At 39.6% G+C, this 72089-nt stretch overlaps 2 protein-coding genes and 1 pseudogene across 2 annotated transcripts in view; 1 reads left to right on the forward strand and 2 right to left on the reverse strand.

The window, feature by feature from the left end:
- Positions 1-623: 623 nt before the first annotated feature.
- Positions 624-33579, reverse strand: LOC148009649 (flowering time control protein FPA-like). Its single transcript, XM_087673117.1, has 4 exons — positions 33141-33579; positions 4560-4901; positions 3242-4404; positions 624-3107 (listed from the first exon to the last, which is right to left on the reverse strand). The coding sequence occupies exons 1-4, from the start codon at positions 33186-33188 to the stop codon at positions 1850-1852; spliced, it is 2811 nt and encodes a 936-aa protein (XP_087529243.1). The 5' UTR covers positions 33189-33579; the 3' UTR covers positions 624-1849.
- A 16776-nt stretch (positions 33580-50355) lies between these two features.
- Positions 50356-53320, forward strand: LOC148009650 (uncharacterized; annotated as a pseudogene).
- An 11416-nt stretch (positions 53321-64736) lies between these two features.
- Positions 64737-72089, reverse strand: part of LOC148009651 (plant/protein) — a 16715-nt gene continuing 9362 nt past the window's right edge. The window contains exon 2 of the mRNA XM_087673299.1: positions 64737-65799. Within this exon, the coding sequence (XP_087529425.1) occupies positions 65527-65799 (273 nt within the window). The 3' untranslated portion in view covers positions 64737-65526. The remainder of the gene's footprint in view (positions 65800-72089) is intronic.

The following is a 72089-nucleotide window of genomic DNA, read 5'->3' on the forward strand; positions in this document are numbered from 1 at the left end:
TATGCTGCTTACAATTTGTAGAGAACGTGGATAAGGGAAGCATCCATCTCCCATGCCTTTGGGTCAGGCTTGTTTTCCTGACTAGGACAAGTGTTGGCTGCATATAAGTGGGTTTGCAAATATAGAAAGAATTCACATAAGCATACAGAGAATTGTGTACCTCCATTCTGGCTAGGATCAGCATAAATTTCCCATGGACAACAACTATTTGTGTCAATGTGCAACTTTTTGGACATTACTTGCGTACAATTCAGTGATGTTTTGTTTGCACTTCAAAATTCCTTGAAACTTTTGGGTATGTTGAGGGGTGATAAGCCGTGCTATACAATCTATGACTGCCACTTCAGGAATGTCATGAAAACCTCTATTTCAGAGAATATGGGTTTTTTACCAGGCCCAACCACAATTTCGGTTCAACCCTGAAACAGAAGTCTCTAAAACCAAGCTGAGAAGCCCTACTATGTACCAGTAGACCTTACCAAGACATTAGACCCTGGCGCCAAACCAAAACATGCTAAAAGAAAGGACTTCAACATGGTGTTGTCATTTCTTTTACTTAAACTGCTTTAAAATTGCTTATTGTGCGGTACAGGGTTTTAAGAAATGTTGTCATATCAGACCCATCAGATTGCTCTCCTGTCAAATTGATGATAGATTCACAGTTTGCAGGTGCAGCAAGTACCCAACCACAATTTCGGTTCAACCCTGAAACAGAAGTACTCTAAAACCAAGCTGAGAAGCCCTACATACTACGTACCAGTAGACCTTACCAAGACATTAGACCCTGGCGCCAAACCAAAACATGCTAAAAGAAAGGACTTCAACATGGTGTTGTCATTTCTTTTACTTTAACTGCTTTAAAATTGCTTATTGTGCTGTACAGGGTTTTAAGAAATGTTGTCATATCAGACCCATCAGATTGCTCTCCTGTCAAATTGATGATAGATTCTTTATTGTGCTGTACAGGGTTTAAAGAAATGTTGTCATATCAGACCCATCAGATTGCTCTCCTGTCAAATTTGATGAGAGATTCACAGTTTGCAGGTGCAGCAAGATGAAGAAAATAATGTCTGATAGCAATGTGCCTGATCCAAGTGCGCTAACTGACCAAATGTCTCTGGTAATAGTATTGTTTTGACTGCCTGCAAAACCTACTGCACACCAAATATAATATCCTGGTAATTGTCAATAGTTTGTCGACTGCCTGCGAAACTACTTGAAACAGTTCATTTTCAAGTGCTCTGGGCAAATCACATGCTACTTGAAGATGGGTCAAACTTTTAAGTTTCAGCTCAAAAGTCATCCAAGTCCCTGACAAGGAGACTTTTCAATGAGTGTGAATTGTCTATACAAAACGACAGTGCCTCAAATCAGATTTGCTAAAAGACAAGTCATCAGTCAAGGTAATCAAACTGAAGGCCACAACACATTTTTATGCCAAAGGGGTTGTAGCCCAAGTGGTTTGAGATCATGGGTATGTACATGGGCGTGTGAGTTCACACCCTGGATACATCCCTTGAGGCATCTTTCAAACTTTACGTGTTCTCTCCAACAGGAAAGAACACACACATGTACACACTTGGGCGTGTGAGTTCACACCCTGGATACATCCCTTGAGGCATCTTTCAAACTTTACGTGTTCTCTCCAACAGGAAAGAACACACACATGTACAGACTTGCCAGAGACAGACTGAAAAATCAGAACTGCAGCATTGGAGGATCTTCATTTGGAATAGTTTCATGTCCTTCGAGGATACACAACCACACAATGAAAATGAGGGACTTGCAAAGTGCATTGTATCCATATGAACAGAGGCATCTAAAGGCCTGCATCACATAAAGGTAGTGACTACGATTTTGTTTGCTGTTGTAACTGTTTTAACAGTGCAGCAGCGAGCTCCAGAGTTGCTTGAAATTTTTTGCTATCTTCATCGGTCTCACCTTTACGTGCAGTTTCAGTTGGCAATCCTTGTTGCATCATTTGGAGGCTTTCATTTGGCTCAGCATCTGTGCTTATCCTCTGGGCTTGACCTTGAACTGCAGAACCTGCTGAAAGTGGTGGATGCATGTTAGATGAAGGTGTTTCTGAAGCCAAACTGGAGGACGGAATTTGGTGTTTTGGACGATCCAGTGGACCATGAGCGAAAAAATGGTTTGGCATATTTTTGAGACTAACATGATCATAGGCAAATGATTGCTGCACTTGTGTTGGAGGGCTTGGAGGAAGAGATGACTGTTGAAAATGAGAAACGTCAGCTCTTGGTGGAGGTGGCTGTGGGGGCCGGGGCTGCTGGTAATATGGCGGAGTACCTAAGATACTATGGTTGACACTCTTCATCAGTTTTTGACCGAGACCTGGAACTGGCAGAGACTGGTTCTCAGCAGAAGACAGTTGAGTATGTGTGTTCTTGTGCTTTAACCCCATTTCACTAGTCAGATTTGGAATTAAAAAGTCATCCCTAGTAGAAGCACTGTGGGAATCATGATGTGCCACATTTGTTGTCATTGCAGCCATTCCTTGACCAAAAGGTCCACTACCAACTCCTGAGCCTCCAATTGCTGGACTTAAACTAGTAATTCCTGAAATGGAAGGTTGGGCAGTGCCATGTTGTTGCAAGTGCAAATGGGGTGGATCTACTTTGCTGGTTGATATTACAGCACTGGATGGCACGTTCCCAAACACAGGCTCGCTAAGATGTTTTGAAGATGAATTTAAAGCAGGCTTCTGACAACTTTCCTCCCCAGAAGCATCAAATAAAATTGAAGCTTGAGTTCTTAAAGGCTTAAAAAAACCCATCTGATCTCCCAAGTTTTGATGTGGCAGCTGTAGTTTAATGACTACCCCAAAAAGGTTTCTGCTTTTTGGTACCTTCAAGTACTGTTCAACAAAATCTGATGGAGGCACTAAGAACAAAGTTGAATCCTCAGAAATTTTGCAAACTGCTGCTCTTTGCTTGTCAGACAAAAACCCCATGAACTCTTGATATGGTGCCACATCCATTTCTCCTTGAGGCATGAACAATACCACGGCAAAGTCACCAACCTGAGTCACATGACTCGCAAGCATGTCTAGACTTGTTCTTGCCGTGCAATCCACAACCTCAGGGCTGCCAGAAAGTCAACAAACACATAAAACAAGCACGCTTTGCATAAGATGTTTGCATGAAGTTTAACAACGGTTGCATGCATGAACATCAAGCTCAAACTAATTGTCATGGCAAACTCAAGGAAAACTACTTACAATGAAACATTGACACCTTGCCTGGCTGGAAGACATCGTGCATGACAAATCACACTCCCACCTTTTGCAATAGTTCCCTCCCATCGGAACAGATCCTTGGGTTGATGATCAGAGACTCTAGAGAGGACTTTGGATGTGTTCGGAAGGTTAACATTAACATCAGTTTGATCTAAGATGCTCTTTGGGCCATCATGATTTTTCCACCCTTCCAAAGAAGCTGAAGGTTTTTTAAATTCCCCATGCAAGTCAACTTGCATTCCCATAGAGAACTGATCATGAGATTTTGGAATGTGTATATGCGGCCTGTCAACTTCAAACTTTTCTATGGAGGTACTTCCAAGAACAGCATTGCTGGAATTCCCTTCATCTATTCTAACTTTTTTGAGAGCTCCCTTTTGCAACACTTCTTCATGGGACTTCCACTTATCTTCAGAGTGTAAGTAATGGCTTTGCAAAAAAGGGCTTGAACTTGCAGCAGGATCCTCCACAAGATCCATTTCTGGTTTTGACCCATACTCAGTACCTGCCCTTTTCCTCCCTCCAACTTCTTTTGAAGTTATACTTGCAGCCAGCTCCATTGAATCAATATTTGAGGATATACCTCCATGTAATCTCACTTCAGACCTTGAAGACAAAATTTCTGACTTGAAATGATTATGATCTAAAGCTCTATCATTATGGATGTCCCCAGCTCTTCCAGATTTAGAGGCTTGAACGCCTTGTTCCATCCCTATCTTCACAGGCGAAGGTGATAAAAATGTGCTTGTTCCTCGACTATGATCAACTGGGCCCACTTCACTCTTTGCAAAACTGACGCTCACTCGTGGATCATCAAAAAGCTTACCTTGGAGTGCATCCTTAGCTCTTGAAGCTGCTTCAACACTCTCAAACTGCACAAATGCATAAGGTCTCCCTGAAAATGTAGTGATTCGCTCTATTCCTCCATAAGGTGCAAAAACCCTTTGTAACTTTCTATCATCAACATTCATATGGACAGGGAAGCCAATCCATAGGACCTCACTTGGATCACCATCTTTATTGCCCTTCAACTTTTCTGTCTGAACTTTGGAGCTTCTTGAAGCTTCTCGTTGCAAACTTGATGTTCCTTGCTCCTTTAACACGATCTTACTATCTGGCTCTTGATAAGGTGCAGATTTACCACCCTGCAGTGATTCTTTGTGTGCGTAAACATAAATAGTAGAGATATTTTCCAGAATATATTAACAAGAAGAAAAGGCATAGTGCAGACTGTTTTAATGTTGCTTGGGTTTAGACTTCTACAGAAGGACAACGTTCTGAATTAGATTTGAGGTCTTACCCCATTTGCAAATTTAATCCTTAAAGATCGTCCCCGGAAGGTTTCACCTTGCAGCCCTCTCTTTGCGTAGATTGCATCCTCTACAGTTCTGAATCGTACAAAAGCATAGTTTCTCAATGGGAAAAAATCCAGCTTTTCAATCTCTCCAAACCTTGAGAACTGCTCTGCCAGTTCTTCCTCTGTCATAGTAGAAGCCACATTTCCAACCCATAAATGCTCCGATGGAGGCATTTCCTTATCCTCAGATCTAAAAGATGATATCCTGTGAGGAGGAGCAGCTTTTTCTCCATCGATGCTTATCTCAGAATTAGCTGCAGTACTAACATTGCTGGAGACCCGTATCTGATAATGAAGCTTAATCAGCCTCTCTCTCTCTCTCTCTCTCTCTCTCTCTCTCTCTCTCATATGCTGTATAACACTGGTACAAAACCATGAACAACCGGAAAGTCATTGAGCATTACATCCAAGAAAATTCAAAAGCAGAATACAATGGTCATTTTAGGGAGTGCACCATGCTTTATGGCTATTGAAAAATATTGGTCAGGATAAGAGATCATCTTCTAATAGAAAAAAGTTAAAAGCATAGCTATAATAATCAATTGCTACTCACATGCATGCACACACAAAACAAAGGCATGTTTGCACAAGAGGGAAAATGTACATTGCAAAGTGGGTCTCACAATATGCTAGAGCACATTATAATGATGGTTTTTATTTACAAGCTGGGAGTGTCGTGTGCAATTTTACATTCCTCTTTTGACTTGGGCCCCCAACCAAAGAAAAAAAAAGGAGAAAGGCTTGAAATCTTAAAGATGCCTGGAGGTGTAAGAAGGGCTTGAAATCTTAAAGATGCCTCGAGGTGTACCCAAGGTTTGAACTCATGCACCCATGTACACACTCACACACTCAAACCACTTGAGCTACAACCCCCTTGCCAACCCAAAAGTTGCTGCAAATAAATGGGCAGCTGGAAACTCATCTTTGACACCAGTTGGGGGTCCTCCAGAATCAAGGTGTGATAGAAAGTCAACAATCACATACTCCAAGGTGATGTATCACGTTGTATTCAATCTCTTGTAACACTAGAATCCATCTGGTTAGTTGCCTAGTGGCATTCTGTTGCTTACCCAAATAAACTAAAGTTGAATGATCCACATGAAAAACAAAAGCGTACTCGAACCAAATAGATCAGTCTCCCTCAAATTGCATACACATACCTTAGCTTCACAACCTTACTCTTAATGTGTAAATTAACTTGTGCACATTCTAACCTTGTGTCCATCAAGGTTGCTTATAATTTGCATGGGAGGGAGCCCGAGGAGGAAGCTCAGCTCTCAAAACATTGTGGTTAAAACACACACACACACACACACACACATATATAGAGTCAACCAAACCCCTTTGATTGTGAAACTTCAATATGGAGCACAATTACATGAGAATTTACATGCTTATATTCTATCTAGACATCACTATCATAAATAATCATGTCATGTGCTAACATGGAGCATAGCAATCAATGGTCAATTTAGAGTAGCAAGCAACGAGTATATAATAGTATTCAATCCAAGGACATCTTTCGGTCCATCTCTCCTCTCAATAACCAAGAGACTTACGGACTGGAAACTTAAAGCAACAGTCATAAAAGCTTTTGAAAAGAACAAAAACTGTTAATGAAAGAAAGCAATTTCTTCATAGGTGTATGATTCAAATGGCACCAATGGGCCACAAATTAACAAAGTGGTGCATTGCCTCACCCCAATATTCGAGGTCTTCACATGCTACAAACACCATCCAAATCTCCTTCGGAATTTTTGGATCTCTAGACTATTTTTGGATAGACTTTCATTTATTTCCCTCAAAGAAAAGAAACTTCTATTAATAACACCTCTAAGAAAACCCCCTTGAGGTAAGTACATAGTAAAGAGCTATAAATAATAGCTAAGTACATCATAAATACAATGGTTATGTGAACAATCTTGTGGGCAAGAATGCCAAACCATCTAAGAGGATGTGTGAAACAAAGTGCCAGAATCCATGGTCCGCAAGTAGGCATCCCTCCTCCTCATTCTCCTAAAGCTGCTCTACAGCCTCTCCCATCTCCCACAAAGCGTATGGATGATCCCTATCCATGTCCTCAAAAGAGTCTTTGCGGTGGAGACATCCCAGAGTTCTACAGCATGGTTGCACATCAAGATTGAAATGTACCAAGCAATAGTACCAGCAATCACCTCCTGTCTAAAACAGTATCCCTGAGTACATTGTACAAGTAATTTGAAGTGGGAATCCTCCTCTATGCTAACCAATGATGAGAAATAAGCAGCTCCCCTGAAATTTTCCAATCCACATGTTCAGACTATTTGTGACCTAAGCTACAATCCCCCAAGTCACAACCATGGTCTTGTTGTGCCATGAAAGGCTATCCCAAGGGCCCTCATCATACCTTTTGGGCTCTCGGACCATCCAATAGGTAGTGTCTCTTGATCTCCTCTAGCTTGCCACATTTCACACATGCCATTGGGGACCCACAATATCCAAACGATGTACCAATTGCTAAGCTCCTGTGAGCTGATAGCAATAGAAAGAAGGATATCTTCCTAGGCCTAAAGTTGTCACATAGCCTCCTCCAAAAGTCAGACAAGAAATGATTTGAGACACTGTCTATGCCAATGGGAATCAGCTATTGGTTGTGATTGGATCCTCTTATCTGAATCCTCCACCCCCATCTAGTAGTGTACCCAAAGAAGGCTATTTTCCATGGGCTATCAAGGAATGGATCCCTCGGAACCCACTCTCTTGGATCCCACTATAATCTTTGAAGGGGACCTCCTCAACTAAGCCCAATGTCTCCATCCATCTAACAAGCTAAGGGTTGGGTCTACAAACCCCTCTCACAATGTGCTATTATTTTGGTCCTTGTCTAGGACATCCTATGAACTCTACCAAATCCAAGTCCTCTCCTAGGAGATTTCCTGTAAGAGGTTTGGCAAATTTGCATTTTAGCTATCCAAATACATCAAGTTTTCAAACTAGTCGAACCTTGGGCTTTGTAGAATGTTGGATTCAAAGGAGCCATGCATGCTTGGAAGTTTAGTCATTTCAGCCCCACATGTACTTTTGATGCTCATTGCAGCAATCATCATACGATTGTTACCATATCAATGATATAAACAAATTATTTACTCTTCCCAATCAAACAATAACCACCTTGGATGGTATACATGATTTTCTCCATCTTCATATGACATAGTACTTTGGGGGTTTACTCTTCTACCTCCTCTAGACTTCATCATTGGAAACACCACCCAAGGGAGCCTTGGGTATTTTTATCAAGAAGAAAAAAGGCCCTATGAGAGAGAGAGATATTTTTGTGTGCGCGCGCGTGTGTGCACATGTGAGTGTGTGGTGGTGGTGGTGTGGGATTGGTGTGGAGCAATTCTACAAAACTACAAATTAAAACCCTAAAAAGCCTTAGTAAGAAATGCTTGAACTTTATTTTAGAAACACAACTAGATATTGCTCAATTCTAGAAGTAAGATATTGTCATAAATCTATATGCAATATAGGATTAAGATCATCCCATAGCTATTGATGACACACTTTCGTTCACCTTAGCTCCTCTCACATTTAACCACAAGCCTATAGCAGTATCAAAGCCAACCTACTACCACTCTACATACCATTTACTCCTAAGCCACCTCGCTCTTGCACATTGCCGCCACTTGGCCCCTACACACTAGCCCCCTATTTGAGAAGTTCTAGGTTGTCTGCTTCTCAATACAAAAGACAAGGACTCACTTTATTCTTATGTGAGAAGGCACGTAGAAGGTCGTGTCCATTGAAGAACTGGAGCATGTTTGAGGCAACTTGCAACTTCATCAAGTTTGGCTTGAGAAAAACGAGACTCTAGCCATCATCTAGCTTGGCCTCTCCAACAACCTTTCCATCACCTCAACCTAACAAAGATAGCAAAAGATATACAAGAAAGCCTCCATACTACTTTTGGAGGTCATACTAATAATTTAAAATTATTTTCAAAGATACAATTATTCAATTATCTGGCTCGGCCTCTTTGATAACCTTCCCATCACCTCAACCTCACAAAAATAGCAAAAGAGATATGGAAAAGCCTCCATACTACTTTTGGAGGTCGTACTATAATTTAAAATTAATTCCAAAGATACAAATATACAAATATTCAATATCTCCTATAATCCTTGGGAAATTCCTTAAAAAACACCTCGATCATCTACTAAGCCTCATTTTTCAACAATTAACTACATTGAATAATCATCTACATGACAGCGATAAGAAGGCTATCCTTCTCAAAATCTACAAAAAGAATAAAAATTCAAATTAGACTATGATGGCCCTTCAAGTGGCTAGGGAGATGAAATATAAGGAGACGGTCACCATCCTCTTGGATGAGGAACGACGGACCAAAAATGAAGACATAGTCCCTACAACCTTCTACACCAAGTGCCAACCACCACCAAAATACATGTAATGCAAACGTACTTGTCACACACCAATGCTACAAAAGAAAAGGCAAGCAACATAATCATTATATGTGGCCGCTCACTCCATCCTAGAGAATGACAATGATCCACAAGAGCAGCCCACCACATCCGACAAGGCTCACAACATTGCAATTCAATCATTGTCTTTAGGCAATGAAAAATCACAATCATTTAAATATGCTTTTTAAATCTTATTTCAAAAATAATGAAAATGTGTTTGAAATTAGAAACTAACCATGCTCTTATATGCATCAAGATCTTTCACATTTGCATGTGTTGGGATACTTTGCATGCATTACATGTTCACCTTTGAACCATGCTCTACTTCAAGTCCCTCATCTTATCGGTCAACGATATCTTGGACCTTAACAGATTGCAACACTCTTATTTATGTATCTCCTTTATAGAATCCATAGTATGGGATTAGACTATGCCTCTATTCGAGATAAAGTCTTTCCATCGTTGTTTTCTTATGTTTTGTGTTATGGTTCAATCACCCATGCCCTAAAGCAGGATTTGTTAGTTATATCTACAATTCTGTGTGTGTAAACACACCACAATGTGTGTTGGTGTGTGAACACGCCACTGTGTGTGACAGCACTAGGTTAGGGTTTTGGCAAATCCCAAGCTTATAAAATAAACCCCTAGCTTTGTAGTTTCAATCATCAAACTACCACATCAACTATTCACATTGGTGTACATGCAAGAGTTGTCCCGCTCTCTCTCTTTCCCGCTCCTCTTTCTCTTCTCTCTCCAACATGGAGCTTCATCCACCTTAGTTGCTCCTCTGGAATCAAACCACGAGCCTACAATATTGGATAATTTATTGCCATATCTTGATCAAAAATGCATCACTAATTGAATATGTATAACCACGGCAACCTTGGTCTCAAATGCTAATAAAAAGGTGTATCGATATCTCATTGGGGTTTTTAAAAAAACTAATTATGAGTTGGAAAAAAATCTGGTAGATCTAAAATGGACAAGCAAATAAACTTAGCAACTTACCTCTATAAGACTTGAAAGCTACTTTACAAGCAAAAAGAAGAATTGTGTGCTTGCAAGATGTAGTAGATAATGATAGATATGTGATTCCTTTGTTGTAGCATCCACTCATTATGGATTGGGCATGCATTACAAAACACTCGAAAATGAGATTCTCCTTTGGTTCAGATTTCAAGATGAATGATTGGAGTTTGTGGAGTGCTTCATTGGCTAGCATGCCTTTTGTCTTCAAGATTGTTTTCTCCTATATGTGTCCGTTGGCATTTTCTTCCTTCCACTTGGATAAATGTCATACGAATCTGCTATGGCAATCAGATATGCCATTGAACCAATGAGAAACATGTTCGAAGGGCATGTCAAAATCTGAAACTGCTCTTAAATCGTGTCTTTTCTTATGGAGATACTTGACTGAGGTTTTGACATATGCCATTGTGCTTACTCAGAGAAGAATTGTAACTTTTATTTGTACACATGCTGCTCCAACTGAAAGCATTCCGCATGTTCTATGATTTTATGCTTACTCCTGCAGTTTGATAGGTAGGATCAGCCTATTTAAGGACATGTTTACCTTATCGTCGTTTTGGGAAAAACTTTTAGTCCTACTCCTTTATGGGTATTCACTTAGTTTTTGGTCTGGATGAGATTCTAGACACTCTGGAAATCTCTCATCATATGGGCTTTATTTATTACCATGGATAGTTTTGACTTTCCTTAGGAGATCTTTGTAGCAATTTGTATATGACTACTGTTGACTAGAACCAGTATCCACTCTTTGTCATGTATCTCTTGGTGACAGCAAGTATTTTGTTATGTTTATTGATCATTGTTCTAGAAAACTGTGGGTGCATTTCATAAAGGAAAAGAGTGAAGTGTTTGACCACATCAAAACTTTCAAGGCTACTATTGAAATAGAAATAGGCTTGAAGTCAAGTGTTTAAGGTCAGACAGTATTCTCCCCACAAACAAGACAGCTCATTTTTCTTTTTTTGTTCCCTTTTTCTTTGCAATGTGGCCTTTCTCTGTAGTTCTATATGAAAGGCCATAAGAAGAGAAACCATACTGTACTGCACAAAGTGCAAAGCACATCTAGCTGCAAAGACAAATTCAAGAAGCTGAAGCAATCAGCCCTTAAAAATTGTCTGTTAACCATTGTCGGTGCACTAGACACCTTGCCATCTTCCTTTTCTGCGAATATAGGCATGCTTGCTAGATGAGAAAGGTCAGCTCAGATGGAAATTTGAGAGCTATTATCTAACAGTGGCATCATGATAAAAGAACCCAGGCTAACAAGAAAATTATTGTTAGCTGAGCATCCAAGCATCCATGTGAACGTTAAAAAGAATTGTCTTTCCCTGGCATTCATGTTGATTCACACCTTTCCTGCTGCCTAAAGCAGACACGTAATTCCTTATTAACCAATTCATCCGTGTAAAGGTTAAAAAGAATTGTCTTTCTCTGGCATTCATGTTGATTCACACCTTTCCTGATGCCTAAAGTAGACACAAAGGTTCATTCCCTATTGGCCAATTCATCACCTATCTATATGAAACTGGTCTTAGTGAACCATATAGAAAGCAGTACACGATCTTCAGACAGGGAAATTAACACAAAGTAACCATGTGCCTGTGATTACAACCAAAGCCAATCAGAGAAAACAAGAGAGTTCTCACAACACCACTAGATCATAAAGGAATGTGTGAAAGTATAAACGTGTGGCATGTCATATCACACCAAATGTGGATGTATATAAAGAGAGAGAATTGAGAGAGTTGTCGTAGTAGTACCAAAAAAATTTTTAAGACATCCTAGTAAAAATCATGTGGTATATCATACAAAAATGTTAGTGGGTGTGTACAAAGGATAAAACTATAGAGTTCACATACTAACACTGGAATGTAAATAAACAATAACATCCGAATATAAGGTGTGGTATGCATATAATAAAAGCATAAGTAGCACACATAAACAGAGGTAGGACAAGAAAACCCTGCTTATTGCGAGCTGTGCCTGAGTTTGTCCATATGACATTCCACAATAAGCTGACACAATAGCTTAAACTTTACACCTTTGAGCAGCAAGCCCTTTCTTTGGCCCATATTTCAAACAAATAAAATAAAGCCTTAAGACTCGATGGAATGCCAAAGGATTCACACACTTGATGCAACTTAGATACCCCAAAGACCTTTACTTGCAAAAGGTTGATTAGCTTTTAACTTCCACAAGGACCCAAGGTGATCTCTTCTGGTGGAATTGCAATGTTTGCAATGCAGTGGGTCTCCCAAAGACTTACTGCAGCTTCAGCAAATACCCACTAATTAGTATCATATGCTTATGACGGCATTTGAGCTTAATACCCCCACCCTCACCTACAAGAAGTTGACAAGCAAGAGTAGTAATCCCCTAGGCTGTTTTTTGATGGACCAAAAGCAGCTCAAAAGAAGATAGGATGCTAATGGCAGCCTGGCAAAATTGACTCAGAAAATTTGAGTGCTCCCATCAGTAAGTGCACGACTGCCTGCTAGTATATAGTGCTGCTACTGCATCAATCCCTAGGGCAAAGAACCGTAACACCCCTCTAGGGTCCACACATGCCACAACATAAGCCATACAAACACATACAACAAGCATAGGAAAACGGACATCAGGCTCACCTCCCAGAAATAGAGCCAACAAGACCTCTCTCCAAAGCCGGGCACCCAACAATCCTCAACCACAAGAGTGGGCATCCCATACCGCCAGCTCAGACTAATATAGTTGTGCAAGTAGAGCCACTTAGTGTCTCAAGTCCAAGTGTGATGATCACACGATAAAAGTGTGCAAATGAGCCTTTGGGTTCTATTTATAGAACCTAGCCACCCAAACCCTAAAGTGCCTTGAGCATGTTCATACTACCAGACCCTTTAGCCACCCTAACTTTTAGGAGGTATTCACACCTAGTGACAGCTACAAACCAAATGGTATCACTAATAAATGGACGATGCCATGGGCATGCATCCATGACGTCCAAGGATGTAGCAAAACCCCATGCACAACACAGTGCCTTCAAGAACAGCCAAATCATCATATTATTGACAGAAAAGGATTGGTAATGTGGAGATCTTGAAGATATTATCAACCATTTTCTGTCAATATTATTGACAAATCATCATATCACTTAGCAGCCTAGCAGCCTTCTTGTAGGCAAGGGTGGAGTTGAAACTCTATCCTCCAGGGAAGTGAACACTCATGCCCATCATTTCTTCAACCGCCTTATGTATAAATGGAGGATGTGAAAAAAATCCACCTAGGATAGCTCATAAGGGTACATAACATGGTGCTAGACATTTGCTTGATCAAACTTGACAAACCTAAACAGCTAATCCACTTAAAAATAATGGGTTATGGTAGCATGTAATGTCAACATTCTCAACATTATCGATCCGGCTATTTTTTAATGCCCTCATTGCCAAGCTTAAAGGTGCCAAATGCCAAATGGAATTTATTATTCTACCCCATGACTTGGCCCACTTGGCATCATTGAAGGAGAACATGTAAGAGAACCCCATGCACAACACGGTACCCTCAATAACAACCAAATAGTCATTTTATAGACGGTTACAAATTGTTCTCCCCACAAAATTGAAGACTTACTTTGTAATGTTGAGACCTTGTAGTAAACCACTGCATTATAGAGCATGGAAATGCCCTTTATAGGCATTTCAGGTGGAAGAAGGCTCACAACTCTCTTGAGGGGTTCATTGCCAAGCTTAAAGGTGCAACATGGAATTTATTATTCTACCCCATGACTTGGCCCACTTGGCATCATTGAAGGAGAACATGTAAGAGAACCCCATGCACAACACAGTACCCTCAATAACAACCAAATTGTCATTTTATAGATGGTTACAAATTGTTCTCCCCACAAAATTGAAGACTTATTTTATAATGTTGACAACTTGGAAGTAAACCAGTGCATTATAGAGCACGAAAATTCCCTTTATAGGCATTTCAGGTGGAAGAAGGCTCACAACTCTCTTGAGAGGTGCCAAGAGTCTCCCAAAGAAATACACTCATATTGTTTAGCAGCCTTCTCCTAAGTAAGGGTGGAGTCAGATCTCTATCCTCCAAGGGAGTGAATAGATCTCTATCCTCCAATGATGGGGTTGTGCTAGAATGTGATGTCAACATTACCCACATTATTGATTCGGCTATTTTGTCAAGCTCTCCTTGCCAAGCTGACAAGCAAACCATGGACAATTTTTGTTCTACTCCATGACTGCCCAGCATCACTAGAGGAGATTGTGATCACAAAAGATGAAGAAAAGTTGTGATATCGTTACCTTCCATACATACTTATTACATGGACAATGCACCCTTCTCTATTTTAAAAAAATCACTCCCACCATTTTAATGGCAACATCTCTTCAAATTGATGAAAAGCTTTCAAGCATTCCACATTCATGAAACAATCATTGCTTGGTCTTTCCCATCCTCAAAAATTGACAACACATTAATTAATGTATCAATCACATATCAACTTCAATACCACAATGGAGGATTCACCTAGCCCCTCCAACAAAGTAATATGCTCCAACTTGGAGTTTTTGAACTTCCCCTTGTCAAACTCCAATGGAAACACAACTAAAAGTAGCCATCAACAAATTTCACAAGTAGATCACTCAGCTTGACCCTCAATAATTGACTCCCAAATCACAAAAAACATGTTTGATATTGCCATTCGCAAATTCACACAAGCCTCTTTATTGGTTCTTTGATTGATTGCACACATTTCTACACCTATACTTAAAAGTATTGAACTAGTGAGGGAGTCTACAAAACAAGCAAGCACATCTAGTTTGAAAGTCTTGATTCTCAATAGTCCTTATTTCTATGCTCCGATGTTTGCTTCAATGTTTTGCTATTATAATTAATGTGTGAATGCCAAGATTAAGGCAAAGCACTGGGATTGTTACATGAACAAGATTGAAGCTTCATATTGCATATCAAATAAATTTGGAAGTAAGATTTCCTCATTTACAAAATTTTTGCAACGTGTAATTATGTGGGACCAAGTTTACGCCTTCAACTCCACTTTTGCAAATCAATTGGACTTAAATGTATGCATATGCATTGCACTTGTTAGACTGTGAATGGATAGATCTGTCACGCATTTGGTCAAGGTTGGTGAGAGCACCTAAGAACTCCACATTCCAAACAAGTTTAGATTGATTTAACAAGAAGGTGCATCGGAATCACTGGCATTGAGAGAGAGATGGTTTCTGACACCATGTTACAACTCGGATAAACATTGAATAATGATGAAGAAATATTGTTAGGGCCGCCAACATTTGGGATCTACCATGTGTCATCTACCATGCAAGAGCATTCTATCTCTTATGATCAATGAATTTTTTATTTATTTGCCAATTATTTCATGTGTTTAATTATTTTCACAAGCCGATTTCATAACTTCGTCAAAACAACATCACCATCTTCTTCAAGGAGGTGACTGGAAGGTTGTCTCAAGTGCAAGTACAAAGAATTCCGAGACACTATCATTTTCTCTTAGAAGATAAGCTTGTGTTTGCAATAGGTGAGCACAAATTATCTTAAGTGTTGTAACGAATGAACAATGATAAGTTTCCACAAATTTGAACAAGATGTTACGAAGGAAACAAGATCCATGTGATAAGGAGTCACAATCCTTGGTAAAGAGATGCACATGGCATAGTGCAAGGTCTTTGGAAGATCATGCTAATGTGGGATAGTAGCACACAAATGAAATTGCAATTGAGAAGGAAAGAATCCCCATCATTCTCTGATGAAATTCAAAAACATACACCATAACATGCAAAGTAGATAGAAGAGATTGACTTAGCAAATTCATCTCAATTGTGGAGCATCTGTCCTTGCACTTTTCAATTAGAGCCAACCTTCGATGTGGCTCAAGCATGTTCAATGCAACACCAATGTAGCCATCATCATATATTGTTTTGTACGATTGTATTGCATCACCCATGATTTAAGAGAGGGTGTTGCAAGATATACATCTCATATGTGACTTTGAGTTTATTTTAGTGGGCCATTTTTTCTCATATTGCCAAAGGATTTGAGAGAGGGTATGGCAAAATATACATCTCATGTGTGACTTTGGGTTTATTTTAGTGGGCCATTCGTACTTTTATTGCTAAAGACAAGCTGCCCATTTTCTAGCACATTCATGATGGTGTTGATTGACTAGCATTTATTCTGGCCAACCTACTATTTTGGGCCCTAATTTGGTTGGCCAATATGTGCATGATTATGGTCTATTTTTGTAGGGCAATACTCCCTTATCCTGAATCATACTCATATGTTCTATTGGAGAGAGGGAATCAATGACTCATGTCCCAAGATCTTGTACTATTTCATGACTTACTCGCATGTTCTATTGGAGAGAGGGAATCAATGACTCACCTCCCAAGATCTTGTACTATTTCGTGACTTGGTATATGGATACTATTTCCTGAGCATGCCTCTTCTAAGTTATTTTGTTCTTTGCAAAGTTTCCCTTTTCTCTTGTATTTGTGCAATCTAATATAGTAATTTCTCTTGTATTTCTGCAATATACTACAATAGTTGCCCCCACTTTTGACACTTCTATCATGGGAAATGCATGGGAAATGCATGGAAAATTCAAGGAAATGCAAGGCAAGATTTAATGGATTGCATTAAGCCGAGATCAAAGCAAATTATCATTTTGGTTTCATGCATTAATTGTATACTGGTTTGTTGTGGCAGCAATGGAAGTCCAAAAATATTACAACCCATTACCATTTGGCTTGTTTAGGCAATCCAAACATTCACGCCATAATCAAAACCACCATACCCAATAATATTGTTAGGGGATCTACAACCAAAACTTGCCAACACTTAATCTTCAAGGTTGAAATTCACCAACATATAAAACAAGTATATGTTTGGTGCTAGGGTGCCCCTACATCACATGACGAAGGAAGATCTACCCCAAAGCCTAGCAATCCTTGCAATATTGCTTAGTTGTTATGCCACATTGCTACTGCAACTAATCCTCAAAACTCTCTCTCCAATCTTAACGTTCAGCAAGCCAACTAAGTACGTCTACTTAATATATGTGTAGTGCTCTTAAACCTGTCTCCAACTGCTCTCACTAGCCAAGACATTGAGCACTAGATCGAAACACAATTGTCATGTCCATAGATGAAGTGACAAAGGCACAAGAAGATCAATCTGCTTGAATCCTAGATCTCATCAAATTCTCCACCTAAACTGCCCAAAACACCCAGACTAAACAAGGTCTCCACCATCATGTAACCAACACTCAAGACATTCACATAGGAGATCAAGATCTTGCCAAATCCTTCACGATCACTACACCCCCTCCAATTGTCAACAAGATCTGTTGCAACAAAAGCACGAGAGTATCAATCCACTCAAACCTTGAATCTCATCAAATTCTCCCCCTGAACTACCCAAGACACTTGAACTATACAAGGTCTTCACCATCATGCAACTAACACTCCAAACATTCACGTAGGAGATCATGATCTTGCCCAAATCCTTCACAATCACTAGAGCCCTTCCAATCGTCAACAAGATTTATTGTGATGTCTCTCTCACAAATGCCTCAAAACATAGCAAGAAGAAGACATGCCCCAATAACAATAGATAACAATGGATGTAGCACTCGTACCTATATTAACACCACACAATCATGCCCAAAACAATATTATCAAGCCTAGGACAGCATTGCCAACCCAAGGACAAGATCAATCCCTCCATATAAGATCATTGGATTTGAGACAAAGGCGACAATAGTAAATCTTCCACCATACGTACAAAACAAGCACAATTTGCACCACTAGGTCCTTACTAATCAAAGAAAGCCAAAAGTCCCGACCTACACTAATAACCCACAATCCTTCAAAAAAAGCCCACGTGGCAAAAGGCTCGCGTTTTCCTACTCCCTAATTTTCTCTTTTGTTTTTGTGTTTCAATAAATTATTATTGAAACTTAATTATTAGGCAATTACTTGAAAATTTTAGTGTCCCGACTCAAAACCTTGACCTGCACCCAAATTAATTTGAATTTGATTAAATGCGTGCACAAACTTACACATTACACAACCTTAGCAACTTTTGGACCTCCCATGTCCAACATGACTATGTAATGTCCTAGACTTGCCCAAAGGGCCAAGGATCAATCGCATCCTCGTGACAAGAGCAGCAACCACCCTTCTAGCTTAGCAAACATGCCATTATGTAGGGCACCTCCAACCATGTATAGAGATGTCGACTGCACTTCTAACCATGTAGTAGATGCATCAATTGCAACTTTCGCTCAACTCAGAGTCATCAACCTTCTAAGATGAGAGAAGTGCCACCATAGGCATTACAGACCATTATCCCAACCATCTATCCCAATGACTTGCACTACAGAAGATTACATTTTCTACTGGTCAGTCTCGGTTTTTGCTCTACAAGACTAAAATTTTTAGTCTAAAGGAATCACTCCCCAAGTTAATGCACTTTACATTTTGAAGAAAACAATTTTTGAAATCCTCTTAATTGTCATAATCCAGAATCGGTGATTTGATTGAAGGAACAAATATTGAGACTTCTGTATATATAGTCATAGGCATTGATTCTGGCCTCACTGACTACTACAGCAAAGCGATTACTGAAAAACTTGACAGGGAAAACAATAACTCGATGTCACAAGGCTGAGACCATGGGTTAGAAAATGTTGCAACCCTCACAATGTTCAGAAATCAGCAAATAGAGACTGCAAGAATCAGCCAGCAAACCTGCCAAATACCAAAACTGATACTTTGTCATCGACATCCCTTCGCACATACTTTGCACTTCTCAGCAGTTGCTGGCCCATTGCTGCCAGTTAGTGATCCCTGGCCCTGCTAGTCACTCCAAATGTTGCATGGTCTCAAAGCCATGAACCTTCTCGCATAGGAGAAGTGCCATCATAGGCATCAAAGACCATCATCCCAGCCATCTATACCATTCCACTATGCTTAATCACCCCACAATATCAACCAAGCTTAGGGTCACTTGTCATTTCCCTTAAACCAAAAACTGACGTACACAGTTAATAGATAGCACACTTCCCAATAACTCGCATTACAGAAGAATACATTTTCTACTGATCAGTCTCTTTTTTCTGCTCTCCAAGGCTATACTTCTCTGTCTAACGGAATCACCAAGTTTATGCACTTTACATTCTGAAGAAAACAATTCCTGAAATCCTCTTAATTGTCATAATCCAGAATCAGTGATTTGATTGACAGAATAAGTACTAAGACTTCTGTATACATAGTCATGGGTGTTGTATTCTGGATGCCTTTCTTTTGGTATCATTGATTACTACAGCAAAGCCATGTCTGAAAAACAGTGATAGGAGAAACAATAGCTCAATGCCACAAGGCTGAGAACATGGGAGAAAAAATATTGCAATCCTCACAATATAAAGGAACCAGCAAATAGAGACAGCAGCAACCAGCCAGCAAACCTGCCAAATAGCACAAGTGATATTTTGCCATCAACATTCATTCACACACACTTTGCACTTCTTTGCAGTTGCTGGTCCATTGCTGCCAGTTGGTGATCGCTGGCCCTGCTAGTCACTCCAAAATCCAACCTGCAGGCTTCTCACACATAGCTGGACAACAACATGTTATTGCCTCACCTCCCGCCAGGCCCAAAAAAAGGTCAGCTGGTTTGCTTCCAATCAGCTCTGTGTACTTACACAACTCTGTATATGTCTTATATCTCTTGGAACTGTAATGTTCTTAAGTGAACCAACAACAAGGAAGCATCCAGATCAAGCAAGAGCATTGCTCCACAGTGGCAAGAGCATTTGCTAGTGAAGCTAGACCAAAAAACGGCTCACTAGCTGTCTCAGCGTTGTTCCAAATGCAGCCCTCTCCTACTACTATTTGTGAAGCCATCAATCATGATCGTTGAGCTTTGTGTGATTTATTTTTAAGAAACAGCACCTCTTCCCTTTAATGCTTTTCTGGTGTATCAACGACAAGCCTGCTTGACATCACCAATTCAACTGGCTGTAACCTGAAGTTAGCGCCTTTCAAGTACAGCCTGAAGTTAGCGCCTTTCAGTGTATTGGTGATTTTATGAGACATGAAAAAGTGCATGCATGTGGTGTCAATAAAGAACAACATTGACATATCTCTTATGCAGAATAAAGCTTCTCTTCCAGATATTCCGTCTGGTGTGTTGCGCTTGCTTAAAATAATGTTGTTGATTGCTGCCTGCAGCAAAGGCAGGGGAAGGCAGTGATGGCATGGCACTCCTGGTCAATGGCACCTGGGGCTACGTATGTATGCACTTGCAATTGAGATGTGTGCTTCAGGAGGATGGGAACCAAAGGAGAAAGGGAGAGGGGGCATGCTGAGGAACTGATGTACCTAACCAATGCACACTGAACAATAATGCAGCTCCTCAGTTCTTTAACACGGCAATCTCCCAATCTATTGTTGGATTGGTAAGTACTCCATGTAACATTTACTACCAAAGCTACAGGCTGAGATAATATCAACAGCTCAAAGACACTGATAGTTACTCTGCAGATCATTGTATTTTGATCATTTGACTTCCATCAGTAAAGGGGTCCAACAACCTTAGTCAACTTCTCATAGCCAAAAAATAGAGCTCATGGGAGGAAACTGTCAAGTAGTGAGGTTGGGATCTGGGCAATATTGTTTGTGTATAACAAATCAGGTAAACTTGAGATGTCTATCACATATGTAATGGTTTGTTTATTTTAAAGGTGATTGCCAGTGGTGTGCTCTATTTAAAAGAGTTCAGTTGGTATAAGGTCTTTGTTTTGCATTGTGACTTATTTATTTTCATGGTCAGGGTTCTGTTCTTGTTTGCTACTGTGGTAGATGATGAATCTCAGCTTGGATGCCTGTTACCTGGTGAACACCACCTCTGCTAGGCAAAGTTCCTATAGTAAAGTGAAACACAGCTGTTATTGCTTGTAACTATATGCAGTGAAGATGGGTTTTCAAGTATACGCATACAGCCAGGGCTTTGCACTGTTATTGAAACATGCTGAATAATGTTGAGAATGCAGTTTAATGAGTTCAAGCACATTGATGCCTTATCCTTTCTACATGAAAATTTCAGTGGCAAAAACTACGATACCCATGCGTGTACAAGTCCTGGAAAGATACCCAGAGCTTATTTAAGCCTACAAAAGACCAAATAGCTTATTAGTCGGCAATTTTTTCCACATCTGCACCAAAGGGCAAATGAGTGGGGTCTCTCATTAATAAATAATAAGCAAAGATAGCCTGTACTAAAAAATTTATGTTTTAATCATTATATAGCGATGGATTATATGCAATTTGATCCATGCAAGGTCTCAGTCTGTGTAGTGTAGCCCTAGAGTTCTGGTCTTGCTGTCTAGAAGAACAGTAAAAACTACATGAATTGCTGCAGTGAAAACCAAAGATTGATCAGCTGACCATGCCAACCACGGCCACCCTGACTAACAACCACTGAAATACTAGTGCTGGCTATTGCTTTTACTAGTGCCACACGTGAGAGGCATGCTGATACGCAGCCTTTACAACAAGGCAGGCCACCCAGCATATAACCTCATGGCTGGTAGACTAACCGACTATTATTGTCCAGTCAGAAGGAGCTGACACAAAAGGTTCTCTCTCAGATTCCCATTCCCACCTTTTGTGCATGGCTGTATCCATCCCCGTTTCTTTCCATCTCCCTTCCCTTCCCATACCATGCTCAAACATTAGCCACCAGTGGATCTCCACACTCATAATGGGGAATCCAAGTGGATGCCCCCTCTTTGAGGGGGACACTTGGTTCAAGGAGAACAATGCCTTTGTTTTCACAAGCAAGCAGGGCCATTGTCCTGGTCCCCTAAAATGAAATGGGCACATCATCCAGGCCACTCACTTTCTGGACTCCTCACCCCAATGTCCTTTAGTGATGCTCATTCCTCAATCATTCTTTGGCAACCAATGGGATCTCCTTACTGTTGATAAGCATAGTGACATACAAAGGGCTCCAGGGATGAGGACAAGATCATATATTGCTGTCCCCTATCACCATGAGAGGGGGCCATAAAATGATAGGATAGGATTGGAACAATACTGAGACAAGATGAGATGGGAATAGGAAGTAGAGAATGGCCACCCCATATCACTATAGCCTATGATGGCAAGGGATCGGGGCAGATACCCTCCTCATGGCATAGCCTCTCTCGAGTCTCATGCCTTTTAAGTACTCTCTAATAAGGGGGTTAACCCACAAAGCATCATTCTTAGGTACAACATCTCTCTTCGTCCCCCTAATTCCTACAAGTTTTCCCTCACTTAAAACTGCCAACAAAACATTTTCACTCCTAAAGCACATACCCTTTTGCATACAGCTGCATGTTCATGCAAACATGGCATTGTAGAGACAAGTTTGTTTATTTGCAATGAAGGAAGACCTCAAAACTTTTCAAATTGCAGGAGAAAAGTGCACAGCCTACCAATAGGCTGCTAATCAAGTGTCAATGTTCTCTTTCCCAAATCTAATTTACAAATATTTATTCTTCAAGCCTTCATACCCTCAACCTACTCATCAAAGAACAGTCAAGCTTGATAAGCTACTTCTTTACTGCTCTTCATCATCTTTGAGCCCAAGTCAATGTTCCAATATTTGAAGCCTTCAACAGTCAATGTGGATGTGCCAACCTCAAGTGGCCACAAGAATCCTCACCATCAACGAAAAAAAGGAAGAATGAATAAACAATTTTGGTTGAAGGCATGTTGACCACAAAACACGTTTCGCTGGTACTAAAACACGAAACGACCGAAACCCTTGAAACATTTCATTGAAGCTGAAATGCCCCAAGTGAAGCTGCTAACCAAGACAAGATTTTCGATTGGGAAATAATTCTTTTTTCGAACTTTTTTTAGAGTTTTTAGAAAATGTGCATGTATGATAGACATCATTTGTTGACAAAAAGGATTGGAATGGTATAAATGTGTGAGTTGCAACTCACTGTTTATAAAGAAAACTATCTCATATATATTATTCAACCATTTCACTCGGTATTTCATGTGGGACTTGCCCAAAGGTGAAATGTTTCGGAGTGAAATGCAACATTTCTAGGGTGAAACGTTCTGGAGGTGAAGCATTTCGCAATTACCTTGGTTAAAGAGCAATAAGTAGTTAGCCACACCCTACAAAAGCAAGTTGTTGTTGCATCACACACTTCATAGAAGGCCCGAACAAGGCAAAAAATATGGGTTCAGGGTTGTCTCCGTACGTAGTACGGACTGATCCGTACGGGACGGTACGGTACGTATCCGTATGATTTAGTACGAAAAAATGGACACTTTTTGGCCACTCTACTTTAAGTCTACAACTTTCTTTTTTTCTTTCTCCTTTTTTTTCTTCTTTCTTTCTTATTTCTCCCCCAAGCCTCTCTCTCTCTCTCTCTCTCTCTCTCTCTCTCTCTCTCTCTCTAGCCTCTTCCTCTCTCTAGTTGCTCCAAACAAGAAGTTGTGTGGTATTCTCTTTGTACAACCTCCAAGTCCTCACTTTGGTGATGATACCATGTGAGAGTGCACAATGGAAGAGGAGACACAAGAATAGGAGAGAAAAGGGAAGAGCGACCACAATGAAAGAACAAGATAGAGGGAGAAAATCTGCACTAAATTGAATGAAAGCTGAATGCAAAAGAGGATTAAAGCTAGATGCTTGTAGGAAGGTCAATTGTTGGCCCCATTGTGGGAGGCATTGCAAAAAAGAGAGAGGACTGCCCAAAGAACATCAACAAAGGTGTTTTCAAATCAAGCCCTTTTTAAAGCTTTTTGGTCTTCTTCTTCAACCACTATTTTAGTACATGGATGTACTTCAATGGCCACTCCAAGAAGTTGGGAATGGGCTATAATTCAAAACTAACCTATACTTCCATTTGATAATACCCCTTCATGCTTCATGGTAAGCAACAAAGATTTGGCTTGGCAAGATGGTGCCTTGACCTTTGCACAAAGAGAAGCCTTCAAAGATTTCAATCAAAAATTTTCATGTGGATTTGATCTTTCTATAATGAGTCTAGTCACTTCATGTGTCAATCTAGGCTATGCTTGACATTACTAGGTATTTTAGGCATTTTATGGTGGTCATATTAGTGATTATTTAGGCATTTATTGCTGGCCGAATAGCTGCCATATATTTGGCATATTTTGGGCCTATTTATTCGGTGGCTCCTCCTCTCATTCAATGATCATTCTTCAGGTGGTCTTCCTATTGGAGAGAGGAGCTAGTGCCGGTGCCGGTGCCCACACAACCAGTGACTCACTATTGTACACGTCATTCTCGTGTTTTATATATGGATTTCGTTTCCCAAGCACATCTTTGAGTTCTCTTCCTGTGCAATGTTCTTTTGTCTTGTGTTCAGCAATTTATTTCAGTACTCGTCTATGCTTTCCATTGCTGCACCACTTCTGGCATGGTATTAGAACGCAAAATCTCTGTTCGTGCTATGATTTTTGTGTTGATTACAGGTCTTTCTTCCCCCTATTGATTAGGCCAGCGTTTTCAGACCAGCAACTTGTGTTCTCAGCCTGCACTTCGATTCCAGCCTGCAATCGTCAGTATACAGCAATCAATGCTCCACCAGCCTGCATTTTTTATTTTCTACCCCTAACCATGGCTGGGCGACTGTTTGTACAAGCCGATTTTGCTGTTTCTTGCAGTTTTTGACCGGTTTTTCTTCATTTTGCAGCAATTGGCCCTCATTTTTTATCAATTTTTTTGCTACACTGCATGTGAACTCTGATTTTGCTGTTGGTTTGGCTGTAAACCCTCTTTGTATACCTTATATCCTCTACACCTATGAGCTTTACACGTCCTTGATGCTACTTCAGCATGAGATATCTTTGCATTTAGAGAGGAGTCTATCTCACTATGAAGGTTCCAGTGAAGCATTTACAACTCAGAGAGGGATGACAAGAAGAAGTCAAAGGCCTAATGTTATCACTGTGGTAAGAAGGGCCACTTGCAAAAGGACTACAAGGAGTTAGCAGCCTCACGAAAGAAGGAGGAGACGAAGAAGCAACGAAATGCCGACTCCTCGGACTTTGACTCCGATCCTTCAATCAAGGAGAAGTCCGCGATGCATAGGGGATCCACTTCTTCAGACTACAGGAAGGGCTTGATTGCCTCTTCCTCAACTGCTTTCTAGTCCCAATGATGCAACCATCCCTCACAACTCTCTGGTGCCAAAGAGGGAGGGAGAGATGGGGCAGCCGAGCCTCATCTATACAAGTATACAAGTGCAAAGGTTCCAGAGAGGGATGTTCCTGACGCATTGACCGAAGGCTGGCAAGTTCAAATATTGGAGCTAGGATTAACATCCAAGTTCATGATGAGCTGTTCTTTGATAGCAAGTGGAATTTGGCTCCTTGTCTTGAGCTCACATAAGGGGACACTTTGGCAATCTTAGCCAAAGGTGGGGAATCCATGGTCATATATATTCAAAGGCATCTTTGACCAAATGGTCTTGTATGCTACTACAAGACATTGTTGACAAACACTCAAATCTGTTATGACTCTAGTCTTCTCTATTTTCAAGCACTATATGATCAACATTGACCTCGAGTTCTCTTCGAGGCACCTTGGTGGTGGCTTGATCACGCACTACTTAGGTATCCATAGTTCTACTCTGATGGTTATTTGTTGTATATGATCATCATTGTATCATTGTATTGAATCAGATCACCCATGATCTGAGAGAGGGTGTTATGAGCTAGTCAATTCATGTGTGAGTCTAGGCTATGCTTGACATTACTGGGTATTTTAGGCATTTTATGGTGGTCATATTAGCGATTATTTAAGCATTTATTGCTCGCTTCCATTGCTGCACCACTTCTAACACTTTCACATACAAGCCCTATACAATTTTATCTTCATGTGGCTTGCTTGAGCACTCTTTCCATATGAAGTTGACTTTTGAGACCTAAGTAACCTTATTCATGAAAGTTCTAACGCATCCTTAACACCCAACACTACCATGTTATTCAAAATAGAAAGCTTAGATGGAAGGATCATTATGTGTCAAGGCAAGATTACAAGATTCAAAGACCCTTGTCTTCTCTAATATACACGCGCTTTCTAGGCCAATAAGTCTTAGAGAGAGCCCTTGAAACCAGCCTTCCTTCTTGGCACGGGTGGTAGTTAACCTAATTAACCACAAATTACAACAAGCAATAAAATACACAAAAGTGAAAACACACTTTACCATAGTAATCTTAGACAACCAAAACCCCATTGGCCCCAACAACTCACGCCCCTTGCAGCATTTCTATCTCCTTCAATCTTCAACACATTGACTCTCAAAAGTGACCAGCACCTCTAGGAAGGAATTTACCCCTTGATTGTCCTACAATTTGGGCACAATAGGGTCTTCAATCTCTTGCATGTGGACCATAACACATTGAGAATGGGCTCACCCCTCAAATCAGCTGCATCAGCTGCATCAACTGCAAATCTTTGTCTTCGGCTACTACACCAAGTATGGTATCCTCAATAATTATGCACGGATTTTAAGATTGCTAAGAAACTGATTTTTGTTGTAACTCAAGGTTTCAGCAACAAATTCTTTAATTGCTACACAAAGCTGAAAATGGCCGAGAATTGCTGAGAATATCAACAAATGTTGAGAGAGAGAGAGAGAGAGAGAGAATTGAGGGGAGAGAAATTTCAGGTTTCTATTGCTAGAAGTGGGCTGTTATTTTGCCAACACCCCTGACATTGCTCCAAAGGCAATCGCCTGTTGCTAGCAAGGACTGAAATGTTGTCACTAAACTGTACCTGTAGTTGCCACAACCTGCTAGATGGGCCAAAAATGTAGTTGCTTAGTCTTGAGTTGCTCCCTAGTAACTCCAAATATCTTCTTCCAGCTATTGCCTGCTATCTGCAACCTCTCTCTCTCTCTCTCTCTCTCTCTCTCTCTCTCTCTCTCTCTCAACCTCCACAAACTCCTGAATGGCTGCCAAGCAAAATCAGCCTCAAGCAGCCCCAACAGCCCTCTCTTAGTCTTGCATGGGAAAATTTTCCACTTGGCAACCTTCTTTGTGACTTGCATCCTTCTAAATGCAATTTTCAGCATGAATGACTTAAATTTCAGAATTTAAATTCTAAAAATTAATTAATTATCCCTAGCCCCTACCCAAGAACTAGATGGTGCCCAATCATGATTTAATGTGTTAACCCCCATGAAACATTAAATTGTCCCAAACATTAATAGGCCTAGGACTAACACTAATTAATTAATTGATGCCTAGTCCCCAATGTTACCACTCAACATTCAAATGGCCCAACTAACGGCCTAAGCCCAAACTGGTAGCAAACACACACAAGTACCTATTCAGCCTAACTTTACACTATCGTTTACCAATGTCACCCACTCTTCACTTGAGATACTTGGCCATCACCGTGACTTAGCTAATTTGCGCTCATATCTGCACAACTTCATAAAGCCAAAGCTAAGCATTAAAAATACCCATCCCCACAAAAACCCTCTCAATTCTAGCAAGGATGCATTAACTTTGTGATTTTCTATTAGAGAATTTCCTACATGCTCCTCTATGAATTTAAAAACAAGCTAGTCCAATTGGCTCGATATTACCCTACCAAGCGTATCTTTTCTGCATGATTGTGGCCAAGCACCACATCAATAGATTTTACATGTCACTTCATAATAGCAGCCAAGTCGTGAGATTAATCTAGTAATAGATCAATATTTTACCAACTCTTGAATCGCCAATAAAATACCTAAAATACACAAAAATGTGTCCAACCCAACCGGCATGCACAAACTAATAGATGAGCTAACAAACTTGCCAAAACCCTCTCTCAAATCATGGGTAATCTAATACAACAGAATAATACAATGATAATGACTCATCACAATCCATACAACATAAAACCACCAAAGTAGAACCATGGATACCCAAGCACTGGGTGATCAAGCCACCACCAAAAAATAGAGAATAACCATAGCATGTCTCTATGTCTATCATCAATGTTTCACATTAGCATACAAGACTGTCCTATCAAAAATGCCTCTAAACATATGTGACCATGAATTTCCCACCTTTGGCCAATCCAAAGTGTCCCCTCAAGTGAGCTCAAGACCAAGAGCCAATCTTGCTCTGTCAAATAACTAGCTCATCATGAATTTGGATGTCAATCCCAACTCCTACATTTGGACCTGCTAGACTTCGATCCATGTGTCAAGGACATCCCTCTCTAGAACTTGTGAACTTGTATGCCTATATAGATGAGGCTCGACGGCCCCATCGCACCACCCTCTCACACTCCCTCTGTGGCACTGGAGAATCGTGAGGGATGATCACATCACCTAGACTAGAAAGCAATAAAGGAAGGGGCCACCAAGCCCTTCCCTTGATCTGAAGAAGCAAATCCCTTCCACATCTTGGATTTCTTCTCAACCGAAGGTTCGAAGTTGAAATTTGAGAAAGAGAAGGACTCATCAAATGGAATTTACATCCTACTGCTTCTTCTCCATCTTCTTCTGTGAGACTGCTAACTCCTTACAATCCTTCTGCAAATGTCCCTTCTCACCACAGTGATAACGCTAAATCTCCCACTTTTTCTTCCCCTCGCTAATCAGACGCTTCTCGGTGCTCATGTTCAACCTGTGTGTACTTAGATGCTACTTGCGTTTTCAACTTGGGCCACTTGCAATCATCAATTTGCTACATTAAATGCTCAACCAACTTGCATTTTTCATTTTCTGCCCCTAACCGTGACTAAGCAACTGTTTGCACAAGCCATTGTTGCTGTTTCCGGCAATTTTTGACTAGTTTTTCTTCATTTTGCAACAATTGCCCTTCGATTTTGATTAGATTCTTGGTTACATTGCATGTGAACTCTCATTTTGTGACATCTTTTCTATTGGTTTGGCTGTAATGATAAGTTACATGGACCTAACCATCTTATATGGAGTGCTATGATGAAAGTTTGGTTTGTGCAAAAGCGGAGCTAATACATTGTATATAGAGTTAATCATCAGCCTCAACGTTCTTTTCCTATTCTCAAAGATTTTGATGAGGACAACCATGAGAAAGCTGTGCTTACATGGGATTCAAATGATGCACGTGCATATTTTGCACTACTTTGGCGTGTCTCTAAAGAAGTCCTACCAAAGGTTACCTACTACAGGACATCTCTCAAAGTATGGTTGAAGCTTCAGATGTTATACAAGGCACCTTTCACCATACGTGCAGTGACCCTTTATCAATAACTTTAGCAAAAGAAATTTGAGTCTAAGGACACCATTCAATCATTTTTGCACCTTGTTACACAAGTACAGGACGAACTTTGACACATTCAATCTGCCCTTCTAGAAGCACGTCTTGTAGGAAAGGTACTCTACAAGGCCCCTCCAAAGTTTAATGGAGTGGCAAATGCTTTGCAGGAGTAAACATCATATAACCTATGAGCTTTATACATATCTCCTCAATGCTACATATCAATTTGAAGCAACAAATTGGTGTCTCATCAACAAGGAGGAGAACTTGTAATCAACAAAGAAGCACATAGTAGGAACCAAGATCCTGCAATCTGATACCATATCAAAAGTGGTGCAACAATGGAAGCATAGACAAGAACTAAAATAAATTCTTGAACACAAGACAAAAAAGAAAGAGAGAATACAGAAGAACACTACAAAAGAAGAGAACTCAAAGATGTGCTAGAGAAATGGAATCCATATATCAAACACGAGACAATGCATACGACAGTGAGTCAGAGGCTACGTGGGCACTACCACCAACTACTCTCTCCAACGAAAGTCTACTTGAAGAATGATGATGACTATATGTGTTGAGTAGGAACCAACTACTCTCTCTAACGAAAGTCTACTTGAAGAATGATGATGACTATATGTGTTGAGTAGGAGGAGGAGCCCAATGAATAGACCCCTTTGGCAAAATGGCCAAAGTTGAGGAATCCAAGATTCAGGTTGAGCTTCTATACCACCATGCATGAAGAGATGAGAGGTTTCTATTATCTCTACTTGTTTATGTTCAAGACAATGTAGATGATGATCAACTTTGGTGCTTTCTATGCAATTGGCACAGTTGACAATTCCAGAGTATCCATTGAGTATGTATCAACATAGTTGTATGCATGATATTGGATATCTTCTACTGACTATTGTGATAAGGAACATGGTGGACATTTGGTGGACCCTCTAACTATGTCTTCTAGCACAACACCATTGTATATTTTATTGTACAATTTAGTATGATCTTAGGAAGGTACTAACCAAACATAATTCAAACTTCATTTTTGTGTTAGGGGCCTCTTTATGGTTTGTAGAATGTGTGCATACACCAAGATGGCTTATTTATTGGCCTTTTTATTTCTTATTGGCCACCCAATGGACAACTAAGATTAGGGTCTTTCACTCTTAGTGTTGTATATAGCACTACCTCATGTTGTTCACATATCATTCAAGGAGACTAAGGCAGAGAGTCGAGATCCCTGAGATTCACATGGCCACATCCTTGTACTATTGTATGTCTTACTAAATTAAGTTTCATCTCCCATTCATTAGTTCTTGTATTCATGCGTTCATTGGCATCTTGCATTTATGCTTTTTGGTTTCCTTGCTTTTGATTATGCACACTCACACAATATCCACCTAGGCACTAGGGGTTCTTTTATCTTCTTTGAGTTGTGGATTAAAAGAAACAATGTCTTACAAAGTCAAACCATCATCACCTTATGTAATATTGATCCTAATCATTTTTAAGCATCATCTCCAACCACCTCTCATTCCTTTCATGCAACATTTAGAGAACACATGCATACTCAAACTTGAGTCGCAAGGGTTTACTCAAAATATTCTATCAAGCAACGAGGGATGGTATATATTATTGATTTGTGGTAAATACACTAATTATATTGAAGGCACAAACTTTAGTAAAGGAGATTGCACCCATCCTAAAGTAATAACTAACTCGAAAAGAATCCTGACCATAGCAAGATGGACTTACATCAACTATTGAAAAAGTTATTCCCTCACAACTTTATTGGCCCTCCATACGAAGATATATATGAATATATAGCAACAAGATGAAAGACATCCCAAAAGAATGTTATTCACTCGACTCAATAACCCTCTATAAGCTACTATAAATAACATTGAACATATTATGAGTATTGAAAAAGCTCTTTAGAAGAGCACCTACTTTCCTCGCAATGTAATAAATAATAAACTACCAACACAACGCATTAGCAACACACTACATGGCTCATCAACTATTGAAAAAGTTGAAAGCCATTCTAAAAGGAGGTTATTTGCTGGACTTCAATAGCGATCCATGTGAAGACATGTACAAGTTCAAGGCCACAACTACACAAACAAACGAATAATAGAAATGCTATTTTAAAGTGCAACTACTATCCTCAACATGTGACAAATAATCAACCTCTATATGTTCACAGTGTCCCCTCATAACCCTTCTCAATGACACCCAACATAGGATAGCAATCAAAACCTATCACCATGGACAAAACATGCCTTAAAATAGCTGATTTGCCTCTTTGACCAAGGATGTTTGCATAAGGATTACTCGTGATCAACAAATAAACATGTAATGACCTATTCTTAAGAAGGCAACCAATTTTTCTCAATTAGTCAATAATTTGAGACCAAGAAAAATCAATCATTTGCTTCCCCCTTGAGGCCTATCAATGTGAGATAATGCAACTCCTTAACGTTCATGATCTAATTGATGGCCCTACCAATGAGGACTCACCCAAGGACCAAGGGGAGGAAGGAGGAGAAAATCAAGTAGTGTCTTGCTATAAAACATCACAAGAGAGTAATGCCATATCCACAAATTTGGATACTAGCAACAATTGTATCATGGTGAACTCTGAGAAAGATATTTGGTTATAAAAGTTGGAGATATAACAAGAGGTCTATCACCTTACCATATCATTATTCTTGTTCTACTCTTTGGTTAGAGGTATACTGATTCTTGTTTTCCTGATGCCTAAATCATTACCAATCCAGAACTGGTCCATAATCAATTAATACAAACTGATGGCTAGTCAATAAAAGACCTTCCCTAATGTGTGAATAGCTAGGAACCCATATGCAAAGACAAACAAAAAGACAAAATCAATCAAATGCAATTCCAGTACATGCCAATGACTGGCACTCAAACCCTCAAGGAGCCAACCCGGCCATAGTGACACAACAGTCCAAAGCCTGTTTAAAACTTTCTAGTATCCATATAAGTATGTGCAGACACTATTGTCATGATTCTGAATCCCTTTGCCTGTGTATGAAAATGTTTTGAGCCTGACCTACCCCCTTGAGAAGACGCTGTCAACAAAAAGACCATCATACAACTAAAAAACAGCAGAATTGCCAAAAGGAGTTTCGAGGAATAAAATTAACTGACATATGACGCAAACTGGTTCATAGATCAGATTATTAAGGCATGCAAGCCTAGCATCTGCAAAAAGAACTTTTGTAAGCCCTGATAATTCTGCAAGTCAGTGAATTGATCTTCATACTTGGTTCGATATTTTGGATTCAGAAGCTTCCATTTCGTGCCTTTGTCGAGTGGATGTTGACACATAGTTGAAGTTCACATGATTTTCAGTGTGTTTTTGTTATCGCTGGTTATAACTGCTGGAAGTTTTCCAAGGGTAGGAAAGCGGCAGTGTCAGTTCAGTAAGGTCGTGTTTTGTTTGGGTCTTCATTAAGGTTGTTTTGCAGGTAAACAGCAGGAGATATATGAGTGCTGACAATAAACTGTGCTGGAAAATATGGCTTTCAGGTACAAATTTGCAATGGTGTTACGGTCTGCACGAAACACAACTCCACAAAAACAGAGACGCAAAAAAAAAAAAAAGACTGATCTAAGCAGCTTCCCCTCCTCTCTGTCAAACCTGCCTAGAAAGAACCGAAACAGCAAGAGACGGGAGAGTAAAGTGTGCAACTGCTAACCATTGAAGTACGTCCACTATCTTTGTCTGCGTTTGCCGGGTAAACCATAGCGAGAGGGTCACTAAATTTCGGTTGGACGAGGGGCCGAAGGCGAGGTAACGCAACTGAGCAAAGAGATGCACGTTCTGCGCAAGTGCATTTAAGGGAAAGCTAGGTTTCTTGAGTAGCCGGGTAAGGACGTAACACGGAAAGCTCCTTACACAGCCGCGGCAGCAACTGCGAGTTGTCGGGGCGCCAGGCCTCTCCTCGGGGATGAGAGCAACGGTCGCCGGAGAGTCGCAGGAAACGCCGTCGCTACGACGAACGAGAGAACAGAAGCGGTAACCCTAACTTCGACTGTGAGAGAAAGAGAGAGAGAGAGAGAGAGAGAGAAAAGGAAAGTGAGGCGCAGAAAGAGAGCGAGAGAGAGAGAAAGAGAGGTCATGAACCTTCGTGTAGACTGCGCTTAAGAATTTGACATTTTATTTTTCCTCTGGGGATTTCAAAATCTGCAAAGAATTTGAGATTCTATAGCCAGCGCGAGGGTAGTTTCGGATCATTCGAACGTACGGGGCGCTTTTCTCATGACATCGTTTACATTAAAGAGAATGCCCCGTTTTTTAAGAGGCCCTTCCTGCACACGGCCACTTGAAAATTTTGCACCAACCGGACTGTAAAATAGTAAGTATATAATCATTCAAGCTATAATTGAAGGTATTTATCTCTTCTATTTCTACTACTAAACTTAGGAATAATGTTTTGATCATTAGAAGATTTCGTATTATCCTATGCCTTTCCTTTGCCTTTTTCATGCCTATCATTGTGCATCTTATGCCATTGGGACCTTATGTGACCCTACTGCACATAATAATGTGACCAGTAAAAGAGAGGACTTAGGACCATGGAACTTATTGCATGATTTCTTATGAGACTTAGGCTTGCCCCTATTGGACTATGAGTCTCTACCATGATTATTATTCCCATTACCACCTTGTCTTGGCGTGGTACTTATCTAGTTATTATACAACTAAGAGGATTTTTGGTTGGTCTCTAGTGCTTGGAGTGTTTCCCATTCTAGTTAGGATGGTTTGCTTGCTGTCTTTTAACTTCTTGCAATCTTTCTATCAACACTACTAGAATAGGAAACTTACAAATACATTGATAGTTACCACAATGTCCATAATTGTCCCATTGGTTGCTTTGGAATACTTAGTCACTATTACAAACATTTTGGCTCTATATTTTATCCTCATAGGCACCAACATGTAACTATACATCAAGAAATAAAGATTGTAATGCTACATATTTTTATTGCTTGCTACACGAGTTATTGAATTATAACTTAATGCTATAGGTTGGGGAGTGTATCCTTGCACAAGGTTTAGGGTAAGACCTTTGGTTGTGCCATCTATCTCCACATGGCAACTCTCAAAAAGCCAACACTTGGCATGATTTGGAATCTATCTCTTTGCTAATGTTTTCAAGTATACCACTAGTTGCATGGAATTTTTAGCAATTATCACATCATTTCCATCAACATCATACCCCATTGCTTCATTTCTTCACTTGAACTACCGTTAAAGTCTAAAATTAATGATATTTATGGAAAGTGCATATATATCCATTGAGTCTAAGACATGAAAAGATTATCTAACCATTTCATGTTGTTGAGGGCCAATTTCCTCTTAAGTACAACATGATTGCATGTTGAACAAGGTTCAATTCATTGCCTAAACAATTGGACAAGCAATATTAATGATACATTTTACTTCTCCAATTCTCCATAATGCTTGTGATAGAGATGTGGTTTTGGTTCTTAAGCCTAGCTTTGTCAATAAATTGTATCTTAGGTTTATAGAGAGTTCGAAAGGGATAGAGTATTTAAATCAAATTGGCCAAGATGTGTCGAGCTCATTGTTAGGAAGGAATGGTCATCCAAAACATCATATGATGCCTTGTTGGATTCATGCTAAATAGAGCATTTGTTTAAAGGCTCCACACTACATGCCAATTTTTTAAAAATGGCATTGCTTACAAAGAGCCATTTTGTTTGCAACCTTTTTTAGTATATATGCCAATCATGGTATGCTCGCATAATCATAAAAAATGCTTGACAAGTCCCAACGCCCTAGTTGCATGAAGTTTCTAGAAGACTCTAGAACATTCTAGAATATGACTCCACATCATGTCATCACTAATGTCAACATGCCATGTGTCAGCGTGCATGTCATGCCATCTGGCATCGTCTTGTAATGACTTGTATCCTCCTTAATCTCCTTAGGCTATAGTATAAATAAGGGTCATGGGCTACAAGCCCTTTAGTCTTGCCAACACAGATTGTGAGGCTCTTGTGAGGTAAGTCCTCTTCCAATTATTATCTTGTTCTAGTCTTGTCTCGTATCAAGTCTTGTGTTGTAATCAAGCCATGCTCTTGTGAGCACTCTTTAAACGACTAATCTCACAATCAAGTTCGAGATTGATTTCTCTTTCAAGTTCTTCTCTTGTAAGTTGTGAGAGCAATGTCCTCACTCTCGGAGAGAGCATTTGCCATGCCCATAACAATTTAGCAATATTGTTCTATTGCGATCTTGCCTAGTTGTGATGGAGTCCATGATGGAAGATATTGTTGCTTCTTTACAAAGCATCGATTAGCAAATCTAAGATCTCCAAAAAAGTAATGTAAGGCTACGAGTAGAGCAACTGCAAGCTTTGGGCTTAGCTATGCAAGACTACAATGATGCCTTCAAGAAATTCAAGAGACAAGCCTACATCAAGCGAGAGGCCCATCAACCTTACTAGCAACCTTTGTGATCAACATACGAAAGAACCAAAGCTTAGTCTTCTAGATAAATTTGATGGCACAACGTCAAAGTTCAAAGGTTTCCTCCACAACAGGTACGATTGTTTATATGTATGCAACCATATGGTCATCCAAATGATGCTTATTGGGTTGGCTTCATATGAACCCTTCTCTGAGGTATAGCTCTCTCTTGGTTTGCCCCCTTGCTTGGGAAGGAATCCCTATTGATATATAATTTTGACGCCTTCGTACAAGAGCTATTTGCCACATTTGGAGAAGTAGAGAGAGCAAAAGTAATTCGTCGAGATTATGCACTTCTTTTCGTTGAATAATGGTCATTTGGACAAGGGACAACATTTCAATTCCAAATACCTTAAAGATACTTAGTTCCATTATAGAGTAACACCTTTTGATGAAAGATATGAGTGGAAGTCCTCTAGAAATTTAGTCTTTTTCTTGGTTGGATCCTTTTCCATTTTTATAGTATTTTACCTTATGCTAAACATTGGTTTTGTAGCCATCGACACTCTCAAAGGAATCTCTATTTACTTAAATCATTTTTTCTTATTGAATCATACTTTTTAACCTACCTTGGTATATGTATCAAAATTTTGACAACTCACATACGTTTAATATATTTTATTAGTTGATTCCATTGGGGATCGAAAGATGATGTTAAAGATATTTTTCTCACTATGCCAAAGGTGCATACACTTTGTGAATTTCTCTCTCAAGCAATTGAAAGTGATAACTGCTTGTGCAAGAGAAGACAAGAAAGACATCAAGGAGCTACCTTGAATTCAAGTAGGGTGAAGACTTTTGAATACCAACCTAGCTAAGAAGACCAAGTATCTGAGGAAGAGCTTATGCAATTTGATATGATTCGGTTCAATCCATTAATAACTCAAGAAAAAAAAAGGTAGTGCATTAATGGATTATGCATGTATTGTGGCTAGTTGGAACACATCACTAAATATTGTCCTAATAAAGGAATGATTAGAATTCATGGTGCCACTACTTCATTACTGTTGGAAAATGTCTATGTCTAGTCTCAATAGAGACCGCACGGTGTCAAGCGTTTTTGTGAAAACTGAAAGCCCTAGTCAAATTGTAGTTAGGTTTGATTTTTGCTAGCTTAGTTGTTTGCGTGACAGTTTGTTTTGTTATTTCGTAGTTGGATTTCTTGTGTTTGTTTAGTTTAGGATTTATTTCTATCATTTTGTTTGATTTTGTTGAGTGTGAAACTTGATAGCCTTGGCCGATCTTGGTATTTTTTTGGACAGGTTGAAGTTGGAGTTTGCTAATAGCTACTGAACATCGAGGAGCTAGGTATGTATTCTTGTCGAGACTTTTGCACATCACGGGGATAATGGGTTCACGAGCACTTCATGTTGCACTTGTTGATGCACTACACTCGAGGGTCATCTCCTATTCTTATTAAATATTTTCATGCCATGGGTTGGGATTATGCACGTTTTGCACCATCATTGAGCACTAGCACGACATGAGGTCCACTGTAGCTATATGCAATATATTTTAGATGCACGTGCACATGAGAGAGCACCTATCATTGAGCACGCACATTTCTTGCATGCACGATATTTGGAATATTCATCACAAATATAGGAACCTTTGGTTGAGAGTTTAAGGTGGTTGGGTGAGTTCGAGGGTCGTGAAGGATGTCATCAATTGTGAGATGGGTTGTTCTTATCTGGTCAACATCTTGAGGACCATCATTTTCTAGAGTGATTGTGAGATTTTGGATGGGTGGAGCGAAGATTGATATTTTATTTATGAGAGTTGAGAGGTGAGGATAAGGAATTTTAAATTAATCAAGAAATTTTGTTTGCATTTTGCATGATGCACGATCACATGTAGATAGACTAGGCACAATTTCTTCAATGCATACATTATTTTTGTGTGTAGCATCTCTTGAGTGGTTGCATAGCATGAATTTCAATTTGCATATCTTCTCAAATCATGTATGGTTGTGCGCGGAGTTCTCTTTCATAGCATATTCATGCTAGGGCACACTACATTAAAAAAAAACAAATTCATATCCAGAGAATATTTATTTTGAAGACTCAAGGATCAAAGAAAAAGATCGTATGTTTTACATCGTCAACGAGTATTTCTTGAAGGAAAAGAGGACATGTGTGGTGAAAGTGTGTGCAACTACAAGAACAATGGGCCAAGGAAGGGAATAAGTTGTCCAAGATAAAAGATGGAGAAAAATGATGTGATTTATGAAAATCAGTATTTTTGCCTATTTTTTATGGATTTTTGTAATTCAGCCCACGTGGACTTGTTGACCACATATATTCCAATTGTTTTGAGTATCCAATTGACCATATTCGGAGTTCAAATGACGAAGTTATGATCCAAAGAAGTTGCAAACAGGCATAGAGCAAAAAAAAACGAAAATAGTGAAAAGCAGTAGAAAAGCAAAAGCTAAAAGCTAAAAGCAAAAAGTGTAATGTATGTGAGTATAGATAGAAAACTATATAAGGAGAGGAGATTGAAGAGTTAGGGGCCTTCCCCCTCTTGTACAATTGTATTTTGTGAGAGAGGAGAGAGGAGAGAGGAGAGAGGAGGGTCACATGCTAGAGTGAGCTCTTGTCATGCCAATTTGAAAGTTGGAGCTTTTGGGTGTCAAAGCGTCGAGCGTCGGCTCAAGGTTGTTAAGGTACGAGAATATATCTCACTTTGTTTATTTTCAAATTGTTGGTTTTTTTTTTGTTGAGTTGTGGTGTTGTGATGTTCTATCCGAATTTGGGTTTGAATTGAGCTACAAGAGGCATTGTTTATTATTATTTTTTTGTGTGTGGTTCGTGTGGTGTCTGTCAAAATATTTAAATTTTTGTGTTGTGTTGTGCATCCGACAATGTCAATTACCCCAACCGGCCCTCCTTAATGTCTCGTTATCGAGTTGTGAGCTTGCTCTCGATCACCGCTCGCATAACAACAGCTAGATAAAGCTTTGGGAAACCCAAAATAATGTCTCTTCCTATCTAGAGATCCAACATTTGGCTCTATGCTACCAATAAAGATGAGGGAATATAAACCGACAAACAAGCTTTGTTAGACTTTGGAGCCACATCATGCTTCATGGATGAGAAATTTATAGAGTAACATGGTATATAGCTTTTAAGGAAAGCAAAGCTAGTATGTGCACAAGTATTAATGGTTGATGTCTTACTTTGGGAGACCTTAGGGATGAGACAACCCATAAAAGTTACACTAAGGAGTCTTGTATAGATATAGTCTTCAACATCATCCATTGTCCAAATTGTTCCATTGTTATTGGGCTACCATAGCTAGAATTACATAACCTTGACATCAATTGGAGCTCTAGAAAGGTGCCAATGCAAAATCATAGAAGAAAGAAAATTTGACCAATATACATTGGTGTTCACGCGTCAAGCAAAGAAGAATTCATTCTTTTTTATTCATGCAATTCGAATGGAGAAACCAAGGGATGAAAGTCTAGACACACTCTCAACTCAATATGCAGAGTTCAAGGATGTGTTTGAAAAGAAGAATGCATATATGCTATTGGAACACTGACTTGATGATTGTGCATCAGATGTACGTGAAAGAGCTCAACCTCCTTTTGGCCCCATCTATATAAGCTATCCCAAAATGAGTTAGTATAGCTCAATAAATATGTTGATGAGAATCTCCCCAAGGGATTCACACGTCATTCAAAATCTCCAGCGGATACTCCAATTCTATTTGTTAAGAAAAAAGATGGATCCCTCTGTACGTGTGTGGATCTCCAATAACAAATATTTAAATCGTGCGTCCATGCGCATACAAAATAATAAATAAATTTTAGGCGCTTCAATAAATAAGTGTGTTAAAATAATTATTGGTGCCACGCCTAAGATGCGTGCCCATCAAAAATGATAATTTCTTTCAAAATAACTTGAATACACGTTATCGCCCAGTGCTTCCGAATGCCACCGCTGCCTACTCTACACATCAACTGAAGCATTCACAATTGTTAGAAAATAATAAAATTAAACCGACAAAAGTGAATACCTAGCAGTCTTCAGCTACAAAATAAATAAATTGGTTAGAACTCAATTCTAACCTTAATTTATTACGAGTACGCACTCTAAAATCATAAACGTCCATTAATTTAAATATGTATTTTGCGGAATCACCCACTATGGAATCACCCACTTGCACATTAAATTAACAAGACAGCCGAAAAGGACAGGCGTCCCTATCGACTTTTTGCACAAGGAATCCACCTATAGCATTGAGTCTGTAAACAACTAGAGTATTTAACAAACATCAACATTTGTTTAACTAAATGTAAATATAGTTTGAATAATATTAAATTATGTCTGCTAACATATAGAACATATAGATATAATTCCTTACAATGATGTACAATGTCCAATTACCACCTAGATATGCATTGTCGTATGTTTTTGAAACGCAATACATATGCAAAGTGAGAAAAAATAAAAATTTAGAATAGAAGGCATTTACAATACATCAACAAAATAAATTTGTAAAATCAAAACCCCCCATATGAGCCCCGGCAACAAATATAATTTTACGGAATCCATTGCAAAACCTCACATAATCCACCATGGAATACCTCCTCGCATCATACCCTCGGGGTGGGCTAGCAATTGTCCTCAATTGCAATTAGCTCAATGTGGAGCCAACAGTGAGGGGTAAGCACTTAGGTCTCAAGCATGCATCCATTGGGCCTCTTCAACATGATGATTTTTAAACTTAACCAAATGTCTAGAATATCTACAGCCAGTTCTAGTGGTCATAAAGTCAATATCTAGAATGGTTTCAGGTTCAAGGATTTCAGTTTCTTCTTCTAGCAAATGAGGGTTTTCATAGACAGGATGTACATGTAATTGGCCTCTAAAAGGTCGTAACAAACTAATATGAAAAGTGTTGTGGATTTTCCAGTGTTGTGGTAATTCTAGTTTAAATGCATTGTCGTTGATTTTGTGAATGGTCTTGAAAGGTCCATAAAATCTAGGAGCTAACTTTAAAACAGGGTGTTTGTCAACACTTTGTAATCTTCGCTTTTCAATACGTAACCAAACATAATCATCAACTTTGAAATTCATAGCTTTTCTTTTTTTGTTGTATTGTTTTGTGTATGATTGCTAGGCTTTCGCAATCATATCTTTAACTTCATAAAAAATAGTAACATGCATGTTAGCAATATCATCAGCAGCTTGAACTTTGTTTGACAATGATGTAACAGGTGTAGGTAATCTATATCCATAAATAATTTCAAATAGTGCTTTCTGTGTATTTGTTATGTGGTGTGTTATTGTATGCAAATTGAAGTAAATGTAAATGTGTATCCCATGTTTGTGTTTTGGAAATCGTGTATGCACGCAAAATATCTAAAATGGTACTGTTAGTAGCTTCTGTTTGCCCATTTGTTTCAGGATAAAATGCAAATGAAAAATCAGTCTTTGTTCCTAAATTAGCAAACAAAGTAATCCAAAAATTATTGCAGAATCTAGAATCATAGTCATAAATAATAACTTTTGGCAAACCATGATTAGTGAAAATAGTTTTCAAGAACAATTGAGTAGCTTGAGATGCAATTAACGTTTCTTGCATGGAATGAAATATGCTTGTTTGCTAAAACTATCGACAATAGTCCAAATCATATCATGATTAGCTTTAGTGTTAGGCAAACTAGTGATAAAATCCATTGAGATCTGTTCCCATGGTTGTTCTGGAATTGGTAAAGGCATTAATAAACCATATTGTTTACCATGGTGTCGTTTAACTCTTTGGCAAATTAAATATTCAGATACAAAGTTAGATACATCAGATTCCATGTGTGGCCAATAAAAATCTTCAATCAGTATACGCAAAGTATAAATAATTCCTCTATGGCCTTGGTATTGAGAACAATGAATTGCATGTAAGACATATGATCGAAATGGAACAGTTACACATAATCTTTTTTCATAGAACATCAATCCATCAGCGTAAGACAATGAATCAATGGGAATCCAATTATTTGCAACAAATTTATTCCAATCAGCTTGAAAACTAGGGACTTGGTAGTAGGTATCTTTTATAGGGAGAAGAGAGTCAAAAGATATCACAGAGATATTATGAATAGTCCGTCTTCTACTTAAAGCATCGGCAATAACATTCTCTTTTTCAAGTTGGTGTTGGATAAGTGGATGAAAACTTTGAATAAAAGTAGCCCATTTAATATGTCGGTCAGATATTTGTGGTTGACTAAGAAGATGTTTAATGCTTTGTTGATCAGTTTTGATCATGAATTCAGATCCCATTAAATAGTGTTTCCATTGACGTAAAGCTTGTACTACAGCTAGCAATTCCTTATCATAAGTAGAATACTTAAGTTCAGAGGGTTTAAGTTTGCAGCTAGAGTAGGCTATGGGATGAGAATCTTGCATAAGAACTCCTCCTATTCCAGATCCACTAGCATCAGTGACTACTAGGAAAAATAGTCTATTGAAGTCAGGTAATTGCAATACAGGAGCATGAGTTAAAGCATGTTTCAGTAAATCAAAGGACTTTTGTTAATTGTCGGACCAATGATACTCAATGCCTTTCTTTAATAAATTTGTCAAAGGTAATGCAATCAATGAAAAAATTTCTCATAAATTTTCTGTAAAAGCTAGCAAGACCTAAGAAAGAACGTAATTCGTGCACAGTTTTAGGTATGGGCCAATTCAAAATTGCTTCTATCTTTTTAGGGTCAACTTTAATACTTTCAGATGAAACAATATGTCCTAGGTATTCAATATGTATTTGAAAAAATTCACTATTTTGAGGATTAGCATATAATTGATTCTCTTTCAATAATTTAAAAACCAAAGATAAATGTTCATAATGCTTGTTTTCATTCTTACTGAAAACCAATATGTCATCAAAGAAAACAATGACACAATGCTAATGCTTCAAAAATATGTGATTCATCATACGACTGAATGTGGCTAGTGCATCAGTTAAACCAAAAGGCATAACAAGGAATTCATAGTGTCCAAATTGTGTTCTAAATGCAGTTTTGAATATATTAGATGTGTCCAATCGTACTTAATGGTATCCAAATTTAAGATCTATCTTGCTAAATATTGCAGATCCTTGTAGTTTGTCCATAAGATCATCTACCCTAGGAATCAGATATCTATTCTTAACAATGATATTATTTAGGGCACGATAATCAATGCACATCCTATAGGTATTGTTTTTCTTATTTACTAATAGGACAGGTGCACCAAATGGAGAACTACTAGGTCTAATAAGTCCTCGGGTTAACAATTCTTCAACTTGGGCTTGAATTTCTTTCTGTTCAATTTGGTTATGTCTATATGGTTTACATGGTGGTTGTGATCCAGGAATTAAGTCTATTTTGTGATCTTCGGGACGTATGGGTGGTAAGCCAGGTGTTAAGTCAGTAGCAAAACAATCTTGAAATTGTGAAAGAAATTGTTTGTGCCTAGGATGCGTCTGATTTTCTTTAGCTTCAACTTCATTGACCCATGTTAAGTAGGATTTGCTACCTTTTCGTAATGCACGTTTAGCATGTGTATGACTAAGCAATGGAAAATTATCGAAAGTGTGCATACCATGCAATGTGATTTGTTTTCCATTAGAATGAATCTTCATTGAATGCGTGGAATAATCTATATCGGGATTATACTGATGATGCCAAGGCATTCCTAAGATAATGTCACTAGATTGTAAAGGCACAACTAAGAAATTTCTACGTTCAACATAGTCACCAATTTTAATTTCTAAGTCATGCACTTCTTGTGTTCCATTGTATCTAGCGCCTCAGAATGCAGCCTTGATGCTACAATGAGTAGAAATAGTATGTAAATTCAATTCTTTGACCAATTTTGCAGAAATAAAATCGCGTGTCATGTAAAACAATCTTTTCTTTACCATGCACAAGACATTTCATCGTTAATAAAGAATGGGGATTTTGCATACCTGGTAAAGTATTTGAAGTAGTACCGATATCATCATCGTCTTCCGTGAAATATGGCATTTCTTCATGTTTTTCATTTTCTCTCGCTCCCAAATAGTTGATGTGAACAATCGGCTTTTTGGATTGACAATTCGTTGCTAGATGTCCAGGTTGATGACATTTGTAATAGACTATGGGTTTGGCTTTAGATACATTATTGGTAATAGCTAAAAGTTTAGGAATGTTGGGATTTGGTTGTAAAGATGGCTTAAGGATTTGTGTTTGATGGTAAAGCAGGGGGTCGTGTCCAAGATTTACTGAATGAAGATGGAAGGAAACAGTTTTGATTGAATCTTCGAAAATTTGAATTGAATTGTTTTGAACCAAAGTTACCATTAGTTTGAAATTGTTGTGGTCACTTCTCTCATTCTCAAATTTTGTATTCAGTGTCATGGGCCAAGGAAATTGCATCTTCGAGAGTCGTTGGCTTGAACATATTCACCTCTACATAAAAATGTCAAAGCAAGCCAGACATAAACTTGCGTTTATTATGGGTTGCCTCAGGTACATCTACGAGCATTCGAAGTTGCAATAAAGCATTCCAAAAACGCTCGGTATATTATGAAATAGGCTCACGATATCTCTGTTGTAGAAGATCCCATTGTTTGATCACTTTTTCGTGGAATTGGGGTTGAAGAAAATTCTACAAAAAATTATTTTGGAGAGTCTCCCAAGTAGTAGAACAATCAATGCTTTTGCGGATAACAGTCCACCATAGGGATGCTCTGTCCACTAGATGATTAGTGACACACTTAATTTTGTCTTTCTCAGCATACTGTTCTTCATGGAAATAATCATCAAATTGACTGATAAAAGCAAGTACAGTCTTTCCATCGCGTGATCCATTGAAAGTACGAAATTTGAAATTTCTTTTACTTATCTTTGTTTATTTTCAAATAGATTGCACTTCAAGTGTTGGATCAATCGTATGTCGTATAAGATCTTCAAATTGCGGTCCATCTTGGTCGGTGGTAGATCGTTGCAGATTGGCCAATTGAGCTTGCAAAGTTTGACTTGCTCTTCGTTCCTCTTGAAGTTGTATTATAATCAAATTTAGTTTTTACTCCATCGTTGGTTCTGGTAAATCTCCTTCAGCCATAAAATCTTCCATGGTTTGATCGGAGCTCAAAGTCGGGTTTACAAGGCTTATTTCTTTTTTCTTAAATGGCTTTTTGCAGTATTTCTTCTTTGCGGATGCTGAATTTGATATCAGATCGTCTTCCAAGAAGATAATTTGTGTGTGCAGACTGCGTATAGCAATCTGTTTGCTGGAATTGAACTCTGTCAGAATGCAGGCACGAACAGGGGCTTATAGAGAGGTGGAAAATGAGCTCGTGATTGTCCAGTGTGAACACCGGCTATGGATAAGATTTAAGCTTGATTTATTGAAGCTTTAGTAATAGCTTAAACCTTTAAGCTTTAGCTTCTTGAAAAGAAAGCTTAATCAAACGATTTGAACTGCGCTGGGACGAGAGGATGTTGACGTCAATGTCGCCGCTAGGGAGTACATACTGCCGTCATCGACGTCAAAATTTTGGGCTTTAAGATTTTTATAAAGCTTAATAAGATTTTTAATCTAAATTTAATAGAAGTTGCTTATCTGCTTCTCTTTGAGAAAAAATGTTTTGCAAAGGAACTTCCTGAGTAGTCCTCCGCCTGTAGACCGGTCCTTCGCGATCCAATAGTGTAGCAGGGGGTTCTTCACTGCCACGAACACGCTGCTATTGACGGATTGCCGTGAGACTGACTGTAGAGCTCGATCATTCTAGGAGCTCCGCCTTCGCGCAAGATGATAAGCAATTGAAAGCCCTGGATCTCAGTTTCGCTCTGATACAACTGATGCACAGATCGGATGCTGTATGCATGCGTAGTGAGCGCCGAAAGGTCCCCAAGAACAAAGAACTCTACTTTTGCACAAAAAACAAGAGAGATGACTTGCACGACATGAAGCAAAAGATCCATTGGGTACAATCTTCCCCCATGCCTTGTGTGAGCGCTCCACAAAGCATGTATTTGATATATTATTCATCTCCAAGCTCAAAAAAATAGCCCAATTTACAATTAGCACACTTTAGCTTTTGTGTTTGCTTTTGTTCCACTAAAGAATTAAAGCGATTGGGTGCCCAAAGAGTCGGGTTGCGCCCAAATACTATGTCCAATAACAAATATTTAAATCATGCACCCATGTGCATACAAAATAATGAATAAATATTAGGTGCTTCAATAAATAAGTGTATCAAAATAAATATTGGCGTCACGCCTAAGATGCGCGCCCATCAAAAATGATAATTTTTTCCAAAATAACTTGAATACACATTATCGCCCAGTGCTTCCCAACGCCACCGCTGCCTGCTCTACACATCAACTAAAGCATTCACAATTGTTAGAAAATAATAAAATTAAACCGACAAAAGTGAATAACTAGCAGTCTTCACCTACAAAATAAATAAATTGGTTAGAACTCAATCCTAACCTTAATTTATTACGAGTGCGCACTCTAAACTCATAAACGTCCATTAATTTAAATATGTATTTTGCGAAATCACCCGCTATGGAATCACCCACTTGCACATTAAATTAACAAGACGGTCGAAAAGGACATGCATCCCCATCGACTTTTCGCACAAGGAATCCACCTTGTGTATGAGCCCTGGCACAACAAATATAATTTTATGGAATCCACTGTGGAATATGCCTCTTGGCATAACTTTGTCCATTCTTGTGACACATGCAATCAAGCTAAATTCTCTTGTCATAGGCCTCATGGCCTTCTTCAACCATTACCTATTCCAAGTAAGCCATGGTCATCCTTATCCATGGACTTCATTGTTGAACCATCTTCTTCTAGAGGGTATGATTCTACCGTGTTGGTTGTGGTTAATTGATTCACAAAAATGACACATTATCCTAACAATCGAGTATCAATGGAGAAGGATCAACAAGACTCTTCCTAGAATAGGTATATCAACATCATGGGTTACCTAATGACATTGTCTACGATCATGGCCCTATTTGGGTTTTGGAGAAACCTCTTTAAACTTCTTAGAGAACAAGTGAATCTTTCGTCAGCCAATCACCCACAGAGTGATGGACAAATAGAAAGAGTGAATCAAGCCTTGGAGCAATATCTTAGATGCACAATTGGTTATCATCAATACAATTGGGTGGATCTATTACCCGTTGCTAAGTTTGCATACAATAATTCCTACCGTGTCCCCCACTCAATTCACACCATTGTTTGTTAATTATGGTCAACACCTAGGGATAGAAAATCATGTAAGATCACATGAGAAGAATCCAATCGCTACTACAGACTTAGCTCAACACCTCTTTGATATTTATAAAGACTTGCAAGCACATATCAAACAAAGCGCAAGAGAAATATAAGAGAAATGCAGATAAGATTTGCATGTAACATGGATCATACAAAATTGGAGATCAAGTTTGGCTTCTTTAACGTGATCGAGATTCTTCTTATCCATCCTAGAAACTAGATTATCATGACTTGGGCCCTTCAAGATTCTTGGCCAAGTAAATCTAGTCACCTTTCATCTCTAGCTTCTCCAATCCATGAAAATCCATCTTGTATTCCATGTCTCACTCTTGGAGCCATCTCATACATCCAATATCCCTAAAAAGATCTTTGGGTGATAATTCAATAAGGTATTGCTCACAACTAAGCTATTGGAGGCACACAAACATAGCCTCTTCTGTGTGTGTGTGTGTGTGTGTGTGTGTGTGTGCATTCTCCTCATAGCTCCAACATAATAGGGCTTTGGGAACTCATCCTGGCATCAAGCTAACTCTCCTTCTATATTTGTGATAAAAAGTTTTTATCTTTCATGATTTCTAGATGGAGATGTGAACTATTGCTTAATGCTTACCTTCAGTAGTAGCTTTGGTTACCTACTTAGTGCATTTTTTTTCCATCAAGAAGAACATGGCTTGCTGGCTTCTTCTCTTTTTGTACTTTAAATAACTTTTTGATTATTTGTTTATCCTCCTCTCTATAGATTGTACTCAATCCTAAGGTTGTTATTTTGCTTTCCATTTATGGACAGCCAATGTACCTTTTTTTATAGCAACTGAATGCTTTTGCCTTCAAGGAATGAGTTGGCGAAAATTTTAAGTATCTCTATACTTATACAATTCCCCTCCCTTTTGGCCATTTTTCATTCTTTTTTCTTCCATGAATTCATTTTGACTTGAAAATGTAATATTATGCTTCTTTCTCTCTCTTCTCTATTCGTGTGATTTTCCATCATATTATTAGAGCTATGTAAAGATAGTTAGAGTTTCGAACCTCTTCAATTTCTTCAATTTGTAAGAGTAGATTTTGGACAAAATGTATGTGTTCATCACTCACTCGCACACACACACACACACACACACACACTCTCTCTCTCTCTACACACACACACACACACACACACACACACACACACAAAAGCAAGAGTTAGAATCAATATCCAATCATATCGTGTGTGTGTGTGTGTGTGTGTGTTTTCTTTTTTTGGGTTGTTTTTCCAATATGATTGGATATTGATTCTAACTCTTGCTTTTGTCTCCTTTCATAAATCAAACTTTTAGCAAAGCATTCATCTTCTCTCTTACAAATCTTTATAAACGTAAGTTTTCACTTAATAAGGCTAAAGCTTTAAGGTCTAATCACCATTTTTAGGTTTGTACTGATGGATTTGATTGTTGTACAATAAGCAAGTGTAAAATTTTGTAAAAAAGCTATTATCTACCTGTTAAATACACATTGTATTTTCATTTCAGTTGTTTTGATGTGAATATCCTACCCATAGGTAGTTTTTACCCTCTTACATGTGAGGGGTCTTTGCTCATTATACACTTCCATGTGTAGGTCAATATGACCTTAGGGTTGTACCTTAAATTCTCATTCTTGTGATTCATTTAGTAAATCTACTCTTGCCCACTTCTTTGTGTGTCTACTCTTGCTCTCACTTTCTACTTCATTTCTTGTTTATTGAGTTGTCCATTCAATCCAACAATGGTATCAAATCCATTGTGTTGTTACTCTCACCACTATTGCTACATCAGTTCCATCGCCAGCTCTAGAACATGAAGTCCCTCATGACATTGCTACCCATAGTCACCATCACCCCAACTCCAACATTTTTTGTTGCATCTCTACACAACCTCAATGCAATTTCTCACATAGTTTTGTGCACTGCCCTATATGCAATTTCTCTTAGCCTTGCACCTAGGCTCTCTCAACATTACTGCCATTTTCTATACATCTTTTAAAAAAGCTAAGAAATCCAAATTTTTGAATTTGGGGTTTTCCAAAGTTTCATCCCCCCTTTGCATGTCTCTACCATTTTTTGCCACATAGAAAATCTCAAAATCCCTAAATGTATAAAAACCTAGAATTTTGAATTTGGTGCCCTCATTTTTTTTGGTGAAATTTTTGGTTCATTTTGCCCCTATCATCCTTAAATTCAAAGAAATTTTTAGTTTCACATGTTCGACACTCAGATATTTGGGGTTTTTATCAATGCACCCAAATTTTAGAATTTCCTAATATTTCCATAATAAAGTTTAGGGATTTTGATGGATTCACCCTTTATTGCATGGACGTCCATCAAATTTGTGCAAATTCAACGATTTTCCAACATTCACAAAACTTGGGGATTTTGACACATTGTAGCTTACTACCCTAATATTTGTAAGAAAATGGGCTACTTCACTATGAGAAGGTAGACTGGATAATCATAGAGAAAAGGATACAACAGAGGTTTAAGAGAACTAGATTGGAGATAAAGAGCTTAGAGGGAAGGAGTAGACAAGGATTTTTAGATTTATGTATAGAAATCAACCATATTTCTTTATTCCCTTTGTCGATTTATTTCTTTGTTGTGGATGTGGAGGGGAGGTGGTGGCCCACCAAGGGGGAGAGTCACAAGCCTACTCAGTTAGTCACACACACACACACACACACACACACACACACACTCTCTCTCTCTCTCTCTCTCTCTCTCTCTCTCTCTCTCTCTCTCTCTCTCTCTCTCTCTCTCTCTCTCTCTCTCTCTCTCTCTCTCTCTCTCTCTCTCTCTCTCTCTCTCTCTCTCAGACTAGTCTAACTCCTAGTTGAAAACATGGTTTGGTGGTATGAAATGAGATGGTCCTTAATACCATATACCCTTGGTAAATTATGTATAGAAATCAACCATATTCGAAAAAAAAATGGAGGGTAGGACATCCCTTCCTTTATTCCATTTTTCCCTTTGTTTTTTAATTTCTTTATTGTGGATGTGGAGGTGAGGTGTGGCCCAGTAAAGGGGAGAGTTGCAAGCCTGCTAAGGCACTCACACGCAAACACACACCCACACACACACATTCTCTCTCTCTCTCTCTCTCTCTCTCTCTCTCTCTCTCTCTCTCTCTCTATGGCAATGGAGAATCCTAGATTACAATGCTTCCCAAGCTTTGATGACTCTAAGCCACCATTTATGCATGCCATGCATATTGGTCCAAGCACCATCACAATGTTGCAAACCTATTTGGCTCTTACTTGCATGCCAACATTGCTCACAAATCAAGCTTACATTTATAGCTATTGGGCTACAAAGAAGCGGAACAAAGAAGCAAAGAAAGTGATCATGGTACCATTGCAAGATCACCAAAAACCAAGTCAAGGAAGAACATTTGCTCACAAGATTTTAGCGCAAGCAAACTCAAGGTCTCCCATTGAGCTAGCGAAAGAAAATATTCCAAGAAACTATTGCACGGTCACCAAAAACCAAGTCAAGAAGAACATTTTCTTAGTAGTGGGGCAAGTTGTTGGTGTAAGCAAACTCAAGGTCTCCTAATGAGCAAGCAAAATGAACTATTCAAGCAAACTGTTGTACCGTTAGTCATTTTTGAAGTTACAAAGTACATATATCTAATCCTATCTTTTCTCTGGTATATCCACTACATATTGATACAACTCAAAGTCCCTTGCTCAAGAAGTGAGCTTTTCATGTAGAAAAGCTCTTTGAATACGTTCTTGGATACTACAGATGGTAGAACAACAATGAATCAATCTAAAATTGCTTGTGTCTTAGGTATTTATCAAAAAAATATAACGTTAGAAACTTCTCGAGTGTACATGAAAGATGAGGATGAAGTGTTGCCATTGAGTGTTTGTCAAAGATCAATGCATCAAGTAACCTTATCAACTATGAAACAAGGGACTTGGTCTATGCCTTCTTGACATTAGAGACTAGAGTTTCTCCTACCAAAAAGGGCACATGTAAGAGAAGAATCGAAGAAAAGAATGTTGTGAAACATTCTGTGCATTTGCTAGATGATTCTAAGGTAATCTCCTTCCCTTATTGTCATAATTTGTGATGTGCATCACTTTGGCTACCATTATAGAAGGTTAAATATAGAAGATGTTCCATACAATGCCAAAACATTTGGCATTCTATTGCCCCATAGTGGTTTCATGTACAATATGAAAAATGTCTAAACCTAGTATTTGTTGCATTATTCACAGTAGCAAAAGTATCAAATTTGAGACTTAATAAAGGCTTGAGTACTATTCGTATTGTATCGACCTTTGGTATTTTCTTAGACGATACATTACCAAAAGTACCAATTTGAGAACTTTACAAAGATCTAGATAGTATTTGTGTTATACCAAGTTTGATACTTTTCGAGAAACTTACAATACCAAATCTACCAAATTGGAAGCTTTGGCAAAAGTCTAGGTACTATTAATATTGTACCCAATTTGGTACTTCTTAGGATGACATCAACATTAGAGTACCAAAATTTCCAAATTAAATACTTTATGAAGGTCTAAGTACCATTTGTAATGTTCCAAAATCGTACTTTCCAAGACCAAAATCTTCAAATCGGGCACCTTTCAAAGGCTGGACTATTATTCATGAAGTACCAAATTTGGTACTTTTTTGGACACTAGCATGTCTAGTATCAAAGTGCCTAATTTAGTACTTACAAAATCAAGTTTAATACTTTCCTAGACGACAAGCATGCATAGTATAAAATTTATACAATTTGGTACTTAAAAAGATATGGGTACCATTCATAACGTACCAAGTTTGGTACTTTCTTAGCATCTATAGTACCAAAAGTGTCAAATCTAGTTCTTTATGAATAGTACCAAAATGCAACAACCATTGTAAAGTGATAAAAGGCATGTACAATATCAAAACTCTGCTTACTACCATCTATAGTACCAAAACTCTCCTTGGTACCATGTATAGTACCAAATCTTGCACTACTTCACCTAATTTGGTACTATACATTGTAATATAATTTATAAAATATCAAAAGTACCATGTGTAATATGTAAGCTATGCAATAGGTCCTTAAACACAAGATTACCTCACGTGTAGAATTGGAAGCTTTTAACCTAGATTGTTTTCATATCATAGGTTGAGTTGTACCAAAAGTTCAAGCTGCCTCATCCTATAGTGTAGTTGTCTCTTAGGTGTTTTAATGTACTTATAATTTGTTCGGAAGTTGAAATAATGGTATACTTGTTGTTGTGTATCTCATGTCCAATTGTTGTATTTCATAGAAGCTTTCAATCAGATACAACAAAATAAGTTTGGGAAAGCTCATCTTTGCACATGCTTTGTTTGTTGTAGAAACAATGATGTAGGGTAGTGTTCTACAAGCCAAGTAGTATGCCAGCACATCACTAGTTGCGAATCCATATTATGCCCAAATCATCTTCACAATGAGTACCATGCAAGGAAATGCATGTTTGGAGATTGTTCTCATTGTGGCATAATCAACTTGACATTCTGCCTAGATGAGATTTCAATGGATATCAGGTAGATATTTGTTAAGATTTTTGGGGATGTTGGTATTAGAAAATTTGATGTTGTTGGAAGCGAGAAGAAGACAAAGGATTTGGTTCTACGAAGAATGACAAGTGTTGCTTTTTGTGACCTATTTTCATATGATCTCAAAAGTTTTATCGAGGATAACTTCATCTTTTAATAGCATGCATAGTAGTTCAAAGATTGCATGGTTATGTTTCCTAACAATGTTGTTGTATCCATTATTGATTTCTTAGAGAATTACTCATTTAGAATGTAGAATGAGATTCAATCCATACATTGGTGGTTAGCTCAAGTAACAATTCTTCTGCACATTACATATGCAAGAAACTAGCTAGGTGTTGTTGAAAAGACATTGCATTTTAATGTTTCCAATGACAATCTTCATGATGTGTTGTTTGTACATCATTGCTTTTTGCTTTAGGAGAAAGTGGCTAAAATAATAAGGTCATTGCTTGTGATATCATTGGGTGTGGTTAGATGGCACTATATCACAAATGACAGCATGGAGACCTTTCTACTTTGTTGCAAGGTACTCAAGCATGCACATGATGCGTAACTTCTCTACATCAAGACATGGAGAAAGAGAGCATGATGACATTGGCACTATCATCAAGAGAACACTTACACACAAGGAGTTAAAATCAAATGTAGCACTATGAAGTGTGTAGATAATGTGGTGAAATTTTGAATGCAACATTTGTGCACAAAGGACAATCACATAGGTGCAAAACACATAAAGTTTTTTGTCTAGTTTCGTAGGATGATGCGCAGTGGGCTCTCCAAATTGGATGTTAAGAAGGTTTAGGGTCTCATAAAGTTCACCACATTGATGGATATTCAACAAACAACCCATATGCTATTGGCCTTTGGACACTCTCATGCTTTTATGATCCATGTGTAAGTGGGCAATGGAGGAGATGCAAGAATAGGAAATACATAGAAGAATGGAAATATGTATCCATTGTACCATTGCTAGAGCTAGACACTGTAGACAATGAGGAAGAGGAAGGGGATGATGATAGAATGAATTCCATGGCAATGATTTGAGACATATCCATCATACCATTACCACAGCTAGACAGTGTAGATAGTGAGAAAGAGGAGGCAAATGATGACAATATGAATACCATGGCAATGAGTCAAGATGTTAACCTTCCAATGTAATCCTCAAATGTTGTGTGAAATGTTATCGATTGGGAGATGACTTTCTAGTGAAGGTAGCCAAGGTAGTTGAGGACGTCTACCTTCTAAAATGCACCAAATAGAAAGAGCATAGAAGGATAAGTGGCATAACATAATTGTTAGAGTGGACTTGTGGTTGAAGGTTTCTACTATGGCCAAGTGGAGGAAAGATGTGATCCACATAGTCTTCTTAACCATACACCTCCAGTCATGATCCACTCCCACCTTGTAAGAGCCATATGGTTCCCAATGTGGCCCATCTCTAGACTTCAAAACCAATATAGGTTAACCTCTAACATGTATGGGACATATATGAATAACAAGGATTAGACATAAAAATAAAACATCACAGAAGCTGGCTACGAAATATCATGAAAACATAATTCAACCTACGTCATGAAAACATTGTATTACCAAACATTATTCGACCTATAATTGAAAATCAATCTACTACCAAACACCATCCAAGCAAGCCAAAACGAGCTACTAGTTGTACCAAAACTCCCAAATGTTATCCAACCAATACCAAATGAGCTACCATGCAGTACCAAAACTATAAATTTACCTACCCAAACCTAGGCAGTTTCAAGTAAGGCAAACATTGCCTAAAGATAGAAACTAATAATACCAACCATAGTTTCAAAAAAAGCCAGAGGCAGTAGCAAGAGGGATCAAATGTACCAAAGAGCACCAAATGTATCAAAGAGGACCGAAACTACCAAAAGATATCGATAATATCCAGAGGCAGTACCAAAAAGGACCTTAGTACAAAAAATAAGCAAAGGCAATACCAAAAAGTATGAAAGGTACCAAAGAGTATTAGAAAACAATGTAATACCAAAGGTACCAAAAGGAACCAAGTGTACCAAAGTCTACCAAATGCTGCAAATACGAGAGAGCTCAAAATACACCAAAGAGGACTAGAACTACCATAATGTACCAAAGAGAGACAAACGTAGTATTAAAAAGTAATTTAGTACTAAAAATAGACAAAAAGAGTACCAAGAAGCACAAATGTACCAAAAAGTCAAAAAGTACCTCATAGGCTTTCAAAAAGCATCAATGTACTAAAAACTATCAAATGCAGCAAATGTATCAAAGAGCTTTGAGTGTAGTAAGGAACACTAAAACTACAAAAAGATACCAAAAATACCTATAGACCATTACAAAAAGCACCTTAGCACCAAAAACATTCAAAGATAGTACAAAAAAGCACCAAATGTATCAAATATTCAAAAAGCACCTCATAGAGTATCAAAAAGCACCAAACGTGCCCTTTAGTTTCAAATATACTAAATGTACCAGATTTACCTAATGTACTAAAGAGTACCAAATGCATCGAAGAGGACTTGAATAACCAAAAACTTTTAGAATTTCTACCAAAGAGCTCTACTAAGGGTTTCCATGTAGCACTAGTATCGAGGACAAACTAAGATAAAGTTCATTGAGTGTACCTATTTAAACTGAAGCTCTTTGTCAATTCATTGTATGTTCTCATTGATGTTGAGGCATTGCAACATTTATTGGCTAACCCTAGATTAGCTTCCACCTTCTTTATCTTTGCATCATTACATGAAATTTACTGCTAAAGCTCTTAGAGACACACTTCTACACTTTAATGTCATCCTTTATGCACTTGGCCAGTGTATTCAACCCCTTGTACCTTGTTCTAGTCCCTAATCTATGTGGAATACATAATAGGAGTGATGTGCCTCATATGGAAAATACATCTTACTACTCTAAGCAATGCAGAAAACACACTATCATGTATCAAGCGATTCATAAGATACCCAAATATAGTGACATAGGAACCTGAAAATACATACTACATCACTAAAACTCGGAGAATTTGAGACATAAATAAAAAAGTATAATGAATTTGAGACATAAATTAGAAAATACATGTTGTAAATGAATAGAAACACATATAGAGAATAGCGCCAACTTTTAGATCTCATATATTATCATGGAAATCCATCACACAATAGGTCATGAACATTAGGAATGATCCAAGAGTGGGAATGACACCATATTTGCCTCTTCAAGCCACACTAAAAACTATCTACATAACTATAACCTCATGAGGCATCTAAGGACTGCCGGACACATAGACCGAGAGCTTATTTGGGCTTATGTATTGATTCATGGTTAATATGACCGGTGCTTCATGTATGTCATGCTCTCTTGGATGCGCTTGATGCATTGACAGGGTCACTTATCACTGGTGCTTTCTCTTGGGTTGTTTGAGCTTCTGAGCTTGCTTTGTACACCTTTTGTGCCAGTGGGAGCATTTTACATGCTTGCTTGACCTTTGACAGTTGCATGCTATTGGAGCACTTACATGTATTTGGAGCAGTTTATGTCTTAAGCAGCTACATACGCATTGAGACTTTGGGATCATACTCTGGTCTTTATGGATATGCATTGATGTACTCTTGGTTCACAGGATGCTTATGAGCTGAGTCTCATATTTGGATCTTTCTCTTTGAGCAGACACCTATTTGTGTCAGGTTTTGGCAGTTACAAGAACACTTTGCCTAGAGTGTCTGGGGGTGTGCCTTTCACTGGCAGATGTTATTTTGACATGCTTCGGTGTTGAGCTCATGTTCTTTTCACTGTCATTGGCCTTGCTTATGTCCGTTTCATGCCGGCTTTGGAGCTAGCATTGTTTGCTTGACATTGGATCCTATTTTGGGACAGTTTGCTCTCTAGACTGCATACCTGCAATTTATTACAGCAAGCAGTTATTGGTGGACTGAGGTGTACTTTTCATGCTGAAATATCCTGATTTGGTGTACCGCACCTAGTACTAAGTGGGCAACCACTTTTGGCACACTTTGCTCGCCCTTTGGACCCCGTTTTGGTCATTTTTGGGCAGTTTCTACAGTAAAACAGCAAGCAGTTTTGGACTGTTTGGGCATTTCCAGCCTGCATAATGGCGTCATCTTCGCATGATAGTGCCATCTTTAACATTACAAAGTTGGAACCAACTACTCTTATTGGAAGAGTCAAATTTGGCAGGTCTTGGTGCAGAAATCTCAGATTAAGCCACTTCGGTTGAGTGGGGAGCAGCCTGAAACTATGGACAATGACGACTGGCTTGAACTTGTTGAGCTATGCAAGTCCACGATTGTATTGTCTCTCACTGAACAGGTACATTATAATGTATTTGAGGAAGCACAGAGTGCATGGGATCTATGGAATAAGATCAAGAATCTTTATGATAAGAAAAGTCCGGCGAGTCAGATGTACTGGTTGAAGCAGCTTATGGATCTGCGCATGAAGGATAATGCGACTATGTCTGCTCACTTGAGCCAGTTCCATGCTATACTGAAGAACCTGACTTCGCAGGATATCACCTTTGGAGAGGAAGTAACTCCTCTTTTCTTGCTTGGGACTCTGAATGAGTCATGGGATGTATTCCGCACTGCTCTTTGTGCCTCTAGTGCTACTCTAAAATTGGCAGATGTTGAGAGTGCTCTTCTTCAGGAAGAGGTGAATCGCAAAAACTTGGATGCCTCTCGTGGTAGTCATGCTTTGACAGTTAGAGGCAGGAATGACAGGTATGACCGTGGTAATGGCCGAGGCCGTGACTCGCAGAAGGGTCGGTCTAAATCTCGTGGCAAGTCGCATAGTAAGTCGCGTGGGCGCAATGCAAATGTCACTTGTCATCATTGTGGGAAAAAGGGCCATATTAGACCACAGTGTCATGAGTTGCGCAATGAGAAGCGCAAGGATAAGGGGAAAGATAAAGTGCAGGAGAAGTCCTCTGATTGCAGCATAGTACATGCGAAGTCCAGCGTCAAGATTGAGGAAATTAATGTCACGCAGACTGAGGAGTCCGATGGTGGTGATGAGTTTATACTTGCAGCTAGTTCTTCTGATGCTTCACACTTGACTGAGACATCTAGTATGTATGCACAGTGCTGGTTATTGGATTCAGGTGCGTCCTTCCATGTGACGCCTTACCGTGAGTGGTTTCACTCTTACCGTACTGTATCTGGTTCAGTCAGACTTGGAGACGACAAGTCTCTTGACATTGTGGGCATGGGTGATATTCAGTTGCAATTTTCCACTGGCAGTTCCTTTTTGCTCAGGGATGTACGTCATGTACCTGCGCTTACGCACAGTCTTATGTCTGCAGGACAGTTGGATGATGCAGGGTTTCATGTCTGTTTTGGGGATTCTGCCTGGAAGATTACCAAAGGCAGACTTGTGCTTGCTCGAGGTGCCAAGGCTGGCAGCCTCTATCCTCTTGTTGTATCTGGGTCTTCTGTAGACCATGTTTTGGCAGTGGGCTCTATCCCACATGTATCACTTTGGCATGCCCGTTTGGGGCATATGTATTTGAAGGGAATGAAAATGTTACCTGGTTTGCAGTATCTTCCGCCTTTGGACTATGCACGTTTTGACTCGTGTGATCATTGTCTTTATGGTAAGCAGAATAGGTCTACGCATAAGAAATCGAGTAGGCCACGCATGAGTGAGCCCTTGGCATTGGTGCATTCCGATGTTTGTGGGCCTATGCCTTGCATGTCTATGGGTGGTGCGAAGTACTTTGTTACCTTCATTGATGATTTTTCTAGGAAAGTGTGGGCTTATCCCATAAAGCAAAAGTCCGATGTCTTGGCAATCTTTCAGCGTTGGCTTGCTCTTGTTGAGAACCAGACTGGGTATAGGCTGAAATGCCTTAGGACTGACAATGGGGGAGAATATGTCTCACATGCTTTTGAGCAGTTTTGTGACGACAGGGGTATTAAGCGTCAGTTGACCGCCCCTTACACCCCACCCCAGAATGGTTTGGCTGAGCGCATGAACATGACTATTCAGGAGCGTGTGCGCTCTATGCTTAGCCATGCAGGCCTACCCCAAAGTTTTTGGGCTGAGGCAGTTAGTACGGCAGTGCATGTCATAAACCGATCGCCTTCCAGTGGATTGGATTTCCAGGTTGCAGAGGAAGTTTGGGCTGGTAAGCCACCCTCTTATGCGCATCTCCGTGTCTTTGGATGTGAGGCATTCTGCCATGTGCCCAAGGACAAGAGGAGCAAATTGGATCCAAAGAGCATTAAATGCATATTCCTTGGCTATGGTGAGTCAGGAGAGATGGGCTATCGCCTATGGGATCCGTAGGCGCGGAAAATAGTATGCAGCCATGATGTCGTCTTCCATGAAGACAAGATGCACAGGCAGCCTGAGAAGGTGGTTGAGATCCGCAGAGTGATCTTTCAGGAGGAGCCTAGAGCTCCAGCAAAGCTAGTAGTACAGCCTGCAGCAGTTCCTCCACAGGGCCAGGGTGTTGGACAGGCAGTTAGACAGGCAGTAGAGCCTGCGGTGAGACGGTCTGCTAGAGACAGACGTCCACCTGACAGATTTCAGCCCTCTATACATTATGTTTTGGTTACAGATGTAGGAGAGCCTTTCACTTATGATGAGGCTATGCGTAGGGGTAAAGTCACTCCTGGGAGAGGGCTATGCAGTCTGAGATAGACTCCCTGCATAAGAATGAGACTTGGGATTTGGTTGCCTTGCCTAAGGGCAAGAAGGCTTTGCCATGCAAGTGGATGTACAAGCTGAAAAGTACCCCTGGACACTCCAAGCCGGCATACAAGGCTAGATTGGTAGCAAAGGGTTTTAAGCAGAAACATGGTGTGGACTTTGATGAGGTCTTCTCTCCTGTGGTTAAGATGACCACCCTGCGCTTAGTCTTGGCTTTGGTTGCACAGCTTGACTTAGATCTATATCAGATGGATGTCAAGACGGCTTTTCTACATGGGGACTTGCATGATGAGATCTATATGGATCAGCCTAAGGGCTTTGCAGAACCTGGCAGGGAGCACCTAGTATGCAAGTTAAAGAAGAGCTTGCATGGCTTGAAGCAGGCACCTAGGGAATGGTATCATAAGTTTGATGCCTTTATGCAATCACAGGGGTACAGCAGGAGTGCTATGGATCCGTGTCTTTACACGAAGAAAGCCCGTGATGGCAGTTTGCTTATCTTGGTACTCTATGTTGATGATATGCTGATAGCAGGGAAAGCTCATGATGAGCTAGATGCTCTTAAATCTCAGCTGAAGAAGAGCTTTGAGATGAAGGATTCGGGACAGGCCTCACATATACTTGGGATGCGCATTAAGCGCGATAGGCATCAGGGGCTTTTGTATCTCTCACAGCGGGAGTACATTCATAAAGTCCTTGAGCGCTTCCGCATGCAGGACGTAAAGCCTATTGGCTGTCCATTACCTTCTTATGTGAAGGTATCACAGGCCGATTGTCTGCAGATAGATGAGCAGAGGGCCGAGATGGCCAAGATTCCTTATGCTTCAGCCGTGGGCAGTTTGATGTATGCCATGATAGCCACTCGTCCAGATATTGCGCATGCAGTTGGTGTTGTGGCACGATATATGACTACACCTGGCAGCAGACATTGGGATGCCGTGAAGGGTATCATGAGGTACCTGAAGGGCATAACAGATATGTGTATTTGCTATGGCAGCCAGGATACAGGGGTCGTGGGGTACACTGACTCCGATTATGCAGGACATGCAGATAGTAGGAAGTCCACTTCTGGCTATGTATTCACCTATGCTGGAGGGGCTGTCTCTTGGATGTCCAGGGTTCAAAAGTATACGGCTTTGTCTACCACTGAGGCCGAGTATGTTGCAGCCACTGAGGCTTGCAAGGAGGCCATATGGTTAGGCCGTCTAGTTGCTGACCTTGGGATTGATGCTACACCTACACTGCATTCGGATTCTATGAGTGCCATTCAGTTGGCTAAGAATCTGGTCTTCCATGCGAAGACGAAACACATTGAGGTGAGGTATCACTTCATACGTGGTGTCGTGGAGGACAGGTCTGTTGACCTTGTCAAGATCTCCACTGATGAGAATCCTGCAGATCTGCTCACGAAGAGCCTCACTACTGAGCGCTTTGCCTTCCTCAGGAGGTTGATGGGCGTTGGATGAGATGTCGCCTTTCCTCATCCCTTGTACCTATGTACATTTGTACTGTCTTTTCTTTTTCTTTTCTCTCTCACTAGGGCAGATTCGCCTTTAAGTGGGAGGTTGTTGGGGGTAAAGGCGCCTCCGCCGTACCGCCCCGTGTATTACTACACTGACAGTACCCGCCACTGCACACTGCAGGTGGCGGGCGCCCGTCACGTCACTTTATTCTTTATTCTTTTAGTGACAGTTTGAATAAAGGAAGGCCCGGTCACACATTGTGACTATTGGAGTTCCCATTTCTTGTCTCTCTCTTTTCTTGCTCTTGCTCTCCCGCCATAGCTCGCGTGCAAGCTTCGATCCTTCTCACCTTTCAAAAAGGCCCAAAAGTAGACATTTCCTACATACTTTAAACCCTCAACTGTCTGTAATAAACTCTTAGAAATTGAAACTATGAGACCATTGTCAAAATGTTGCTTTGATGTCGCCATTGGCCAAAACCAATGTATCCATACATGCAAAGCAAAAACTCAAGTAGCTTGCACAACATAACTTGGGCACATGCAAAGTAACAATATGGAAGCTCACCTCAAGGTTTTGTTGCAAACTTCTATTCATCACGAAATAAAACTAAGATTCTCTCTAATTGTAGTGTCTTGTTGATGATGTGAGGAGATTTCATCCCCTTCTTACCCTTCATATTTGGAAGCTTTTGTGGGGTGGATTTAACTCCTCCCTTCCTTGGTGGAATCCTCATAGCAACATGCAAACTTGGTGCACAACACTAAGATGCGAGCTTGTGGGCACAACAGTAGGGCTTGGTGGTGGATACCTTGAGAGGTTAATGGCTAGAGGAGGTGTGATGTATCTAGGGCAAGGAGCTTGCACAAGTTGGCACTCCCAACCCATCTTCCTCAAAGCGTCAAGATTCCTATGCATGAGAGGACGCTTCACAATAGCTTAAATTCTACTCAATTCCACACCCCATCATAATAACACCATAGACACACATCTTGTTTCACATCACTTTGGGTTAGAGTATTTTATGACCCCTTGAACATTCTTTATAATTTTAACTTTCCTCACTAAAGGAATTCCCTCAAAAATCCAAATTAAGAAATAATGAAAGCATCAATTAGGTAGAAACAAAATTGGTTCTTTTAAAGTACCATGAAACTATGTTTCCACCCCCCTACAAGCCTAGGATAGGCCTCTCAAAAAGCTCCAATGCTTGTTGAGGGCAGATTGATGGTTTTGTCTTCACATAGAGAATCTAATTTATAGATTAAAAATTGATGGAATAAAGCAATGATTACACACAGTTCTCTTTAATTAGAAAACTAAGACAACTCCTTCCAAGGAAGTGGGTGGGTGAATCCCTACCAAATTCATCCTACATTAGGGTGATCTTAGTTAGCCAAGAGGTTTTCCATGAGGACATTACATTAGAAATATCTAGGAAGAGTTGAAACATTTGACTATCCTAGAACTAGACTTAATGTTGTTTCAAGGGATCTAAGTGAGACTTTATCCTACATGTAAAGGGTTTGATGCACCTAGCTCCCGTCACTTCTTAGTCTCTTTGAACCAAGTGTGACACTAGTTTACTTTAGTTTTGGATGCCTTACATGAGCAGCTACCCGTAACCAATGCTAGAATTTTTGTTAGGAGACATTAAAAGTCCTTCACGACCCCTTTTTCACATTCATCCTCATGAGAATGAGGTGAAGCTTCCCTTGCAAGGGTAGTTTCAAGAGCTCCTAGGCCACGAAGTTTGGATATTCCATAGGAGTTTTGGATGGAGTTGGCTAGATACATCCCTTGACAGACTACCAAAATCATACTATCAACTACTCATTAGATAGGCAATTACAATTTACAAGTTGAGGTTTATATTTTCTAGTGAAAAAAATATTCTTTTGATGTTGATTTGAGAGTATAGACCAAATATGATCTGCTTGCAACTAATGTGGAACTGATACTGAGATCATGTTATAGGGGTATGAATCATTTGTTGATGTACCATTTCAAGGGAGTGGGATACTCTCACTTTATGTGAATAAGTGGTTGTGCCCATGACTGCTGACCGATGCAAGTCATATGAGAGAGTTTCAAGTTGTTTATAATGGATTGGCAAGGGATAATTTTGTGATAATGAATGTGTATGTGCACTCTCGTGAAAGAGGAGGCACTTGGCTACAATTGGTTGCTTATAAGGACATGGCTTATTATTATAAGGACATGGATGATGCTTTGTACTAGACTATAGATACCATTCACATAAACATTTCTTACTTTCCCCATATATGGAAGGATCATTAATGTCCTTGCAAACTTAATGAACATACAAAAAGCTCTAGCTTATACAAGATACGACACACCATTGATTCAAGTAAGCTTAAAAACAAAAATCAAAACACTAAATGTATAACAAACAAGACTTGTAAACCCTAAAAAATTTATTGAACACATTCTCATAAAATTTTTTAACAATTTTATAAAGGCCAAGATATATAAATGATTTGAAATGAACACTTGCTAAACATGAAGCAAATGTATATGAGCAAATCTATGAGGAAAATGATGTAGATGTCCCATTTTCAAACTGTGTGAATGCAAGATCAAGTTGATATTATAGTTGCATTAGCACCACTCACAAAAAAAAAAACATTTGGGAATTTTCACATCAATACTTTAGCAATAGTGCTTTTCTCATTACTAATGTGGAAAGAGTCAAAAGATAGAAGACACGTTGCATTCAAGTACAAACTTCTTCATTCATCAAAATTCACATTCAACATTTCAAACATGATTCTTAAAGCAATTTAAATGCTCATCCACTCATCTCCTGACCAATATGGCAACATTATAAAAATTAGAAATTGAACTTTACTTAGACATTTTTATAATATAAGACACTGGCTACAAAGAATCATACTATGTATGAACATCTCCAAACTACACTTTGACAAACTTAAGAAATGCACATTCACAATAACATCTTCATGGACAATCTATCACTTTTTATACTTCCTCCACAGACCAAGAAATATTAGATAGTGTGCACAACAAAGAAAATATGAAAGTAACACATTGTTGTAGATGTTCTTGAGAAGTTATGTTGAAACCCCACAATGCTCAAAATAAAAGCTTTGGTAGCACCCAATTCTTGTGCTTATTTAGCTTATGTAGTGAATTATTACTTAGCCATCTAACATGTTCGAGTTACATGCTACTACATAAATTTGACATTTTCCCTTGTGAAGGCTACCTATGGATTTGTACACCTCACTACACTATCCTCCATTGAGCATTAAGGGAGTTATAAAATGTAGTATAGTTGATTATAGCGAGGACATCTGGGTAAAGTTTCATTGTTATGTCAGGACAAGTTGAAGTTTCAAACAACAATAGGTGCTCAAGTAGCTTTTGCCATAATTATTGAAAAACTACTCTTACTTTTTGCATGTTAGTATTGTGATATGCTAACCAAAAATTACAAACAATTCTTGTAGGCAATTATTGTGGCATCCTAGCCCAAAGAGCACCTCCAATGTCTTGAGAGTAAGATACCTCTTTACCAGAGTGCAAAATGAAGACGTAATAATAGCATCAACCTCCACATTGCTCAAAATAAGAACTTTGCAAGTATCACCCTAGTTTAGGTAGCTTTCCTTGATTAGTTGCTTTAGCTAATTATAAATTTGGCCCCTCTTGATAGAGATTCACACTTTTCTTATCAAATTTTCAGGTTGCATTGATGACATTTAGCCCCCACTAATGGAGATTTGGGTTATGACCCACTCATATCGATGTGACATTTTACATTGTGGAGGCCATCCATATGTCTATGAATTCGTACAGCCATGGTCATCAAGGTAAGTCACGGACAAAACCTTACTAGATCATAGCAAGAACATATAATTACACTGTTGAAGTAGGTTAAGACTCGAAGTTTTGAGGCTCCCTTGCATTTTCAAGTTCTTAACAGCTCCAAAACTGAGGTGTACCTAATGCAAGTAAATTACATTACAATTTGTGGGTGCTCCAGTATCGCATTAAAGATTTAACATGTCAGGGCACTCTCATCACCTCAATGGCCAGGGCTGTTAGATGATCTTCTTCCTTGGATCGTTTTGAGAGTTTATTCTCAACAGCAATCGACACTTCATAATCACCCATCTGTGACTTAAAAGTATTTTCTTGTCCAGGTCGAAGGTTTAGTGTAAGGTGGCATTAAACGCCCTGAATGCAGGCATGCAACATGTTGCAAGTCCCATTAATTCTCGGCAGTTGCACATACAATTCAGTTTGCCTGCAAGTGTCTATGGGCATGCTCCATTGTCCAACGTTTGCATGTACTGTTCTGCCAAGACTGGGCAGAACTGAATGAAATAGACAGATGGCTCAAACTAGAAGAGAGAATGTCGATGTAACTCATACATGCACCACAAATCTCTACAATTCCACAAATCCAATTAGGCAATACGAACAAAGGCCATTGTGCTGCTGTTTCATCATGAAGGAAAACTTAATTGTGAGCCAGTACAGTTCCAATTAGTAGCAGAAGTATAAAGATGTGACTCTCCGCAATCTCACAAACTGTTTTTGTACATCATCATTCCACATTATAAAACGGATGCTAACTTTCCCCTTCTAAAGTGCGAATTCTTTTTGTTATCAGATCAACGGCAGCATTTGCAGATGAGAAGGCCCCATGAAAACTCTCCTTAAACGAGAAGGACTCCAATTCTCTCACCATCTGCATTAAAATGTCTCCCAGATCCAACTGCTTCTCCATCAGACAGTAATAGTAAACTTTGGAGCAACGTCTACTGATTTCTTCATTTGCAGGTTCAGGGCAAAACTCATCATCCAGCCACTGGTGAAGACTGGTTCTTAACCATTCTGACTCCTGCATCCACAAAATTAAATCTTTCACCTGTATTTTACAAGCATCTGTATGTATGTAAATATTAATCTCACTAAAATCTTCTAAGATAGAGCAGGCACATGATCCCCAAACCTTGTAGTCACAGAAACAACAGCATATCTAATGCCTCATGACTACTGAAGACTGCCTTTAAGGTCAATATATGAGAAAGTCACTTGTTATGTCAGCTTTAGAGCATGGTTGAGAAGCTCTTGGTCACCTTTTGTGCATATGATAGACCAAGCCTACATATATGGCAACCTAGGAGGCCTCTCCTAGGGATGCAGTCCAAAATAAGGAATGAATCCAACCACATGGCACTCTCACGAACTGAACTACCACTAGGGTGGTTGTTGATAATTTGGGGGGGGGGCAAAGACATCAAAGGCATGATAGATGCTAAGAGAGCTGCCACCCTACGACACCTAAAATCTCCTCTCAAGGAACACTGAAGGATCCTGTGAAAAATCTAGAGTTGAACAATGAAAAGATTGAGAAACAATTTGACAATTCCAACTCAGTGTGCTTGCTTCCCAGCCTTCCATCACAAATTTTGAATGTTTCCAACCCTCCTATTGAGCCAAAAATACATTAGATACTAATAAGCTCTTTAAAACAGCCCCAAAACATGTAAATTACCCAAAGTTTCATTAAACAGGGAGTGGTTCTAGAGAGTTTTTGTGCCTCACATGCAAAACCCTATTTTGGGAGGATCCATCTGCATCTATAAATAGACAGGTTGCCCACCATTCAGCCCCATCCTTGTGTGCACCTCATCAACCAGCTCTCCACAGGCCATTAGCCCAATGCCAGTGCAGTAAAGCAACTTAACGCCACATCAGAGGCTTAATGAGGTTTTATTGCATGTGGCAGCCTGGGGTCTGCTAGGGGAAGCAACATACCCGCCGACCATCGAAGGACCTGAGGTTGGGATCCAGAAGAAGCAGATGATAGATGGAACCCCCATGGAATGCGACTACGCAGCGGCTGCCAAGGGTGTTGGGAGATTTGCAAGGAGCAGGCTAGCCTCAATGAAAGGAGGAAAGCTGAGGCAGCAGGGAAGGTATTGCACAAAGCCAAGGTCAACATCTCCTTGAATCGAGTCAAACTGCATTTTGCTGATTTTGCTGCTGCTGGTGTTTTTTGCTACTTCATGGGTCACCCCCGCTCAGAGATGAGTTCCTGCACTGGTTTGCGGTGACTTATCAGAGCAGAGCCATTGTTCAACAATACCTCTTTGTTGGTAAGGGTTTTTTCCTTGTGCTCATTAGTTCTGGAGCAACAGAAGGGGATTGGGTCCTTGGCTGTGCGGTTGGCCACAAAGGCAATCTGGTTCTGGCCATGCTGTGGAGCCCTTCCTTTGCCCCAGAGAATGTGCTTCAGTTCAAGTGTCCAGTTTTGATCACATTCTCGGACCTTCCTGTCTGGTTGGATGACGAGGTTGCAACGCTGGCTAGTACTCTCGGGAGGGTGCTCTACGTGCTGGCAGTGTCCACTGGCTTGGGTGTCCTTAAGCCAAATTGAAAGGTTTGCATCCTTTGGAGCTGTCGCAAGATGATCCCTGAATATGTCTTTGGGACTGGTGGTTTCGAGATTTTGCTTTAGGTCTGTTTTGGCTCCTTCCCTGATTCTCGTTACCTGTGTAAGCAAGGGGATCACTTTGCCAAGGACTGCCCTAAGAAAGGAGAGGAGATCAAGGATGACAATAGAGCAGAGAGCAACCCAGCTAACAAGAAGAATGATGAATCATTGGCGGGCAAAGTAGGGGCAAGAGACAAGAAGGTGACAAATCTGAAGAAGAATGAAGCGAGCGAGAGTTCAAAGAAAGTCCAGGGCCAGAGTGTGTAGAAGGAGTTGCATACAGATCTTAATAAAAGCAAGGGCAAAGAGAATGTTGACCCCAAGAAACAGCAGGGAAAATGGAACACTTCAAAGAATAGGATTTCTATTAAGCAGCTTGCTCGACAGCCTCTGGTGGATTGCAACTACTATGCTGCTATTTTGCATAGAGAAGAAGGAAGAAGACTTCATTGACTGCGACGAATAGAACAATGAGCAAGTTGAGAGTGGCATCATGGAATACGAGAGGTTTGTGCTCTCAGAAGAGGAAAGAGGTGGTTTACTCGTTGATTAGGAAGAGGAAAATTGACATTATAGCATTGCAAAGAAACCGAGCTTGGGGAGGAAGAGGTGAGACCAGAGCTACTGAAAGGATACACTTCAATAGCTTAGGGCTGCATCAGAGGAAAAGGGGGTTCGATGTTTGTCATGAGAGATGACCTTTCCCCACAACTCTTATGGTCGAAGATAGAAGGAGATATCCTAGCAGTGCAAGTCACTATGGAAGGAAAGGCAATGATCCTGGTAGGTTTATGCTGCAAATGTGTCTATGGGGAGAGCCAAGCAGTAGGAATAGCTAGGAACAAGACTAGAAGAGAAGCCAACTCTCTTACTCTGCGATTGGAACATGACCCGTCAGTGGTGGCTAGATCGCATGGCCAAGGGAGCATGACAAAAGAGAACAGGGAGCGGTGGGAGGAACTGATCCCCCTGCATGGTTGAGAAGATGTGGCCAACGTTACTGAGCAAAAAGGAAACAAAGTGTTCACATGGCACAACCATCAACATGGCTCAACATGGCAAGTGGCCTGGCTTGACAAATTCTAAGCTAATGATAGTGCATGGTGGCTAGCTTCTGATTGTTGTTTCACCACCTTGAGCAATGTCGCAAGATCGGACCACCTTCCTATCCAACTGACATTCTGGATGATTGAAACCAAGAGAACTCAAGAAGGCCCCCCACCCCTCAAGGTAAATGTATCATTCCTTGAAGATCCCCAATGTCTAGCAAGGTTCAAAGCTGTCTGGCAAGAAGCGAAGGAGAATGGGGCCAGCCCCACCACTACGTCGCTAGGCTGCAATAAGCCATAATCAATGAAGCTAAGGGGTATGGCAAAGCCCTTGCTCACCAGAGGGGGAAGGCTATGCGCAATGTGTTGAGCTAACATAAGCATTATATGCTGAATTAGCTACTTAAACAACCCCAAAAATGCTTAATTAATCAAATCCCTAAATTGGTGTGCGGTTCGAGAGAGTTTTAAAACGGTGCGGAATATGAGATCCCGAAACTTTCTTTAAATAGGCAGGCTACCCTTCATTCAGCCTCAATCTCGTTTTTGCAGATTTTAAGTGCTAGAACTTCATTGTCCATACCCTGTTCGCGGAGGACATCTCAGCCGAAGCTGCCCCAAGATTTCTTCACCCATCTAACACTTGTTTCCAGCCTCTACCTTGTAGCCTATGCCACTTCTTGTGTTTTATTGCAATGTTTTACTGCTGTCATTTTACTGCAGCGTTCTACTATGGTATTTTACTATTGTGTTTATTGTTGAGTTTCATTGTGGCATTCTACTATTGCCTTTCACTGCTTCGTTTGTCACACATCCGGCATCTATTGCTGTGTTTGCTACTGCGAGACATCTTTGGAGACTGCTTTACTTCGAGATCCATCAAGAGTACAACACACTCTCCTACTAAGCACAATTTGTTTGCTGCATGAGCATTATATATTCCATATTCAATCATTCATTCAAATTCCACTGTGTTTATTGTCATTGAGTTACCCTAATTCTAATTGTGTTATTTTGAGTTTATGTGTTGTCATACGCTTTCATTAGGGTATTTCTAAACATGGTATCAAACCAAGGTTCTCTTCCACAAAACCTCGGGCTTTGATCTAAAAGCCCTTCGCAAGAAGTAGGAACAATAGGAGGGCAAGATGACTTCAAACACATCTTCACCACATCATCAAAAATTCTCCCAAGCCAAGCACATCGAGACACGTGACGGAGTGGGCTTCATAGCTTGCACCTCCATCCGACATGGCCAAAGAGACTTCGGACTACCATGGAGTCCATAGACTATACAAGATTTCATGAGCCGAATACAACTTCATTCTCATGTATCGAGCTCAATAGCAAATTGAAGGTAAATTTGAGTTTTCCCCTTTAGATTAGCTGCACCGGTCTAATGTTTTTGCAAGAAGTATGGAGATTCCATAAAGGACTGATCACACCTATGTGGAAACTGGCATGGGGTATAAGCCATTTTTTGCTCCACCTTCATTCACTCCCATATCAGGTACACATGCTACTACTTCTCAATCTTTTGATTTTACTCCCTCTTTTCCGCAAGATATGAGAGATGCTCATGATCAAGGATCTCTTTATAAGTGTTGGCTCATTAGCCCTGAAGAGGATAGGTATTTCCAGATGCACTCTAAGAAATAGCAAACAAAAATTGCAAGAATCTATGGCGAGTGCTTCTCCATCTTTTCCTGCAGCTTTTACATCTCAATGTCAAAATATGATTTTAGTGATTCATCTTTTTCATCATTTGCATTTAATGGACAAAAGGAACCTAACATTGTCACAACTCTATAGAAACAGAATTTGTATCCTTTTTCATTAATTTGTCCATATAATGATTTATTAAATTTGTTTCCTTTGCACTAATTAGATATAAAAAAAAGTGCATTGGAGCTGGCCACTGATGAGTGGTCACAGGTTATGGTGGACCCACACGGTGGATTAGAGAAAAGATAGTTCACACTTCCACCTATATGGCCCGATTGGGCGCCTGTGACCAGAACTCATGCATATCAGGGTTAGACTCGCACACAGGAAGGATTGATGCCTTGAAGTGTGGGCTAGATCTGCCAGAACAGACAATTACAATCAACAAGATGGCATGATCATGAAATGCTTGTACAATGTGTATGTGTGGGCTGAAAGCTTGAAATGCACATTTCTTTGCATAAGAAAGTCACATGAAGATTCTGATACTGTTTTTGCGATGTACATGGAAAAAGCTTTCATATGACACCCATATTGGGGGGGTCCCTAAATTTTAGGAGGTTCCTAAATTTTAGAAGCCTCGAATTAGCCTAAAAATGCTAGTTCTAAAAAATAGGAATGTCATTCTAAAAATAGTAAATTCTGTACTCTGACTGTGCTTAGTAAATTTGGTTGTTTCTATTCTTGACAATATTCAGCCCAAAAAGGAAGGCCATAGAGAAGAGACAAGTGTCAAGACACTTGTCACAAGTTTCCAAGTGTCCCACCACTTGTCACATCTCATGACATATGGCCGGACACTTGTCTTGTGCTACTCCACTTTCCCCTTTTGTACTAGCTCTTCCCTCTCCTATAAATAAGAGCTCGTTTTTCTTCATTCAGCATCATTTTTCTTTACTATAAACTCATGTACAGCACCCACAGATAGCCAGAAACTGGCCCCATCCATCCCCATCATCATCCCCCACTTCTCCATCATCAAATTCCTCCATATTCCCTCTTCTATCACTACTGTTTTACAGGATAGCAAGCCTGTAAATTCATTATAGCACCTCCTTCTCGAGCTCTTTCTTCCATTTTAGCAATAAGAAGCAAGCCCTATCCATGTACTGCTGATCAACGATGAAGAAAGGCTGATTTCCCCTCTTTCTTCTCTCATACTGTAAAGAAATCAGTTCTTATCATTGCATAATAGATAATGCATGTGTGTTTGTACATCTTTGCATGATCTTGTGAGAGTGAGAATTACTTCTCCTCACTCTCAGGTTGATTGTAACTGAGCTCTTCCCTAAGGGACTTGGGTTGAGCAGAAATAAATTCCTTCAGGGGGGGGGGGAGGGGGGGTTGCCCATCTTCAACCCTCAATCTTGTCTCCATTACTTTTACATTTTCATGGCTGTAATTTTGTGAGTAATTTTCATTTTCAGCTTTAAGTGTTCATTCTCTTTTATATTAAATCTCGAAAACAAGCGAATATCATAATTGTCAAGCATACTACGTTGTTCGGGGCGTTTACAAACATATTTTCCACAACAACTCAAACGACAAATCACATGTAATCTTCCACCCATTAGTTCTATTGCACCTTCATTTCAGCCCCATTAAGTGCACTATACTTGTCTTCTCACATCACACCAAGGGGTGCCCATAGGCACGCCTTTTAGGACCTTGTCTTTTCCCTAGCTGGGTGGTGTCTCCATAATGGAGGTTCATCCTTCCATCCCCACACTTTTGAGTTTTTTTACAGCTTGGGGAATGCCGCCCTGCAACCACCAAGTGTGGATCAATTGATACCACAATTTGCCTCCATGGCATTACCTAGTGGGCCTTCTAGTCATTTTGTTGTGCCCCAGCTGTCTATTGGACAAGGCTTATGTGTCCCGGCGCCTCAACCTCCACCAATACTTTATGAAAACA

Source organism: Lygodium microphyllum, chromosome 30, assembly GCF_053477565.2.
Source record: "Lygodium microphyllum isolate KBCC chromosome 30, Lygodium_microphyllum_v1.1.10, whole genome shotgun sequence".
Classification (NCBI taxonomy): domain Eukaryota; kingdom Viridiplantae; phylum Streptophyta; class Polypodiopsida; order Schizaeales; family Lygodiaceae; genus Lygodium; species Lygodium microphyllum.

Excerpts from the sequence above, each read along its gene's own strand:
- LOC148009649 (XM_087673117.1), bottom strand. The coding sequence starts at position 33,188 with ATGGTTTACCCGGCAAACGCAGACAAAGATAGTGGACGTACTTCAATG. Across the intron at positions 4,902-33,140 it reads ATAGTGGACGTACTTCAATG|ATACGGGTCTCCAGCAATGT; the intron begins GTTAGCAGTTGC and ends CTTCATTATCAG. Across the intron at positions 4,405-4,559 it reads GGATTAAATTTGCAAATGGG|GGTGGTAAATCTGCACCTTA; the intron begins GTAAGACCTCAA and ends GAATCACTGCAG.